The 72,089-nt window shown below is 37.6% G+C and overlaps 1 protein-coding gene and 1 pseudogene across 2 annotated transcripts in view; one reads left to right on the top strand and one right to left on the bottom strand.

Moving 5' to 3' along the window:
• Positions 1–33,141: 33,141 nt before the first annotated feature.
• Positions 33,142–54,841, bottom strand: LOC311579620 (vomeronasal type-2 receptor 116-like; the record flags this gene model as incomplete). The annotated part of the gene is made up of 6 exons (XM_084750343.1): positions 33,142–34,046; positions 36,857–36,980; positions 47,890–48,117; positions 49,466–50,278; positions 50,750–50,849; positions 54,732–54,841. 6 exons carry the CDS (start codon positions 54,839–54,841, stop codon positions 33,142–33,144), a joined length of 2,280 nt encoding a protein of 759 aa, XP_084606469.1.
• A 7,590-nt stretch (positions 54,842–62,431) lies between these two features.
• Positions 62,432–72,089, top strand: part of LOC311579605 (vomeronasal type-2 receptor 116-like) — a 12,415-nt pseudogene continuing 2,757 nt past the window's right edge. Inside the window, exons 1-6 of the transcript in view lie at positions 62,432–62,453; positions 64,851–64,938; positions 66,747–67,038; positions 67,381–68,187; positions 68,809–69,036; positions 69,780–69,909. The product of the transcript in view is annotated as a vomeronasal type-2 receptor 116-like (transcript). The remainder of the gene's footprint in view (positions 62,454–64,850; positions 64,939–66,746; positions 67,039–67,380; positions 68,188–68,808; positions 69,037–69,779; positions 69,910–72,089) is intronic.

The following is a 72,089-nucleotide window of genomic DNA, read 5'->3' as shown; positions in this document are numbered from 1 at the left end:
TCTATACTTTCATTTTTCTTTCTTTATCTATTTGGTATCAGGTAATACTAGGTTTATAAAGAAGTCTGGCAGCCTTTATTCCTTTTTACATTAAAAGTTACAATTAAATAGCTTCAGTTTCAGTTATTCTCTGAAGTTTTCATAGAATTCTGTGGTGCATCAATGGGCTTTCGGTTTTTTTTTTTTTTGAGGAGTGTGCATTTATTATTGCTTCACTGTTGATGCTGCTTAAGTATCTGTTTGTTTATTTCATGTTGGTGTAATTTTGCTATGTGGTATGGATCAGGGTATCTGTCCATTTCGTTTACAGTTTCCAACGGAGTTGCCTAGAGGTCTTCAAGTCAGTAGGCAGCAGATGTGTTTGTACACTCATGCCTACTGGTTAGGCTGTGCAGTTAGCCGGGGGTACTTCTTAAGTTATGTTGACAAAAAGTCCTGTATATATATATATATATATATATATATATATATATATATATATATATATATATGTGTGTGTGTGTGTGTGTGTGTGTGTGTGTGTGTGTGTGTGTGTGTGTGTGTGTGTGTGTTAGGGGAAATGCAGACTAAATCTCCTTTAAGGGTCAATCTCATCGCAGTCAGAATTACCATTCCTAGGATAAATACCAAATTCTGACATGAATGTTAGGAAAGGGACGCTATCAAATACTGCTTGTGGGAATGTCAAGGAAGACAGCCACTTTGGAAAACAGTCTAAGTTTTTCTAAAAAGAAAGAAAGAAAAAGAAAGAAAGAAATAGAAACAGCATATATACTACACTGTGTTTAGTCATTTACACACAGATGATTGTTACCTGCAATTTTCTGTGTACACCAGTGTCCCTCTGCATAATCTGAGGAAAACAGACTCCAGAATGACTCGTTTCTTTAGAGAGTCTACCTAAAAGTAGATTTGTCATAATTATAATGAGGACCAGGTTCCTTTGGTGAGTTCTCAGGTTCAGACTGGACTGTCATGATTGTGACAGGTGAGAAGGCATCTCAGCTCTGCAAGGGGATGTGAGTTCATAAAATCAAACCCAGGGCTAGGGGGTTGGTCCTTAAAGCACGGGGTTCTGAGTCTATGGGCACCCTTCAAATGACGGGGCTGTTTGTTTCACATTGTCGGAAAATTGTTGTTTTTTTATGTATACAAAACAAATGTTTACACACACACACACATACACATGTTACCAGGTAATTAATAGATTCTGCATATATGGATGAATTAAATATAGTAGTAATTAACTCCGTGTCAGCAATGATGCATCCATATTGAGTCAAGGAATGAGATAAAAGCATTTTTTCCTTGGAGTCACTTCACTAAAGGCAAGTATAGATTTGAACTTTCTGCTTCATGTTCCCTGTGCCCTGTTAGGGACAGACAGACACAGACAGAGGACAAAGACAGACACACAGGGACAGAGTCACAAGACAGCATTCAGGCAGCACATACTGAGAATCATGCAACAGACAGGACAGAAGACAGTGGAAACAGGGAACAGAGAAACTCTGGACTCTCTCTTGGTTAAATGACTCAGAGGAGAAGTGCTTTTATCTCTTTCCTGGACCCTGATGCATCACTGGAGACTTGGAATAAATCGCTGATGCATATAATCTGTGCGCATTTATGTATCCTTATCTCAAAACAGTTAATGAAAAAAAGAGGCCATCATTTGAGTCGCTGGAAGGTTTGGAGGGAAGAAGAGAAAGAGATAAATGATTTAATTATAATCTAAAAAACTATTTAAAAGAAATGATGAAGATATTGTTGCCAGAAGTAAAGTTTCTGAAAACAGCCTAAGTCACAATTGAAAACTTAGTCCATTGCTTCATTTACAAGCTCTGTATATTTTAATTAGATCAAGACCTAATAATTATGAAGAAAATCTCTGCAAGCAGGCTTATCCTAAAATGTTATATTTGCATAGCAAAAAATTAATTTAGAGATTGTTTTTGTTATTTAATAAAAATATAGTTCAATAATTCAATCACTCTGTAGATGCAAAATACCATCTGTTTTTCATAAGGCAGTAAAGAAGGCCTTGACTGTTGTTTATTGTATATGTATGAGTGTTTTGGCTACAAAAATGTGAATGCACCAAATGCTCAGAGTACCTGAGAGAGCAGATCATTGAATTCCCTAGAACTGGAGTTACAGGCAGTTGTGAGCCTCCCTGTGGGTGCTGAGACCTTGGTCCTCTGTAAGAGCACTGAGTGTTCTTTAGTGCTGAGCCATCTCTCCAGCCCTGATACCGGCCTCTTTATTACACACCTCGTAAACTAACAAAGTTACTATTGTCAGGGAAAATATTCTCTGTAGTGTTTATTTAAAAAGGAAACTTTATTACAGAGGTCTGAGAAACTTATAAATCTATCACTGCATATATCACATCTTTAATAGAAATTATATACCTGTAATGAAAGCATCAGAATAAAACAAAAGTTTAGTCAGGAGACAGTGGCACATGCCTTTAATTCCAGCACTCAGGAAGCAGAGGCAGGTAGATGTCTGTGAGTGAGAGGCCAGTCTAGTCTACAAAGCTTCTTGTTCCAGGACAATGAGAGCTCCATAAAGAAATACCATTTCAAAAACACCAAAGGCTGGCTAGTGAAATTTTAAATGATGGCATGAATCGATGGTTTCACCTTCTCATGTTATGTCTTTATAGAATTTACATACCACAACAGAAAATCATGTTTGAAAACAAAGTTGAGTGTTCTTAGTCACTGCACCCCTGATTATTGTGAATGTGAACCAACAAAGCCCAACAAATAGTGTACGAGCATTTGCAAAGCATGAACTAAATGACATATATCCATTTGATCAAAACAAATACTTTAAAAATACGGCACTCAGGCAAAGGAAGACATTAAAACAGAACTAGAAAATTAAGCTGTTTTTGTGTTAGAAATGAGTCTGAGCATCTCAAGAAAATGGCTAGGAAAAAACTGTACTTCTGTGGAAGCAAGCATAGCTGTGCCAAGTCCGTCATGCAAGCACATCCACCAGGGGTCCCATGAGGACTATGTTTATAAAGCAAAAGGGGCTGGTATTTGAATAGTCACCTCACAAATGCATAACAGTGGCTAAGTCAAAACAATGCAGTTTACAACTGGAACATATTTTTTGAGCACAAAAATGAAACCTCTTTTGAACATATGAACTCAAGAACAATTGATCATTGAAAATTGGCAAACTTACCTATCTGGGACTGGGCTTGGTGTAGGGACATACTGCTCTGAGTGTATGGAGTCTGCCATAGCTTGAGTTCTGAGCTGAATCTGGAAACACAAACCAGATAGTCATAGAAAGAAACACAGAATTTAAATAATAAAACAAGTCTCCATGAAGTGAGAAAACTGGAGAGATTTAAAGATAAAGTATATTACATGTAAAAAATTGAGAAATGTTATAGAATTGGGGGTTGTATGCTTTATAAATATTATTGTCACCACACCAAAAAGCATGTCCAATTATAACTCAATTTTATATATCATTTTAAAGAACATCAGAAGAAGTAAGGCTTACAGAGAAAGGAGACTGAAAATTGAATGTTAAAATGAAGGTTGTAAAAACAGAGACTAGAATATTCCTTAAACCACAATTAAAAATCTTCAGGGATATTTGAACAGTCATAGGGGAGGAGAATAAGGGGAAAATGGGAGGGAGGGAAGAATGGGAGGATACAAGGGATGGGATGTAACAAGAATAAATTAACAGAAAATAAAAAAAAGAAAAAGAAAAAAATCTTCAGGGAAAACAGGCTTGACAGGCCACATCTTTAATTTCAGCACTCTGGAGATAGAAGCAGCTGGATCTTTGTGAGTTCAAAGCCAGCTTGGTCTACAAAGAGATTCTAGGACCACCTGGGCTGTTAAACAGAGACACCCTGTCTCATTAAAATAAGGAGCTTCAGGGAAATCCAATATAAGGCCTACAGTGACACCTTGTGACAAAATTAAAGAACGCTATCCCACTGAAACATTAGAGGCTTCAGTGATAAACCATCAGAATCAGAATATGTGGTATATTTTCAAAATCAATTAATAGATGAAGGTCAATATGATGAATTTAAAATACATGTTCTCAAGTCTAATGCATGCAATAGACATTGACCCCCTGCTCAGATCTAGCCAATGGACTGGGCATCCACAGTTGTATGGGGAGAGAGGACTGACACAGACATGCACACTGGTGCCCCATATTTGACCACTTACCCTTGGTGGCACTCAGAAAATGGATAAGCAGGCTACCAAAATGAGACTTGATGGCCTGTGACTATATGGTGTGGGAGGAGGTCCCCTTCAGTCACAGACCTACGGTAGGTGAGTAGAGTGCAAGTGGATGGGGGGGGGAATGGGAGGATACAAGTGAGGGGAAACAATTGAGATGTATCTGAATAATTTAATTAAATTAAATTTAAGAATTTACAGGTTCTATTAATGTCACCTTAAAGCAATTGCTTACTATAGCTTAAGTGTTCCATTTTGCAGAGTTTCATAAAACAAAACATGGGTACCATTCCATACAGTCTTATAGAGAATTTCAGGGTGCTTTTGTCTTGAGTTCTAATAAGGATGATTCTGAGATTGTACAATAATTAGGGGTCATTGCTTACTTGCAAAGGCATTTAAAATTGAATCTGATGATGCCTCAACATATGAGTCCTATAGAATACAACAATTATTTAGACACTGTACAATATAAAATATTACAAATAGATCTTACACACCTACAGGACAAGCAATTATAGAAAAATTTAACAGGACATTTAAATGAAATGGTCATAGACCAGAAGGGATGAATGGAATGTTCTAGAAACCCTTTTTAAAAGGTTTGATGTATTTTAAACTTTGGACAAGTGTGACAAATGTTGACACATGATATGAAATATTGAGTAATATTTTATTCAATGTTGTTACATATAAAGTCATGAAATAGTACCTGGAATGGTTGTAATAGTGAAAGTTATTAGCCAAAATTATTCAAATTATATTACCATTCATACAGATGATATTAGTCAAATAATTATTTACTTAGTGTTGACTCAATACAAATGGCACACAGGTATTTTTTTTTATTTCTTTTGCTGTAACCTTATGTAATGAAATGAAAGTTCTTAGAGGACATTTGTGGTGTTTTTAATAGCTCAGTATTTAAGTCCCTTGCCACTAGGCTGATGGTCTTTTATCATCATGATTCAACTCCTAGAATATGTTCTTGAGAAGGTGACAAACTTCTAGAAGATGTATACTGATATCCATGAACTAAAACATAAAACATGTTGCAAAGTAATTAAAGAAAATAGAATGAAATCGCTACCCTTCACCCAAATGGCAGCCGTCGATCATTTTACTGGCAGATCATGGGACTGGACTCGCTTTTCTAGTCTCTGTGATCACTGCAAGCATATTATAAAACAGCTTTATATAGGAAATGAAAATAAAATATTTATTTAAAAAAGAAATCTAATCCTTATAACCTAGGTCCAGGGATATTTATAAAACAGACAAACAAGCAAAGATTAAGCAAGCAAGCAAACAAAAATGTTGTTTGGTAGTTCTTAGTGAAATGCTGCTGTTTAAGATCCATGTTGTCCTTCAATAGAAATATGACAACTGCAGAGAGTTTTGATCATCATAGTCATCTAAAATTCAAACATGCTAAAGAGTCTATTTTATTCTCTTGTCAATCGTTCAACTGTGTCTCTTATGGGAGATTTAACATTGAAGGTTAATATGTAGTATGCATAAAGAGAGTCTCAGTCATCTCTTCCCAATTATCTCTTTAGTAGGTACTTAGTCTGGCGTCTTAACTGTACATCAAAAAGCAGCATCCTTATGCAGAGTCATTAAATATTCTCCTCTAATTTTAAATATTATGCATTATCAGTTATTTATGTGTGTGTCCCTGTGTGGGTCTGTGTGTTTCTGTTTTGTTTTGTGCACAGGTGAGTTCAGGTAACCATGTAGCCCAGAAGAGGACATCTTATGCATTGGAACTATTGTTACATTGGGTTGCAAATATAATTTTGTCAGGGCTGAGTAGTGAATCAGGTCTTATTCTAGAGCAGGATATGCCATTAACTCCTGAGATGTCAATCCATCTTCTTCAGTATTCTTTCTATTTATCAAGCCATCACTCTCTCTCCTAACTTCAAATCTTCTAACTCCTTGTATAATATCACGATTCCTTTGGCTTCCCCAGCAAGTAGGAACATTGTTTTACCATCATGTGAAAACAGGAGTACACTCTCCCACAAACATCTGCAAACTTTCAATAACCATTCAATGGGCTTCTAAGTCATTCACTAACATTAAAAGAAGAACTTTGATTTTATTTTGAACGTTTTTTATTTTAGAGAGGAAAAGAACATTTACACTTTGCACCACACCATGCATGAATAGTGATAAACTGTAATATAAGTGGATGAGTGCAAGATTATGGGGATGATGTAGAGAACTGTAGTAGCCATGACTGCTATAACACCATTAGATGAAACAGTGAGAATCATTCTAAAAACAGATAGAACTTGTACTATCACTCAGTATTTGTTGGTCATGCACAAACTTTATAGTTGTTGGTTAGAATTAATTTACTGGTCAGAATACCTGGCCCAAATCAAGACCCAACCCATGGAAGACAGACAACCACCAACACTATTAATGATACTCTGCTCTGTTGCAGACAGGAGCCTAGATGAATTATCCTCTGAGAGGCTTCACCTAGCAGTGATTCAAAACAAATGCTGAGATGCACAGCCAAACATGGAGTGATACATAAAGATTCTTGTAGAACAGTAAAGTGAAAGAGAAAAGGGCCTTCAGGTAATAGAAGCCCCAATGGAAGATAAAAATCAGCTAACCAGGGCCCAGAGGGGCTTAGTGAGACTGAAGCAACAACCATGGACTATATATGAACTTAGCCTAGGTCTCCTACACAGATGTAGATGATGGGAAACACATGTTTCATGTAGGTTCTCTAGGTAGAGGTTTGGGAGCTATTTCTGACATGGACACTGTTGCAAGGCTTTTGATCACTTCCTCTTAGTGGAACTGTCTTCCTATGCCATAGGTGAAAAAGACATGCTCAGTCCTGATGCAACTTGTTGAGCTGGGTGGATGAGAAGGGGATCTTCACTAATCTGAGGAATAGGAGAGAGGTGATGGGAGAGAGGGAGGAAGGGTGGGACAGGAAGGACAGAAGATATTGGGTTTACATCCAGAATGTAGGTGAATCAATCAATTAATTTCAAAAATGGATTTGTGAAATATCCCTTTAGGAATATGATTTCTCCCTGATCTTTGGAAGAGAAATTGTGTGTGGCCTGAATACAGTTGTGTAACACTTGGGAACAAAGATGCACCCCAGCATCCCTGCACTGGAAACCAAGATGGAAAAAATCTCCACAGCCACCATGACCTTGCCCTTGGTGCTATGGTAGACAGAAAGGAAAGTCATCCACACAGGGCAAAACATCAGCATGCTGAATGTCAGGAACTTGGCTTCATTGAATGAATCAGACAGGTTTCTGGCCATGAAAGCCATAGTGAAGCTTCCCAGGGCTAGACAGCCTAAGTATACTAGGATACAGTAAAATGCTAAAACTGAACTCTTGTGGCAAACAATGATGATGTGGCTATGCTCAGAGTGTGCATCAATATCAATAGCTGGAGGAAAAGCTCCTATCCAGATTGAACAGAGAATAATTTGGATGAGTGTAAGAGAGGAATTACGTAGTTAAGTGTTACTGACACCAGAATATACCTCATCCTTCTTGCAGGAGCTCTGACTTTGAAAGACAGAAGCACTGTGATTGTTTTGGCCAACACAAATAGCCACAGTGAATACAAATCCAAGTGTGATTTGCTGCAAAATGCAAGTGGCTGAGTTTGGATGGCCAATGAAGAGCAAGGAGCAGAGGAAACAGAACATGAGTGACATGAGTAAGGTGTAGCTGAGAGAGCGGTTATTGGCCTTCACAATGGCTGTGTCATTGTGCTTCAAAAATACCCCAAGAAACAGTGCTGTGAAGGAAGAGAAGCCCAAGGCCATTAAGGTCAGAGCTATCCCTAAGGGGTCTTCACAGCTCAAAAATATCACAGCTTTGTGGATGCAGTGATTCTGCTCTGTGTTGACACACTGGTCCTCTGGACACACTGGTCCATGTCTGAATGAGAAAGGAAAGACTTGTTATTGCAGCTTCAGCAGTTTATGGAGAAGACATTTCAATATGTCTGTTGAAGATGATTTGCAATACCTACATTTTATTACTGATAATATAATTGAAGGAAATTGCTTTACAGCAAAGCTTATGTTTATTAATTCTTATCTTCTCTGAGAACAAATCCAAACCATCATTTGTCTATTTAGCTGTGTTGATGAGAATTTTTACCATATTTTCATAAAGCACAGATTACTTACATTATTTGGAATCCTATCATGAGATGACTTATCTGATAAATTCATAAAATCAAAAATTAACCACAGAATGGTTGAGTGTGTTTTAAAACCACTAACTCTATACATTCATTGCCTCATAAGTTTATTGACTGTTTAATTAATGTTGTCTTTAAGAGAGATGGAGACTGTCTTCTACTTGGGAAAGACCTGTCATATCTATTCTTGTTCCAATTGACCAACCTGAACATATTGATATAAAAGGAATAGTAAGAGAAATTATCAGGGTTAGGTGTGTGTGTGTGGAGGGGTGTGTGTGTTTCCATATGAAAGAAACAGGTGAGCTCATAAATTTGGAAATAATTTGATTTATATGGGGGAAGTAGGAATGTGAGTGTGATAAGTAAAATTTATATAAGTGTAATATTAATGATGGAAAATTGTAAAAGTAATTAATATGTCCCTAATTATTTGTCATCTGGGAGTATAAAGAAGAACTCCTCAATCTAGTTCATGAAAAGCACTAGGTGTCTACTGAAGTTAGATACCTCTACAAACTGAGCACTAAAAAACCCTTCATCTTGACCCCATCTTCTTGGGAAACATCCTGCACATTCCTACTTTCCTAATTCCAAACTGTATGATACACAGAATCTGAGTATACTCTGGGATAAAATATTTACTGATAAACAGCATGAATAAAATGAAATAAGTACCATTAATCAAGAGTTGTTGCCCAGATTTTTTTGTGTAGAGCAAAGTACCGCATTTACAATATGCTTTTCCCAAACAGCATGCTCAGGAAACTTGAGAGAAATTGTGTCAATTCGCATGATAATTTCAGAGACTTATTGTCGATGTCGCCCCCGACCAGCAGGAAAGACACCAACACTGGGAACTCTTCTTGCCGCAGTTGATTCAGGATTCTGGACTAACAGAGTGACCCCAGGAAAAGCTTCCACAAAACCTTTATAGTGTGCCTGGTCCTATCTGAGACTGCCACGTTGTCGCTCTTGGTTGGTGCGTTCAGATCACGCCACCTCACGCTATGCCTTGTTTGAATCACACCACCTAACGCTATGCCTTCAGGCATGCGCATAAGGGGCTTGCTCACTGCGCATGTGCAAAAGGGGCACACTGCACATGCGCAAAAGGGGCACATTGCGCTGGGGAAGCAGCAGGGGGCACTGCTATCTGTGGTTCTCCACAGTTCCCCCTTATTCATTAAATTTTGAGCAAGTGGCACAAAGAATGCCTGGTAGGTTGTCCCCCCTGCTCTGGAGAACTAGGCTGACAAGATGGTTGAAAATTGGCCATGTAGCCCATCCCCAACATCTTTTTCTTCTCCTCCCTCTCTTTATTAGAAAAGGAGGTAGATGGATCCATAATATACAGGTGAGCTTGGGTCCCCGAAGGGAGTGGGCATTAACCAGAGGGGGAAAGCATTGACCTGATGCTCCTGGGGCCACATTGGCCTGTCAAGATGTCTTTTTGAGGAGGAGAGGGGGGTCCTGATCTGCTGTCTGTGGGCATCTCCAACATACAGCAAACAAGACAGTTTCCGACATCAACCTCTATGCAATCAGGTTTATTTCTCGGGGGACTCAGAGTCAGACAATCGGGTCCTCCCCCTGTGGTACCTCGTCCTACACCCCTTGCAGGTGCCCATGCCTTACGGCAGGCAATATCTGAGTATATGCCATTCTCACCATGCCAAGGAAGGGGAAACGGAAGCACATTAGTGTCATGGCCTTGGTCTGCCAAGTGAACGGAGGATCTATACCCATCACTGACTACTTCTCTATCATGCCAAGCCACATTTGAGGAAATTACCCAGCCTCTAGTGCAGCAAATGCTTGCATCATAGAGGCCTGCGTGCGATGTTGGTGGGCGTGCATCCTACATATGCACCAGAGTGCTAGGCAACTGACAAGGACCAGACACACTGTCAAAGCTCTTATTCCTGCCCATTCCTGCAGATTAGAGAAGGCGTTCTGGAACCACTGTGACAGCCCAGAGACCATGGAGATGTCAGTTCGTGTAGAATTGATGTGCACTAGGGAGAGATGCAGTTCCTGCAGGAGACCATCCAGGCTTCTGCTCCAGTTACCTGCAAGATACTGGGAGAAACCACTAGACAAGTTAATAATCTGAAAACATAAGCTTCTCTTAAGGGGAAAGCCCATATTTTCTGTATCAGATGCAATCTCTTTTGTTAATGAAACATTGGTGATGAAGATTTTTGGGAAAATTGCGGTTGTATGTTTTGGAAAACACGACAAGATTCCCCACCTATACTCAGGCTGTGTCATGGATCCCGGAATGTTTCCCACCTTTATCATCCAGATTCCCATCTATGGGGTCAGGCTCTGCCAGAGGCTTTGGAACATCATCATTTTTTCTTTTTGTAAGTCGAGTTAACCTTTCAGGCACCCACACTGATTGGTCTGCATCCTGTGGAAACACACAAACAGATCCTCTCGCCCAGACCAATACTGGGTCTGGGCCCATCCACTGCCCTGTAAGGACATCCTTCCACATGACTGTGACTTTATAAGTAGAGTCTCGGCTCTCATGACGCTCGGCAGCCATCATGCCGGACTTATCTAATTGAAAAAAAAATTATAGTTAACATAGCCAAAGAAAGGCACTCTCTAGGTGTTCTTTTATACCCTATTCCCCTTTTTTCTTTTTGAAGGCATTCCTTAAGGGTGCGATGTGCTCTTTCAATGATGCCTTGTCCCTGAGGATTATAAGGGAGGCCATGAAGTAATGTAACACCCATCTGTGCACAGAAAGAGGTAAAAGTAGCTGGACCATTATCAGTTTTATAAGTTTTTGGCATGGCCCAGGCACTCCATGCCACAAAGCAATGATCAATAACATGGTGGGATTTTTCTTCTGTATGTGGGGATGCAAATATAATACCTGAGGCAGTGTCAATCGAAACATGCACATATTTTAGCTTCCCAAATTCTGGTATATGAGTGACATCCATCTGCCAGATATGCAAGGGACGTAGGCCTCAAGGATTTACACCCAGGGGTAGTTGAGACCTAAAAGGAGCACATGCTTGACATTCTTTCACCACAATTTGTGCCTCCTCGCTTGTAATGGCAAAGCGGGAAGGTAAAGTTTTCGCATTAACATGGAAATAAGAATGGAATTGACGGGCTCAATCCAGATTAGTCAAAGCAGTTAGGATTAAATGGGCCCACGTGGCTTTATTCATTATATCATTACCTTCTGATAAAGGCCCTGGGAGCCCGGTATGTGCTCGAATATGTTGAATAAAGAAAGGTTGAGTACGTTTCCAAATGAGGGTTTGTAATGGGGATATCAATTCTCCATTCACACTTTTCATATTAATTTTCCCTGTTATCTCTAACTCTTTGACTATATTAACCAGGTATTTGGAGAGAAGTTTAAAAGATTGTGGGAATTCTTGAAAAACAGTGATGACAATTTTTAATTCAATTATTTGAGGTGAAGCAGAGGCAAATTTCTTTATTACCGGCTGGCCTCCATCAACTGAATATGCTCCATGCCCTGTTTTATATCCATCAGTAAAAATAGTGGGGCAATTTTTTAATGGTTGCTTAGATGTGACCACAGGAAAAATAACAGGATGCTCTGAGACAAACTGGATAATGGGATCTTTGGGGTAGTGATTATCAATATCTCTAGTATAACTGCAGCGAAGTATTGCCCAATTATCCAGAGTATGAGAAAGTACTTCAAATTGTTGAGCTGTATAAGGTATAATAAGCTTCTCAGACCATTGTCCTAAATATTGAAGGCTTTGATGTAAACCTACAAAGGCCAATTTGCTACTGCATCAGGATAATGACTGAGTGTTTTTCCTGGAGAAATCTTTGGATGAATCCATAATAAAGGTGCCGATTGCCATAACACACCCGTAGGTTGTCTATATGAGGGCAAGATTAATAATTGGAATGCTATATTGGGGTTCCATCTGGTAAGACTTGAAGTAATTAATCCATCCTCAACAAGGGATAAGGCCGCTCTTGCCTCAGGGGTAAGAATTCTAGGAGAAGTTAAGGCAGGATCCCCAGGCAAAATATCATACAGTTGTCATAATTGGGAATTAGTGAGTTTTAAGTAGGGTCGCAGCCATTATATATCCCCCAGGAATTTTTGGAAATCATTAAGTGTTTTCAAACTATCAGTTCTTAATGTAATTTTTTGTGGGGTAACTCTATCCTGACATATTCTTGTTCCTAGATAATCAATAATTGTAGCCTTCTGCACCTTCTTTGGAGCAATGAACAATCCTTTTACCTTTAAGCTCAGGACTAGCCAGGTGTAAGCTTGAACTAAAACCTCCTCACTCTTTGCACAAATCAAAATATCATACATGTAATGAAAGCACTTAAGTTGAGGAAATTCTTTCCTAAATCTCTGAATGGCGTCAGCAACATATAACGGACACATCGTAGGACTATAAGCCATCCCTTGTGGTAACACTACCCATTCAAATCTCTGATCAGCCTCTGTATGATTTGTTGAGGGTACTGTGAAAGCAAATCTCATTGTGTCTTTTGGAGACAGAGGAATGGAGAAGAAGCAATCCTTGATGTCTACCACAATAATATGCCAATTTTCAGGTAAAGTGGATGGCAATGGGAGGCCTCTTTGGACTGGCCCCATTGGCATCATCTAATTATTAATAGCTCGCAAGTCATGTAATAACCTAAATTTGCCTGAATTCTTTTTTATAACAAAGATGGGTGTATTCCATGGTGAAACTGAGGCCTGTAAATGACCTAGTTCCAGCTGTTCCTTAACCAGCTCATGAATGGCTTGCAATTTTACTGAGGGCAGGGGCCACTGGGGAATCCATACAGGTTCCTCAGTTTTCTATGTAATGGGAATTGTATCCTCAGTTGCCCCTAGGAAAAACCCAGACGCTTACGGTCAAGCTTTGGAATACCAGCAATAGAATCTGGATATCCCTGCAAAATTTTTCCAAGTCCTTTTCCTCCAATATATCTCGTATTATTCCTCATCTCCTGGGACTGTCTGCTGTAGGACTCCTGATTAGTGATCTTATATCCCATTGCATTCAATAAATCTCTTCCCCACAAGGTTATGGGACTTCTTATAAATAGGGTTGGAAAACTCCACCATGTCCTTCATCTTTCCAATTTAGCATTCTGGCACTAATATTTGGGCTTTTCTCGAAACGCAGCCCTCTGACTAGAGGTTTGAACAGGCCATCTGGGGGACCAATCACCTTTTGCAATTATACTGATGTCTGGTCCAGAATCCATAAGGCCAGCAATTGCTTTTCTTTTTTTTTTTTAAGTTTTAGAGTGGGGCGATTTTGTAAATTCATAGCAACATAAACCGAAGCTCCTGAGGATCCAAACCCCTTCTCTCCACGTGTTTGATCTTTTGCCGGGAATAAATTATGACAGCTAGGAAGAATGAGCAACTGCGCTAGACGGTCACCGCGCAAAATTGCGCTCACCACACGAGGAGATGAGATCATAATTTTTACAGTGCCTGTATAATCTGAATCAACTACACCAGGATGAATAATAAGGCCTTGCAATGTGGTAGAACTACGGCCAATTAGTAGTCCCACTGTGTCTTTTGGTAAAGGGCCAGTGAAATCAGTGGAATCAGTACAGGCCCCATTTGTGGGGTCAGTACGAGTCTGGTGGTGGAACAGAGGTCGAGGCCTGCACTCCCTCTAGTAGCTCTCTGGGGCGTTGCCATTCTATGGGAGAAGGCAGACTCGGCCACTGTTCCGGAGCCCTGGTCTCCTCCATTGCCCCATATATTTGAGGGCCCTGAGGATGAAGGCTCCATGTCGCGTTTTTTGGTCGTGCTCCCCTAAATCCTGCTGCTAGTGGTTGACCATTAATGTCTTTTGCTGACCTGCATTCATTAGCCCAATGATTTCCTTTCCTGCATTTGGGACAGAGGCCAGGTGTACGTGGAGGAAGATTTTGACTATTCTGATTAATCCCCCTGGGACACTGGCGTCTGAAATGTCCTTCTTTGCCTCACTTGAAGCAATTGTGGGGACCAGTAATTCCATTTCTATTCCTTCCTTGGGCTGCCTGCATCACAGCTGCAGCCAATCCTGCATTTGATAATGGTCCTCCTATCTCTCTGCAGATCTTTAATCACACATCTAAAGATTCATGTTTGTATGGATTTATAGCTTGTCTATACTCCTTGGTACATTGCTCAAAAATAAGTTGTTTTATCAAAGGCATTGCAGTATCTGGGTCGCCGAAGATCTTTCCAGCGGCATCAACTAATCTGGCCACAGAATCGGCAAGTATTTCATTGCCTCCTTGAATAATTTTTGTGAGATTTCCTGATACTTCCCCTCGTTTAGGTAGGGCTTTTCATGCCCTTGTGCCAATAAAATTAATTTGCTCAAAAACTTGCACTGGATATCTTGTCTGTTGGTTAGCGAAATGTCCCTGCCCCATAAGCATATCCTGGTCCCATGCCGGTTGTCCGTTAGCTGCATTGGCAGTTGCCTGCTCAGCTGAGAACTCAATATAATAAGCTTTCCAATCTAAATAGATGCCAGGTGAAAGGCAGGCTCGTGCTAAATTTTGCCAATCTGAGGGTGTCATGCAATATCTCCCTAGGGACTCCAACTGCACCATAACAAAGGCTGCGGTCATGCCATAAGCACGAACAGACTCAGCCAGTCTTTGGACAATTTTAAAATCCAAGGGTTCGTGATAACGATTCCCTTGTGCATTCTGAAAACCTGGGTAACAATGAGGGGCATTTTGCAAATGAAATTGCCTCCATACCTCAGGACAGGCAGACCTACCTCCCCCTGGTATATGGGGCAGGGGTCTTTTTCTGCCTGGAGATTCAGGTGGCTCTAGTTCAGGAGCTGAAGGCTGCGTAATCTTGATCCCCTTCTTTTTTGGTATAATAATGCTATCTAGCTGTTCAGCCAAATCCTCTAATTCTTTGTCCTTGGTGCCAGAATCGTCCCCTTCAAACTGTTCCTCTTTCATGTTCCCAAAAATATAATTCCTCATTTTGTCCGAGTCCCGGAACTTTATTGTCCCAAAGCCGGAGAACTTAACAGTTATGTCCCACTGACCAGGAACTTACCAGCTAGCTGCCCTGGCCGCCGCAAGTTCTGAGATTCCCCGTACGGGCCACCAAAATTTTGATGCTGCCCCCGACCAGCAGGAAAGACACCAACAGTCTTCTTGCCGCAGTTTATTCAGGATCCTGGACTACCTGAGTGACCCTGGGAAAAGCTCCCACATAACCTTTATAGTGTGCCTGGTCCTATCAGAGACTGCCACATTGTCACTCTTGGTTGGTGTGTTCGGATCACGCCACCTCACGCTATGCCTTCAGGCATGCACATAAGGGGCTTGCTCACTGCACATGTGCAAAAGGGGCCCACTGCACATGCGCAAAAGGGGCATATTGCACTGGGGAAGCAGCAGGGGATGCTGCTATCTGTGGCTCTCCACAACTTATGATGTGCTTCTAGTTTTAAAAATCTTTTTATGTAAAACAATATATTTCTGGACAACTATAATTTCTTAATTTGCCTGAAAAGCCAGAAGGTTGGCTTAACAATGAAGAGACTGTTCTGCTTTTCCAGAAAACCTGAATTCAGTTCCCAGAACCCATTTGAGGTGTCTAACAATTGCCTGCAACTATAACTACAGCGTTATTAGTTGCCTCTCCCCTGCATCTACCCTTGAGAACATATACCTTCCAACTCACACATAACGTTAATAAAGAAATAATAAAAATTTTTTGTAGTTATTGATGTAACTACACCCAGTTCTTGTTATTTTTATATTTAAAGCAATTTTATTACAGTCTGTTTAATACTTTTGCAGTATATTGGAATGCATAAATATCAGAAGCATTTTCTAGGAGTCGTTTGACTCCTCTTGCTATATTGTTCCTGGGGAGTAAGTACAGTCATTATTCTTAGTGGCAAAGGATTTAAATGTTGAGCCATCTTACTTCCCAGATATGTATTTTTAAAACTTCCATTTCATTACAGAGTATAAAGGCAAAGTGTGAGAAAAAAAATCATTGCCCATTTGCATCTAGCCAAACATAAACATATAATCATTTGACTAAAAGGGCTCTGTAGGTGGCAATAAAACTTTAATATTTGTGACTAATTGTTTTCAATACAAAACCACTCTAATTTATTATTTCATGAAATTATTAAGTGTGTGCTATATAAAAAATATTTTATATAAGACCACTTATATTTTATAGATTATGTGTCAACATTTACCCCTACTTTACTAGAAACAAATGATGTCAGACACTTGAAAATGGGCTTCTAGATATTATATAAATTCTGTCTCTTATGTATCCGTTTCTGATAATATTATAAGTAGTATTTTTTTACATCTATGCTAATTTTCCTAAGGATACAGATATATTTTCCCCACCCCATTACCCAGTCCAGGAAATCTTTTGTCCTATGTGTGTTACATGGTGCTATGAACATACATGATGTGCATAAACATATGTAGGGAGACATACATATGTTCAAAAATGTGTACATATTTGAAAGATTAATGACTGGAATGTTTCCTACATATAGTTATAGAGATTATTCACAAGAAAAGATCTTGTGTAGAATTGCTCACACTGCAGTTTGGTTATGAAAATTGTTTCTTTGAGAAAATGTCATATGACATAAATTTTCAATGGATCAAAATGTAGGTCTACACATAAGGTGTTGTTATTTGTACTCCTATAAAGACTAATGGAGGAAATTGTATATTTTATTTTTGAAGTTGCTTTTTAGACTCCCTCAGCATTTTTTTGTGCAGAGGATTACCATTGTGAAGGCTTTACCACAGCAGCACACACTCACTTGTTCCATTAGAAATTTCATTTTCTGGGCAGTGGATACAAATAAAGCAGAAGGCTGACATTCCCTCCTGCCTAAATTGTCTGAATCCAGGTCCACAATCAGCACTGCATACAGAGGGTAGCATCTGAGAAAGTAATATACATGCTAATATCAGAAGTTTTATCTACTTCTGCCATAACTATATTATATTAGCATGTGAATAACAATAAGATTATTTCATACACAGAAACTGAGGGACCATATTTCACTTAGCACTTTGTATAATGCCAAACATATGAATCTATTTAAGCAAATGGATGAAAAGTTGAGATTATTACCAAATCTTAGCAATCCAATAAAAGAGAACTTTTAGTTTACTTTGTGCAAACAGGACAGAAAGTGTAACCCGGTTTTCTAGTTAATTTTCATCATTCTGACATAAGTACAGTAAAAGGACAGGATTAGTGGAACCTTAATTGAGGAATTCTCTCTAACAGACAAGCCTCTTTACATATCTGTGAAGCATTTTATTCATTGTTATGCATTGTAGGCATGCCCAGTTTTCTATTGCAAATACCATCCCTAGGCAAGTATGTATGAGAAATCAAGCAGAGCAAGTCAGTAAGCAATGCACATTCAAGGGTCTATGCTTTGGTTTCAGTCTCCAAATTCCTTCCCTATCTTCCCTTGACTGTAATCCATGAGCCAAATCACTCATTTTTCCTCCTTTTGCTCAAGGTCAATGCTTCATCACAGCAATGGTTTAACAAGATCTGAGTAAAGCTAACCCAAAACAGGTGAGCTATCTAGTCAAACCTCAGATAACAAACATATCCTCCAATAAATTAAGACTGCAAATATGACAAACTCAATGTAAACATAGGTGAAAATACAGACCTGGTGTATTGCTAATGGCAAAGTGCTGAGCTGATGTGTAGGAAGCTAACATTTGAATTGTTTCCTGAAATGAGAAGACTTTACAGAGCCTGTGAGTACTGGGAGAGGCTGAGTAAAACTTAGTTTGTGTAAAGTTAATTGAATGGTTTCTTAAATTACAAGAAAATTTTATTTGTATTACACTGAACCTGATGATGGGACCGTATATGCTTCATCAGAAATTTGCTGATTCTTCTAAATTCACTTTGAATCCTTAATTCAGTATTAAGGTCTTTGTGAAAACCACACTGTCACTCATGCACAGTGTAATCTCATATTCTCCCCAGACAGGGTTAACTACAATTCTTCCTGTGGAAGAGAAAATGATCTCAAATATCTGGGATATTTCAAACCCTAGGTAGAACAGAGAATGTTTCCTTCTTTATTTTTGGATATAATTTTGTGGGGACCACAATTTAGCCATGGTAAATTCAACCATGTTAGAATTCTGTGCTTAGGATGCAGGCTGTGACCTTTGAGTTGTTGACCCTTGCTCAAAAAGGTCTTGAGTTTAAGGCTATCTTTGGATTATCTTTCTTTAGAATAAATAAGAAGGTCCTTACAGGGATCCACCCAGAGAAATAGGGAAGTTCTTACATGGGACTACCCAGAAGATTAAGCAAATTCTTACAGTGAGCTATTCAGGTGATTGTATTCTTGCCTGGGGTTAGGGAAACTCGGATTAGAATAGATCCTGTTGACCTTCTCATAAAAAGTCTTACTCATGAGCATTAAAGAGAATCTTGATCAGAAATTTCCAGACTTGACTCAATTTACTTGTATCTCTGTCCCCACTTTCAATCCCCACTCCCTCTTTCAGGTGAACCCTGGTTCGATTTGTCCCATGGCCCAGGACATATAGTGCCCAAAGTGGGGCCTGGAAAACAGGAATTAAGTGACGGACATTGTGTAGAAGGGGCCCTGTGAAAAGCCAACTGGACATTTCACCGAAGTCACCAGCTTCTCAGAGAAACAGTGGGGTGGGCAAAACAAACATTGGACAGAGAAATAGCAAAGATTTATTCAGAGAGACATTGGAAAAATAAGTTTCAAATGCAAGGGAAAAGGGTAAATACTGAACATTTGGATAAGTTTTTAGGTTTACTCAATGAAGTATGTCCATGGTTTCTTGAGGTAGAAGTGGTTAATTTCAAAATGTGAGATAGAGTTGGAAAAAAATTACAGGAAAACTATATTATGCTTTTAGACATATATATGTTGTCATTAGTTAAAGATAGTGTAGACCCTACATATGCCGTTTATTGTCAAGGTTTCAAAACTGTTTCTTTTTGTCTTGCCTATCAGTCTACTGTTTGCTTTATGATTGTCATGTCAAATTTCATGTCTATGTCTGTAAACTTGTTTAAGTGTTTAAATATTGTTTCATTTTTCTGTATTTTAAGCTTTACTTGCTGGTCAATTTTCTAAACAAATAGTGCTCCCCAACGTGGTTTGCAAAGCCCACGAGGTAAGAAGAGTACTGCCTCTGTGGTGCTGGCCAGCAGCAGGCCCACCATTCTTGAGGCCTAGACCCCGGCGCAGTGGCTGCCCTTGGGGAACAAGCCCAGGACTGGAGCATACATGCACCAAAATGTTCCACAGGCACTGCCCTTTCTCAGCTCTTACAAAACAGGGATGTCTGCAAACACATGGCTGGTTGGAGAAGTATGGTGTAAGGAATAGAGTATGTGCCTAAAACTTACAATTTTCTTACTTAACTTTTGCTTGTGAGACACTAACAGTTTTCAAAAAAAGGTCTAGGGAATGGAGTTAACTCCAGACTCCTTAGCTACAATGTGTTTACCATTTTCTTGTTTCTTTGCTTCATTTTTACTTGACATATTTCTAAAAGTTTTTAGATTCTCAAAAAAGAGAGATAGACTAGTGTTGTCCTTAAAACCAAACATTCACATTGGGGAATTTCCAGTTTAGATCAAACTAGATAAACAACCACAGAGCTAGAACGCTCTTGGGCCAGATAATTTTGTAAGACATTGCTCCTAGTTATCTGTAGGCTGTGAAACTAGGAGTCTGATAGTTTTCTAACCTAGCCTAGGGAATGTAGTTAACTGCCTAGAGCTTGAAATTTTCTAATTTCCCTGATTAATTTTTGCTTGAAATTTCTAAAGATTTTACTGAAATTAAAAGAACTACAGGGCATTGAGGTACCCGCCTTTAATCCCAAAATATGGGGATTAACACAGGCAGAGCTCTTGGGTTCCAACCTGGTCTATACTGATAAACTAAGTTATTTACAGAGATGTAAGTTAAAAGTTAATGAGACTATGCAACTTATGGCAGCATTGCTGCCAAGATTGCCCTCTCATGTGGCTGTTCCCAAAATTGTCATAGACTTTAAGAATTGTTTTTTCACTATTCGCTTGCATCCAAAAGATTGCCAATACTTTGCTTTCAGTGTGCCTTCTGTGAATTTTAAAGAGGCAATGGAGAGATATCTTTGGCAGGTTTTGCCTCAGAGAATGGTTAACAGGCTCACCCTGTGACAGAAATTTGTAGCTACAGCTTTACAAAAGGTTAGAGACAAATATATTGATTTATATGTCATTCATTACATGGCTGATATACTTATTGCTGACAAGGATGGACAAGTGCTTTTATATTATGTTTTTTGGAGACCCAAATATCTCAGTTTGGTCTGCAAATAGCTCCTGAAAAAGTTCAAGGGGGGATTCATATTCGTATTTGGGATTTCAGCTTTTTCCTTCTCAGAAAAACACCAAATGATCACATTGAGAATGGATCATTTAAAGACTTTAAATGATTTTCAAAATATGCTTGGTGATATAAATTAGCTTAGACCTTATTTAACATTAACTAGAGATTTGCAGCCCTTATTCAAAATCTTACAAGGAGATTCCTCTCCAAATTCACACCAGGAGCTTACAGCTAAAGCTAGGAAAGCCTTGGCATTAGTGGAAGTGGCTATCTCCCATCAATGTATAACCTATATAGATTATGACAAGCCTCTAGAGTATATCACCTTGGCCATTCATACTACACCCACCATGGTGTTCTGGCAAGGCACTCCTATTATGTGGGAACATTTGTCATTCTCCCAACAAGGTAATAGTACCATATTGTTTGGTTGTTGCAAAGTTGATTCATATATGTTGAGTGTAAAGAAGAAAGTATTTTGGCAAAGAACCTGGTTTTATTATTCAGCCATATTCTATGAAACAACAAAATTGGCTGTTTTCTAACACAGACGATTGGCAGTTGGCTTGTGCACAGTTTTGTGGATATTTAGATAACCATTTCTCCTCTAATATGCTTCTCCACTTTTTAAAGAAACAACCAGTTATTTCCCTAAGATAACTCAATTTCAGCCTCTGATAGATGGTTTGCTGATTTTTACTGATGGGTCTTCTAATGGAAAAGCTAGTTACATAGTAGAAGAACAAACATATGTTATTCCTACTACTGCTAACTCTGCTCAAATTGCTGAACAGTATGCCCTTTGTTCATTTAATTTATATTCAGATAGTGGCTATGTATCAGAGGCAGTTCCTTGTCTAGAAACAGCAGGACAAATCCAACTTCAATCATGGGCAAGTGGATTATTTTCTCTAATCCAGACATTTATGCAAAAGAGAAAACATCCTTTTTATGTGACATTTAAGAGCTCACACTGATTTACCTGAACCTTTAGCTGCAGATAATGCATTAGCAGATGCAGCCCCCCAAAATTTGGTATGACTAACAAATGTTGAAAAGGCTCAGAAATCTCAAGATTTACATCTTATCAATAGCCAAAGTCTAAGACTTCAATATAGGATTACAAAAGAGCAAGCTCAAGCCATTGGGAAGCCATGATGCACATGTCCCCAGTTTCTTCCTGTACCACATCTGGGAGTTAATGTGAAGGACTGATCCCTAGCCAACTTTGGAATGTACCTGAATTTGGAAACTTAAAATATGTTCATGCATCTATTGATACATATTCTGGATATTTATTCACTTCTCTCCAATCCAGAGAAGCCACAAAAATATAATTTCTCATTGTCTGTCTCCCTTTTCTCAAATTGGTATGCCTAAGGCTATCAAGACAGATAATGACTCAGAGTATGCTAGCAAAGCTTTTCAAAAATGTTGTGATTCTTTATCCATAAAGTATGTTACAGGTATTCTTTATAATCTCAAGGACAAGTTATGGTGGAATGATCTCATTCTACCATATGAACCTATTTACTAAAAGTAAAGAGGAACTTTACCCCCAATCACCTAAAAATGCTCTGAATCATGTTCTCTTTATTTTAATTTTTGTTACTACTTGATGCCAAAGGGAATTGTGCAGGTGGTCGAGTCTGGCACACCAATACTCAGTCATCTTTCACTAGAGTGACATGGAAGGACTGTTTAACTGGACAGTGGAATGGACATAACCCTGTATTAATATAGGGGTTGATGCTTTGTTTGTGTTTTCTCACAGGAACATGATGCTGCACTCTGGCTATCTAAGAATCTTGTGTGTCAAGCAGATGCTGCCATAGATGATTCAGCTGATGATCCTGAGATTGGAGCTGAAGCTTCGTTGGACACTCATTCCTAATCCTTCTGTTCTTCAACCTGCTTATGTCAAAAACACTCACTACTTGATTTCCCTGTGTATGATGAGGAAAGAGGAATGCAAATGTTCCAGTACACGTGAGCATCCTTCTTACAGACTTGACTGAACTTTGGGGATGGTCCTTTGCAGAGTCTCCTCTAGAACATTTTCCTTCCAGAAGCTCATATTTTAAGCATTATAAGTACTTTTCCGCCCTAGTTGTTAGGGTCAGTTTCATCTGCAGACTGTGAAGAACTGAAGAGGGACTTTTAGTACTCAGTTGCCTGGTAAAAATATCTGTTATTATTCTTGTATCATTATTGTTTTTGTCATTGCATTACTAATATTATTTTTGCCTTAACTAAGAGGTTAGCAATTTGAGAAGACTGAGCAAATTACAATGTCATGCGAGAGTTCCACAGACTCCTTGTGAGTAGGATGCAGATAGATTCACATTCAATATAATCTCTTTAGAATTAACAGTATTCTACTGCATGGATTATCCTTGGTTGGGATGGCAGGGATGGAAACTTTAGTCTGTTCCTTCCTTCCTTGCTTAACACAGCTCATGTCTCAGCAATTGCAGCCAATACAAGCACAAATACATGACATAGAGCTCATAGACACTGCCCTTCTTCATATGTTGATATGAAGGCAAGCCAGAGGTGAGTAAGAGTCTTATCTAACCTAAGCCATGGCATGAATGATGGAATTCATGTGCCAATAATGGGTAAACATAAGTATTCAACTAAGATAGACTCTTCATAATTTTGTTTTATAAGAGGCAGATGTGGGAAGCCATGCTAAATTCAACCATGTTAGAAATCCCATGCTTAGGCTGCATGCTGTGACCTTTGAGTTATTGACCATTGCTGAAGGAAGCTGTGTGTTCTAGGCTATCTTTGGCTTATCTACCTATGAAAGAAATAGTGAAGTCCTTACAGAGAGCTACCCAGAGAAATGGGGAAGTTCTTACATGGAACTACTCAGAGGATTAAACAAGTTCTTACAGGGAGCTATTCAGGTGATTGTATTCTTGCCTGGTGGCTAGGGAAAGTGGGATTCAAACAGATCCTGTTGACCTTGCTATATACAGTCTTACTTATGTGCATTAAAGCGAGGCTTGATCAGAAATTTCTGACTCGATTCAACTTCCTTGCATCTCTATCCCCACTTTCAATCCCCACTCCCTTTTCAGGTGAACCCTGGTTCGATTCATCCCACAGGCTGGAACATATTTTCACATTTACTTTGGCACTGGTAAGATTCTAATGACTATTTTGAAGAAGAGTGGAGACAATGTATATTGCTGTTCAAATTATGTTCAATTTTTTAGGCTCTTCAACATTTCTTTCAAAGGTTCTTCATAAGTGAGAAAATCACTATAGAGTAATAAGAATGGTACCTCGAGATTATTGCTTATTTTATATAAATAATATCTATGAATCTGCAAACATGATTTTATATTCATATTAAAAATAAAACAGGTTCTAATAAAATAAAATATACTGTATACAGTGCATGTTTAGATTTCTTAAAGAATTAGTAAAAATATCACATCAAAATAGTGAAAAGAAGAAACATATAGGAAGCTAGAAATAGGTTCCTTATGTCACAGTTCATTCAATTTCACTAAGTTACAAGAAGACATAAATTCAAATCAGTACAGTTATGTCAAACTTACCTGTCTACTTTCTGAGGCCCACTCTAGCATGTCTTCAGATACATGGAGCTGTTGTCCATGTGGAGAACAGGGGCTAAACTTTCCTATCTTCACTTTAAGTTCAACACCATGTGGAGAATTCCTAATGTGAAAGATGTCACACTCTTTCTGGTTCACATTCCCTTTGTCACCAACAGGATTAATGAAGTGCCTCTTTCTCAGAAAGGAGTGCATCTGAAAGACAGGAAGAATTCTACAATCAATATACCCTTGCTTGATGTGAGAAAACATATTCTGATTTCATATGAAAGGCAATTTTTAAAGGTATCTGGAGTGAAGTCTCAATGAAAGTGAAATGATACATTAACTTATCATAATATTTGCTGAATTTAATTATCTTAAAGGAACCTAAAAACTTAGACATAAGAACCTAAAAACCAAAAGCTTAGACATACATGTATACATCATACAAAGATGTACACCACACAAATATGTGCATACAGAGACCCACATCCTACATTGATGCACACATAATATATCAACAGATATTTACTCACACACACATCAACATAAAGCCACAACAGAGATATGAGCATATGGACACAAATAGACACACAAGTACAGAAATGAACAAAACACATACATGGACACACACATGCATGCATAGCACAAAAATTCACGATGAAATACAAACACTCACATCGACATTCATGGACATAAAGAAAGATTTGTGCCCACAACATCCAAAGGAAAAAAGACAAATAGACAGACAGACAAAAAGACAGATACACACACACACACACACACACACACACACACACACAGCAACACAGATATACATATGTGTAATCCCACACACAGAAACACAGAAATCATAGAGTGAGGAATACACAGACACATGCACTGACATATACCCTCAGAAAATACACAAAGACAAAAACAGAGACACACTGACATACAGGCAAATTTATGCTAACTTCTACAGACAGACACACAGAGTCAGTTGGCCAGAAACACACACACACACACACACACACACACACACACACACACACACACATGCATGTGCATACACATGTGTATATATGTATATATGTGTGTGTGTTTGTGTGTGCATGTGTGTATACAAATGTATAGTGAGAAACATACATTCAAGCACATGAACATACATGTATGTACTGAACTGGTTCACAACAGTATTTTCTGTATAATTACTCTCAGGCTGTGAGGAAGTTCCCCAGAGACAAAAGCTCAAACAGAATCCATTGATAAAATTGAGAAACCAATCCTAGCACTTATTATCTCAAATTTTACAGTTAAGGAACAAACATTCATCTTCTCATCATATATAGCATTAATGAGGAAGATCCAATAATGTCTACAATATTAGACCAGGTGTGATTATATTGAGGTGCTCTATTACAGAATCACTGATATTCATTAATAATGTCTCCCTCTCCAGTGCCTTTATATGGGAGATATATACAAATCTCTAAGTTTACTTTGTGAGGATAAAACAATTTAGAAACCTAGTTTTTTGGGGGGACATATCCTAGTCCACTTCCACTCAATTTGGACATCTGAGAGATTCCTAAAACTATGATATCAATTACACAATTACACAACTACACAACAGCCTGAGAGTAATTATACAGAAAATACTGTTGTGAACCAATTCAGTTATTACCACACAGAAAATTGCTATTGAAAATTTCAGTGCCACACAATAAGAATTTGAGACTAGAATTTGTGAGACTCAAATACCAACTCATGCATGCTAAACATAAGAAACACCAGTTACTTAAGCTATCAGAATCGACTAGTAGTATAAAGTGCAGTGCTTGAAAAGAACTAGCAGGAATCCATAAAGCCAAAATGTGTACAGGAACCACATAGCAAAATATGCAATTATACTTAGTAAATTAATGAAAGAGAAACATAAGTGGCAAATGTCATAAAAGTGTCAGAAAATAAGCAACTTAGGCATAAATTTTTAAATAAATAACAGATGGGCTGCTGGGAAACTTCTCTAATCCAGTTCTCAGCCATTGTCAACTATACATCCTACAAATGTAATTCAGTCTAGTGACAAGAAAAGTAATTTGTCACCACTATTAGCCTAATTTTTTAGGCATAAAATATATATTCTAAGCATTCCTTCTTTATGTTAAAGAGAGAGTAAATACCAGGGATTTGCAATACATAAAAGTCAGTGGTTGTGCATGTATACAGGTTATGATGGAGATATAAGGGCTAGTGTAAGTTCACATTAGACAGAAATCCTAAGTACATTCTTGATGCAGGTTCAGAATTCATAGTATTACCACATCCAGGGAATTTCAGAGAGTAACTTAACACTTAATGTGAAAGCTCTCTGTACCTAGGTGTAGTCCAAACATTAGAGGCCCCAGCACATGTACTGGTAGCTACACACTGACTGAAAAGTTATCAACATACTCTCTATGGCCATTTAATTGTACCTTCTCAGAGTGAAATTTATTGAAAGAGTATGGGATAATTTTTGATAATAAAGCCCTGAATGTTGTGCTTTGGAAACTGTCAACAGGAGGGCTAATCCTGGGGATCAAGGTAGAGATTCCTGTGTTCACTCAGTGTCTGGCCTTGAAATCAGGAGGCTAACTGAAAGAAACATAAAATACTCTGTTTACCAATTTAAAGTAAAAAATAACATTGAGTTTATAACAGAATTCAGAGTTGTTTAATGGTGAACACATTGGAAGAACAAGACAGAGTATTCAAAGCATTGTTCTGTTTCTCATCTTCACACCTCTCCTGAAATACTTGTGATGAAATCTACATGAAAAAATACAAAAGCACTTACAGTGTATTCAGAATGTTGCTAAAATAGACTTTTTTCACTCACCTTTGCACTCCATGAAGGGAGAAAATACAAGCTGTCTTAAAGTTTCCATCATTTTTTTTTCATTCCGTCTCATTTTCCAAAACCACCTGGAAGGAATGGAACTGGCCATTGGAAGTGCAATGTTCAGAAGCAAGTATAACAAAGTCAAAGTGAACATCTTTATCCTACTTTAAACCTAGGTATTATGGGCTGCGTAGTGTCATGCATATCATCCTATCAGATGGGCACCCATGTGTTCCTACCCTCTTTTATATTTCTGGACAATGGAAAGTCTACTTGCATTTCATGATTCCTTTTCACCACAAGGCACTTTCTGGTTCTGGAAGGACTCTTCCCTGGGGCTTGTCATCTGAAGTCCACAGTCCATGTAATAAACATGAGTTGATAAATTTATATCACTATCATTTTGCCTCTGGTTCCATGACATCATTCATGTTTGCGCACAGTAAGATCCCTAGGCAGAGGCCCTTTTATAAAAATTTGTTTGTGAGACTACCACTAAAAACTATGTCACTAGAGTTTTTAGCTGATTCACAGTGAAACATAAATTATTGATTCAGGAGAGGACTGACATACTGTGAGTCTTGCTGTATCCAAAATCATCCACCTTCTCACAAAATGGCAGATAATTTACATGTTAAGTATTGATATTGAGATGTTAAACAAGATGTAGAGAAAACTTGAGACCTTTTTGTATCATTTCAAATATTAAATAAGATGTATCACTCCATTAGCACCTACATTATTAATGAGAAACTAAGTCAAATATGTGAGTTCTAACACCCTAAATCCTCAGTTGTCACAGATCAATAACCATTGGTGACCCATTTCTTGTACTTTATTTTTGATTTTCAACATTGAGTTTGGTCTTTTATATTCAAGTAATGTCTGTAAGGAATTGTTATGTTGAGCATCTTCGAAGTGAAAAGAATTGGGAAACAACCCTGGGTTTAATTGTAAACTCTTCCTATACCATTTTCCTATTTATTTGAATAATCTATTCTTGATTACAATCTAGAATCTGCACTGCCAGTGTGATGATGATATTTTCTTCCCATTAGCTTCACTCGATACTCCATCCTTAATTCCTCTAGGCCTTTGCAGTTCTGAAATAATACTTATGCTACTTTATTTCTGTAAAAAAATGCATATGTCACACATGCACACCAACAGACACTTATACACATAGACTATTGAAGAAATAGTCTATGAAATCTCCGAATTTCGCAAGTTTTACTGCATAGCTTAACATGATAACCACAATTGCTGATAGTGATACTATTTTTCCAGGTTGAGCACAACCCCATTATTTATAGAGAGACCACCATGTGCTTTTCATCTAAATTCAAATAGGTGTAGAAAAATATGGACCCAATAATTGTATTTGTTTAGTTTTATCTGTGATTTTTTTGTTTCTTTTATGAATTAAATAGAAGCTAATTTTATGCGTCTATATAAGCAGTTATATTATTTAATAAAAATAACATTGTACATACTTAAGATGTAAGTTATAATATATTTAATTAACCTTTCAAATTTCTAAGAATGCATTGCAAATAGCAAAAATTATGATGTACATCACACAAATTTGGATGATATGTCTTATTTATTTGCCCATCAGTTAAAACGCATTAAAATTGATATCATATCTTGTACATTCTGAAGTAAACATGGCAGACAAGTGAGGACACTGTATGCTTATCTACATACATACATATTTCATGAGAGATTTGATGTAGCAAATGTTATTCCTACATTTTCCAAATGAAGTACCTGTATCTGGTTTACCACACTGGAGCCCTCAGTTTCAACTCACACTACAAGCATACAAGGAAACTCCCTTATTTTTATTAACTTATTTGGTCATTATTTATCTATCCATGCTCATCAGGATGAGAGACACTCCTCCTGACTATTGCTTCATATTTTTATATCTAAACTAACATAATTTGAAGTTTTGCTAAATTAGATAAAATAAAAGTTAAAAATGTAATTCTGGATATGAGGAAATATGCACTAGTAGGCATGGAGTGATGACCCAGTCGTTAAGAGCAGAGACTGCTCTTACAGAGATCTAGGGTTCTATTCCAAGTATCCATATAGAGCCTATAACCATTTATAAATTCAGTTCTAGAGGATTTTCTTATCTATTCTAAACTCTGTTCACTTATTTGCATAAGATGTATAAATCTTTTTTAATACAGAAGTATGTGTTACTATCTATTTAAAGCTAACAAAAACTTTTATTTATATTTTCTCACAGTTATTTTTTAACAAAATTAAGTATAAAAACCCAAAACAAAATACATCACATCAAAGATGGACAAAGCAAAATAACAGAAGGAAAAACACTCAAGAGAAGGCACAAGAATCAGATGTGCACACATTCACACACACAGAGGTATTTTAACCCATACTAACCTGAAAGCTATGCTATATATGCAAATTATCTGATTCAGACTATGTAGGACCTGTGATTTCAGCTTAAGCCTCTGTGAGTGCATATGAGATTTTCTCAGTTGATTTAGAGGCCTTATGAAGGATATGGTTTTTCTTTGATAGCTGTTTCAATTTCTATGATTGAATCTTCTAGTCCAAGATTCATTATTCCATCTCTTGAATTCTCTTAGAGAAGGTTGCCTCTACGCTGCTTGTTTTCTTATGTAAGTTCTCTTGTTCCTGGCTTTCTTCTGTCTGTGCTTTTATGCTGGTTTCCATTATCATCTTCATATCTTGAACTGTTTTATTGATTTCCTTAATCTGATTGTTTGCATTTTCAGTGCCTCTCTATGGGCCTCTTTAAGGTCTTCAATCTTTTTGGCTGCATCTTCCTGAATTTGTTTATGTATTTTACTCATTTTCTCCATTATCATCTTCATTACTAAGGATTTGTGGTCATTTTCTTGTGTTTCAATTGTATTTGAGTTGTCAGGGTTGATTTCTTTGAGATAGCTATTACCTGGAGATGCCATATTGTTTTGGGTTTTGTTATTTATATTTTTACATTTGTACTTTAGTCATCTTGATGTCTCTGATATTGAGCGGTAGTTTCTTTTTTCTTTCTCTGGATCAGGCAGGTGACCTGATTGCAGCTCCAGGGAATGTTACTCCACACCCTGGATTCCTCACGGGGTCAGAAGAGACTGGTGCTTTTGCTCTATATTCTAAGGATCTCTTAGAGGTAGCATAGATAAAGCTAATTATCCTGTCTTTGTCTAGGATTTGAAAACTCTGTCCTCAGCCACTGAGTCTTTGGGAGCCAAAGCTCAATGTACCTTAGAGTACTGGAACCCCTGCTGGCTTGTAATGTTTGGATAGGATTTTGCATGATCCGTCCAGGCCATGGTGCCTAGGTTGATTCCTGCTTCAGAGAGCATATACTGCCCTCTGGGTTTTGGTAGTAGGCTAGGCTTCCACCAGATCCCTTCATGCTGGCTCAGTCCCATCTGGGTGTGCACAGGCACTCCTGCTGTGTTGTGGCAGCTGGTCAGGCTCCACCATAGCTTGCAGGAATGGATCCCTGGGTTGGTGCAGGTGGCTAGGTTCAGACCCTCACTAGAGCATGGGAGGCCCTACTGAACTGTGTTGGCTAGCTAGGCATCTGCAGGATCTGTTCAGGCCAGATCAGTTCTGCCCAATTTAGAAGAAACAGTCTGATGGGATGGCTGGCTTGGCTTTTGCCTGCTCCATTCAGACCAGGACTCCTTAGAAGATTCAAGTTGAGTGTGTGTCTATGAAGCTGTAGCTAGAGTGCATGTCCAAAGCCACATGGGCCCTCCTCTGGGCCCATTGTCCCTCTGTAGATGGGCAGAGATATCTGAGATCAGATCTATCCCATATCCACACTATCAGGTCCCCCTGTGCCCACTGGTTCTGGTACTATTGTGTGTTCTAAGGATCAGTCAGAGGGGGAGAGGAAGGGTACAGATGAGGTAGGCACTCTCTGCTCCTTTGGGCTTTGGATTTTGTGCCTGTGTGATCGCCAGCACCTGGGGCTTTTTGTGGACTTATGGCTAGGTCTGAGGTTAGGTGCACCTGTTTTCCTGAGATTTCCCTGGGCAAGCAGGTCCGGAATTCGGCACTTTACCACCCACAGTTCAGTCTCAGATACCAAATCCATGCTATAGAGCATGGCTGCAGATCACCAGAGTAGGTACAGGTCCAGATTGTGGTAACTGGAAACCTGTCCTCCCTGAGCCACTTGGAAGAAATGAGGTCGGACACACCTGTGGTCTGGACATTGTGGACCCATTTGACCTAGGACTCTTCAGGTCTTGTGGTCTGTAGATCCAAGAAGGGTTCCTAGTCTCCACCTGGCAGTGTTTGGCACCACCATTTTTGATCTTCTTGAAAAGCAGCATCCTGCTTTTAAAGATCAGAATCTTTAAAATATCCTCCTAAAATATTCTTAAAGATTATATATATGTATATCAGTGCATGTATGCATGTGTATCTTTGTGTATGTTTGTGTGTGTGTGTGTTTTCATGTTTCGTTTTGTGCACAAGTGAGTCCAGGTAATCATATAAGCCAGAAGAGGACATCTTGTGCTTTGGAGCTATTCTATCATAGGGGTAATAACATAATTTTCATAGTTGAGCAGTGAATCAGGCCTTATTAAAAAGCAGGACATGGTATGAGATACTAAAGACAAGACACAAATCCATATTCTTTAGTATTCTTTATGTTTATCAAACCATCACTCTTCTAAGTTTAAATCATCCACTTCCTTGGATTATGTCAAGATTCCCTTACCATCCCCCTGTAAGGAGGAAAATTGTTTTACCTTCATGCACAAACATGAGTTCACTCTCCCACAAACTTCCTAAATTTTTAATCACCATTCTACTGGCATCAAAGTAATTCACACAGATATTAAAAGAAGTTTGATTTTAGTTTGAAAGTTTTTTATTCTAAATAAAAAAAGAATATTTACACTCTACATATGCCTGAATTTTTATAAATTGTGAAATAAGTAGATCAGGGCAAGATTATATGGACAACACAGATAACTCTAGGAGCCATGATACTGCTATGCGATATCATTAGAGGAAACAGTGAGCATAATTCTAAGAGACAGATCATGCACTGTACCCCAATATTTGTTGGTTATGTAACAATTTTATATTTGTCAGTTAGAATTCATTTACCAGTCAGACTATCTGGCACAAACCAAGACACAGTCCATGGACAGAGCTAACCACTTAGATTATTAATGATACTCTGCTATGCTTGTAGACAGAAACCTATTTGTGTTGTCCTCTGAGAGGCTTTGCTAAACACAGGTTTAAAACAAATGCTAAGAGTCACATCCAAACATTGAGTGATAATAGGAAGTCTTGTGGAATAGAGGGAGGAAGGAGAAAGAGATCTGGAGGTGACACAAGATCCATAAAAATACCAAAAGAGCCAGCTAACCAAGGCATTTAGTGGCTTGCTGAGACTGAGGCAGCAACTAAGGACCATGTATGAACTGGACCTATGCCCCCTACACAGATCTAGATGATGGGCAGCTCAGGCTTCATGTGGGTCCTCTAGTAAGAAATTTCGGGGCAGGTACTGACATGGATTGTGATGCCAGATTTTTTATTATTTCCTCCTTGTGGTACTATCTTTCTAGGTGCCACGAGAAGAGGACATGGTCAGTACTGATGCAACATGGAGAGATGACATGCATAGGAAGTGATTCTCCACTAATCTGAGGCACAGAGAAGAGGGGATGGAGAGAGGAAGGAAGGGTGGCACTGGAAGGAGATAAAGGAGTGGGTCTATAATCAGCATGTAAACTGAATAAATAAATTAAATTAACAAAAAGTACTCATTAACTATGCCTTTAGGAATATGATTTCCCCCTGATCTTTTGAAGAGAATTTTTGTCTGGTCTTAATAAAATTATGTAGCACTTTGGGACAAAGATGCACCCCAGCATCCCTGCACTGGAAGCCAAGATGGAAAAAATCTCCAAGGCCACCATGACCTTGCCCTTGGTGCTATGGTAGACAGGGAGGAAAGTAATCCACACAGTACAAAACACCAGCATGCTGAATGTCAAGAACTTGGCTTCATTGAAAGTATCAGGCAGGTTCCTGGCCAAGAAAGCCACAGTGAAGCTTCCCAAGGCAAGACATGCCAAATATCCAATTACACAGTAAAATGCAATTACTGAACCCTTGTTGCACACAATGATGATGAGGCCATGCTCAGAGTCTCCATCAATATCAACAGCTGGTGGAGAAGCTGCAAGCCAGATTGAACAAAGAATAATTTGGATGAGTGTACAGAGAGGAATAATGTAGTTAAGTGTTCCTGAAACCAGAATGTACCTCATTATTCTTGCAGGAGCTGTGACTTTGAAAGCCAGAACCACTGTAATTGTTTTGGCCAAAACAGTGGAAATAGCCACAGTGAATACAATTCCAAATGTGATTTGCTGTAAAATGCAAGTGGCTGAGTTGGGATGGCCAATGAAGAGTACGGAGCAGAGGAAACAGCACATGAGTGACATGAGTAAGATATAGCTGAGAGTGCGGTTATTGGCCTTCACAATGGCTGTGTCATTGTGCTTCAAAAATACCCCAAGAACCAGAGCTGTGAAGGCAAAGAAGCACAAGGCCATGAAGGCCAGAGCCATCCCCAAGGGGTCTTCATAGCTCAGAAAAATCACAGCTTTGTGGATGCAGTGATTCTGCTCTGTGTTGGCATACTGGTCCTCTGGACACTTCACACATTTGTCCATGTCTGAATCAGAAAGGAAATATTTGTTAGTATAGCTTCAGCAGTTTATTTACAAGATATTTCAATAAGTGTGTTGGCAAAGCTTTGCAATATCTCCACCTTACTGCTGATAATATGATTGAACGACATTGCTGTACAACAATGCTTCTATTTATTAATTCTTATTATCTTTTTAGAGAAGAAAACCAAAGCAAATTTTGTCTATTTAACAGTGTTGCTGATATCATTTACAAGGTTTTTATAAACTAGACTTCTTAAATCATTCTGGATGCTATCATGAAATGACTTATTCTGATAAATTCACAGAATCTAAACTCATTAACCACAGCATGACTGAATGTCATTTAAAACCTCCTTTCCCATGCACTCAGTGCTGCCTGAGTTCACTGATTGTTTAATTAATGCTTTCTTTATCAGAGACAGAGACTGTCTTCTGCTTGGGGAAGAACTGTGACAGTTTTTCTAATTCCCAGCCTGAGCATAATGATATCTAAGGAACAGTAAAAGAAATCATTAGGGTTGGGAGTGTGTGTGTTTGTGTTGTGTGTGTGTGTGTGTGTGTGTGTGTGTGTGTGTGTGTGTGTGAGTATTTATATTTATGTGACCAAAAAAGTGTAACAGATGTGCTCATAAATTTGATAATCATTTGGGAGAAGTAGGAATGTGAGTACGAGAAGTAAAGTTTCTCGGTATATAAACGTAATATAAAGGCTTGAAAACTGTAAAAAATAAAAAAGAATTATTAATATGTCCTTATTTATGTTCTTATATGGCAGTAAAGAAAAACAATTCCTGAGTCTTGATAATGAAAAGCACTAATTCTATCACTGAAGGTAGAAACCTCTCTACAGACTGATCACTAGAAGCTTTTCATCTTTATTTTACCTTCGTGGGAAGCATTCAGCATCTTCTTGCTTCCCTAGTTTCAATCTCTATGAGACCCAAACTTTCTGAACATATTCTGAGGTAAATTTATATATCAATAAGCACCATGGAAGAAACAAAAACAAAACTCAAAAGTTACCTAGATTTTTTTTCAAGATAGGGTTTCTCTGTGTAGTCTTGGCTGTCCTGGACTCACTTTGTAGACCAGGCTGGCCTTGAACTCACAGTGATCTACCTGCCTCTGTCTCCCAAGTACTGAGATTAAAGGCGTGCACCACCACATCTGGCCAGTGACAGATTTTTTTGCGTGGAACAAACTACTTCACTCATAATATCCTCTCCTGAAATGGCAATGGTAGGAAATTTCATTGGAATACCACTGATTCATTAGATAGTTTCACAGAGTTATAAGATGCTTCCTGGTTGTTAAATCTTTCCTGTAGAACAATTTATTGATGGGAAATTGTTACTAGTTACTTTGCCTAAAGTGTTGGAAAGTTAGCTGAACTATGAAGAGAATGTCCTGCTCTTGCACAAGACCTGAGTTCAGTTCCCAGAACCCATGTGAGGTGTTTCACAATTGCCTTCAAATTAATTATAGAGGTATTAGTTGTCTCTCACCTTCATCTGCCCTTATGTACACATACATTCACAACATACCTACAAACCTATAAATACTATTACTCTTTTTCTATCTATTTATGTTATTACCATGAGTTCTTATTAATTTTTAACATTTAAAATAATTTTATTACAGTTTATTTCATCATTATGTATGTTATTTGAGTGCATAGATGTCACAAGGCATTTCTAAGAGTTCTTTGCCTCCTCTCACTATATGGGTCCTGGGGATGAACTCCAGCTATCATTCTTAGTGGCAAATGATTTAAATGTAGAGCCATATTATTGGCCAGAAAGGTACTTTAAGAACTTGAATTTCATTGCATAGTATCAAAGGCAAATGTTGTAAAAACTTCACATTGTCAACTTGCATTTTGTCAAGCATAAGTATATAATCATTTTACTAAACTGGCTTTGTAGGCTGTAATAAAAATTTAATTTTTGTACTAACTACTTTCAGCACAAAACGATTCTAATCTATTATTTCACGAAATTATTAATTGGGTGCTATGTATAAAATATTTGATATAAGACTCCTTATATTTTGTACATTATGTGTTAAGAATTATCTTCACCTTCCTAGGAACAAATCACATCAGACATTTGAAAATGGATGAGTGAATAACAATTGGGATGTAATCAAATTAAATTACAATAAAAAAGGGGGAAAAAGAAAATGGGGCTCTACATATCACACAAATTCTGTCTCATATGCAGCAGTTTTTGCTAATTTTACATTTAATTTTTTGATCTCTACACTAATTTTTCTAAGGACACAGACTTGGTTTCTAGCACCTCCATTACACAGTCCATCAGTTCTTGTGCCATATTCTGTCTTCTGTTGGATTCTTTCCATACACTGTGTACATAAACACACGTAGAGTGTATATGTATATGTATATGTATATGTATATGTATATGTATATGTATATGTATATATGCAAAAAGAATGAAAGGACATTTTAAAAATTCATGACTGGAAACTTGTGTGCATGAAGTTATAGGGGAAAATAATAACCATACCAGATCTCATACAGAATGTGCTCACACTGCATGTCGATTTTGTTTCTTTGAGAAAATATGATGTGACAGACATAAATTGAATAAAAATGTAAATCTAGGTAAAAGGGTTTTTGTGATTGTTGTTGTTGCTGTTATGACATTGTTAGTGTTTGTATTCCTGTGACTGCTAATTGAGAAAATGGTATATTTTATTTTTGTAGTTGCCTTTTAGACTCCTTCAGCATCTCTTTGTTGGTGGAGAGGGGTCTCAGTGTAAAGGATTTATCACAGCAGCAAACACTCACTTGTCTCATTAGAAATTTCATTTTCTGGACAGCGGATACAAATAAAACAGCAGGCTGGCATTCCCTCCTGCCTGAATTTTCTGAATCCAGGACCACAGTCAGCACTGCATACAGAGGGCAGCATCTGAGAAAATAAGATACATATTGAGTTTTACCTACTACATCCATAACTACATTATATTAGCATGTTGAGATATCAATAAGCTTATTTTATATACATAAGCTGAGGTACCACATGTCACTTAGCACATTGTATAATGCCAAAAATCTGAATATATTTTTAAAAGTTGATAAAAAGTGGAGTTCTTTACCAAATCTTAGACATTCTGGAAACAATTTTAGTGTATTTTGAGCAAACACTACAGAGATTGCAACCTGGTTTCCTTGCTGATTTTCATCAAGCTGACGCAAAGTATAGTAAGAAGATAGAGAGCATGGAATGAACCTTACCTGAGAAATTCTCTCTGTCAGAATAACCCATCTTTCTAACGCTAATGCATTTTATATTTGGTATTCATTGTAGGCATGCCAGGTCTACTAAAGACAATGCTGTTGCTAGGCAAGGGTATATGAGAAATGAAACAGAGCAAGCCAGTAAGCAGTGTTCTTTCAAGGGCCTGTGTCTTAGTTTCAGTCTCCAAATTCCGTCCTTGTCTTCCCTTGTTTATAACCCATGAGCCAAAACAACCTTTCTCCTCACTTTGTTCAGGGCCAAAGTTTAATCAAAGCAATGACTTAGCAAGATACGACAAAAGCACATCTAAAACAGACGAAATATCTCCTCAAGTCTCAGATGACAAACACATGCTCCAGTAAATTAAGACTTCAAATCATCACAAACTTAGTGTAAAGAAAAAACACAATTGAAAAGACAATCCTAGTGACAAAGTGCCGAGTTGATGTGTAAGAAGCTGTAATGTGATGTGTTTCCTGAAGTGAGAAGACCTTAAGGAGCCTACAAATATTGTGGGAACCTGAGTAAAAGTCAGTTTGTTTCTATGGCACCAGCCAAGGACAATACATGCAATAAGCATCGAACCCCTACCCAGATCTAGACAATGGACAGGACATTCTGCACAGTTGAGTGGAGAATCGGGGCTGACTTTCACACAAACTCTGGTGCCCCATATTTGACCATGGCCCCTTGAAGGGGAGGCCTGGTGGCCCTCGGACGAAGAATAGCAGGCTACCAAGAAGAGACTTGATACCCTATGAGCATATACAGAGGGAGGAGGTCACCCTCAGTCACAGATGTAGGACAGGAGAGTAGGTGGAAAGTGGGAGGGAGGGAGGAATGGGAGAATACAAGATATGGGATAACAATTGAGATGCAATATGAACAAATTAATAATATATTCTTAAGTTAGTTTGTTTGATGTTAATGGAAGGTTTTCTTAGGTTAAAGGAAGGTTATCTTTGTATTACACTGAACTTTATGATGAGGCTCTGTAAGGAGCATTAGAAATTAGCTGATTGTTGCATGCTTATTTGAATGTTTCATTCAGTATTAAGGGCTAAGTGAAGACCACATTGTCACTGGTGCACAAGTTCATCTCATATTCTCCACATATACAGTTAAATAGAATGCTTCCCTTTTGCTGTGGTGGTTGTGAAACAGGGTCTCACTCTTTAGCATTGGGATACCTCAACTCTATCTAGAATGGGGAACATTACTTTCTCTTATTTTCTGAATTTTCTTATAATTTATTCATATTACTTCTCAATTGTTATGCCGTCCCTTATATCCTCCTGCTCCTCCCTCCCTCTCCCTTTCACCGTATTTCTCTCTTCTATGTCTGTGACTGAGGGAGACCGCCTTCCCCTGTACATCATCATAGGGTATCAAGTCTCTTCTTGGTAGCCTGTTATCCTTCATCTGAGCCACCAGGCCTCCCCATCAAGGGGACATGGTCAAATATGGGGCATCAGAGTTTTGTGAAAGTCATTCTCCAGTCTCCACTCAACTGTGGTGAATGTTCTGTCCATTGGCTAGATCTCATTGGGGGTCCATGTTTACTGTACATATTGGTCTTGGTTGGTGCCATACATTGAGAATAACTCCTGGTCCAAGATCTGTCAATCCTAATGTTCTTCTTGTGAATTTCTAGGGCCCTCTGTATCCTTCTAATTCTCCATTCTCCCATATTTCTCTCACCTACACTCCCAATAGAATGTCTTCACATCTATTCCAATTTCCTGCTAAGTGAAGACTTTCGAGAGACATGCCCCTTGGGCTACTGTACAATTATAAGTGAGGATATAAATCTTTAGTCATCAGGGAAATGCAAATCAAAACAACTCTGAGATTCCATCTTACACCCATCAGAATGGCTAAGATAAAAAAATTCAAGTGACACCACATGGTGATGAATATGTAGAGAAAGAGGAACACACCTTCATTGCTGGTGGGAATGCAAATGTGTACAACCACTGGTGCTAGCTCAGAAAATTGGGAATAGGACTTCCTCAAGAATCAGCTATTTCACTCCTTGGAATATACCCAGAAAATGCTCCAGCACACAACAAGGGCATATGCTCAACCATGTTCATAGCAGCCTTTTCATAATAGCCAGAACATGGAGAAAACCTAAGTGTCCCTCAATAGAAGAATGGATGAAGAAACTGTGGTATACAAAGCAGGCCTCAATAGATACAAGATGATTGAAATAATACCTTGTATCCTATCAGATCACCATGGTCCTAGGATGCAATTCAACAACAACAAAAATAACAAAAAGCCTACATGTATGTGGAAAGTAAAGAACTCTCTGCTAAATGACACCTGGGTCAGGGAAGAAATAAAGAAAGGAATCAAGGAGTTTCTGAAATTCAATGAAAATGAAGGAACAACACACCTAAATGTGGCATACATTGAAAGGAGTGCTAAGAGGAAAATTCATAGCACTAAGTGCCATTAAAAAGAAACTGGAAACATCGCACATAAGCATCTTAACGACACAGCTGGAAGCCCTAGAAAAAAAACAAAGCAGAAACACACAAAAGGAGAACACGTCTGGAAATAATCAAACAGTGTTGAAATTAACAAATTGGAAACTAAAAAACAGTCCAAAGAATCAACAAAACCAAGAGCTGGTTCTTTGAGAAAATCAACAAGATAGACAGACCATTAGCCAAACTAACTAAAAGGCAGAGAGACAGGATTGAAATCAACAAAATCAGAAATGAAAAGGGAGACATAACAACAGACACTGAAGAAATACAAAGAATCATAAGATCCTACTTCGAAAACATATATGCCACAAAATTTGAAAATCTAAGGGAAATTGATGATTTTCTTGATCAATTTCACTTGCCAAAGTTGAGTGAAGCACAGATAAATAAGATAAATAGTCCCATTTCTCTTACAGAAATAGAAGCAATCATTGATAGTCTCCCAACTAAAAAAAAAGCGCAGGGCCAGATGGTTTCAGTGCAGAATTCTACCAGACATTCCAGGGCAAGCTAATACTGATACTCTTCAAGCTACTCCAAAAGATAGAAAGGGATGGAACATTATCAAATTCATTCTATGAGGCCATAGTCAAATTGATACCTAAACCTCACAAAGACTTAACAAAGAAAGAGAATTTCAGACGGATTTTTCTTATGAACATCCATGCAAAAATACTAAATAAATACTTGCAAAACGAATACAAGAACACATCAAAGATATCATTCATCATGACCAAGTAGGCTTCATTCCAGACATGCAGGGATGGTGTAAGATATACAGAAACCATCAATGTAATCCATCATATAAAGAAACTGAAAATAAAAAAAACCCATGATCATCTCTTTAGATGCAGAAAAAGCATTTGATAAAATCCAACACCCATTCATGTTTAAAGTTTTAGAGAGATTGGGGATACAAGGCAATTTCCTCAACATAATAAAGGCTATATACAGCAAGCCAATAGCCCACATAAAAGGAAATGGTGAGATACAGAAGGAAATTACTCTAAAATTGGGAACAAAGCAAGGCTGCCCAGTCTCTCCATATCTCTTCAATATAGTACTCGAAGTTCTAGCCAGAGCAATAAGACAACAAAAGGAGATCAAGGGTATTCAAATGGGAAAGGAGGAAGTCAAATTATTCCTCTTTGCAGATGATAAGCCAGTGTACATAAGTGACCCTCAAAATTCCACCAGAGAACTCCTACAGCTGAAAAACACCTTCAGCAAATTGGCTGGATAAAAAAATTAATTCAAAAAAGTCTGTAGCCTTCCTATACACAAATGACAAGCTTGAAGAGGAAGAAATTAGGAAAGCCACACCCTTCACACTAGCCACAAGCAATATAAAATATGTAGGAGTTACTCTAACTAAGCAAGTGAAGGACCTGTTTAAAAAAATTTCAAAACTCTGAAGAAAGAGATTGAAGATGACATGAGAAGATGGAATGATCTTCCTTGCTCATGGATCAGGAGAATTAACATAGTAAAAATGGCCAACCTACCAAAAGCAATCTACAGATTCAGTGCAATCCCTACCAAAATACCACCACAATTTTTAAAGACATTGAAAGTTCAATTCTGACCTTCATATGGAAAAACAAAAAACCCCAGAATTACTAAAACAATCTTTTACAATAAAAGATCCTCTGGAGGAATCTCCATAACTGATCTCAAGCTGTACTATAAAACAATAGTTATTAAAACAGCATGGTACTGGCACAGCAACAGACTGGTTGATCCGTGGAATCGAATCGAAGAACCAGATATGAATCCACACATATATGGTCACATGATTTTTGACTAAGAAGCCAAATCCATTCAATGGAAAAAGGATAGCATCTTCAACAAATGGTGCTAGTCTAACTGGAGGTCTATGTGTAAAAAATGCAACTGGACCCATATTTGTCACCTTGCACAAAACTCAAATCCATGTTGATCAAAAACCTCAACATAAACCCAGAGACACTAAGTCACTTAGAAGAAAAAGTGGGGAAGAGCCTGGAACATATTGGCACAGGAGACAACTTCCTGAACAGAACACCAACAGCCCAGGCCTTAATGTCAACAATTAGTAAATGGGACCTCATGTGATTGAGAAGTTTCTATAAGGCAGGAGACACTGTCAAGAGAACAAAGCGACAGCCTACAGACAGGGAAAAGATCTTCACCAACCCTACATCTGACAAAGGTCTAATACCCAAAATATATAAAGAACTCAAGAATTTAAACACCACCAAACCAAATAACCCAATTGAGAAATGGGGCTTGGAACTAAACAGAGAATTCTCAACAGAGGAATATCAAATGGCTGAGAAGCACTTAAAGAAATGCTCAACCTCCTTAATCATCAGGGAAATGCAAATCAAAACAACTCTGAGGTTCCATCCTACTCCCACTGGAATGGCTAATATCAAAAATGCAAGCTACATCACATGCTGGCGAGGATGTGGGGAGAGAGGAACACTCCTTCATTGCTGGTGGGAATGCAAACTAGTACAGCCACTTTGGAAATCTATCTGGTGCTATCTCAGAAAACTGGGAATAGGGCTTCCTCAAGACCCAGCTATTCCACTCCTTGGAATATACCCAGAATATGCTCCAGCACACAACAAGAACATTTGCTCAACCATGTTCATAGCAGCCTCATTCATAATAGCCAGAACATGGAAACAGCCTAAGTATCCCTCAATAGAAGAATGGATAAAGAAACTGTGGTACATATACACTATGGAATACTATTCACCTATTAATTACAAGGAATTCCTGAAATTTGTGGGCAAATGGATTGAACTACAAATGATCATAATAAGTGAGTTAAGCCAGAAGCAGAAAGACTCAAATGGTATATACTCATATCTGCATACTAGCCTAAGGGCCATGTTCCATGAAAGCCTTCACTTACCAGGAAACTGGGACAGAGGGGAGAACATCCTATTTGGACTCTAGATGAGAGAAGCATGGGAGAATAGCAAAGTAGAAGGATCCAGAGGGTCCTAGAAACCTAAAAGTAGAACATTACGATAGGCAGATTTGGGCCAAGGGGTCCCACTCAAACTAAGGCACCAGCCAAGGACAATACAGGCCATAAACTTTAAACCCCTACCCAGATCTAGCCAATGAACAGGACATTCTCCACAGTTGAGTAGAGAGTACGTACTTTCACACGTACTCTGGTGCCCCATATTTGACCATGTCCCCTGGAGGGGGAGATCTGGTGGCACTCAGAGGAAGGACAGCAGGTTACCAAGAAGAGACTTGATACCCTATGAGCATATACAGGGGGGGAAAATCCCCCTCAGGAGCAGTCATAGGGGAGGGGAATAAGGGGAAAATGGGAGGGAGGGAAGAATGGGAGGATACAAGGGATGGGATAACCATTGAGATGTAACAAGAATAAATTAATAAAAAAAATTTTTAAAGAAACTGTGGTATATTTACACTATGGAATACTGGAATACTACTCAGCTATTAAAAACAAGGTAGTCCAGAAATATGTGGACAAATGGATGGAACTAGAAAAGATCATACTGAGTGAGTTAATACAGAAACAGCAAGACTCAAATGGTGTATACTCACTTATAATTGAACATTTTCTCTCTTTTTAAAATATATTTTCACAGTTGTTTTGGCATTTGGTAAGATTTTTTTATTTAAGTATTTTATTCAGAATAAATCTAATTTTTTATCCCCTGACTTGTGTCTTCCAATTCCCCATCCCTCCCTCTTTCACCCTATTCCTCTTCCCTAGGTCTGTGACAGAAGGGGACATTGTCTCCCACTATAAGATCACAGCCTTTCAGGTCTCTTCCTGTGAGCCTGCTTACTTTCCCTCTGAGCATCACCAGGTCTCCCCACCGAGAGGGAGTGGTCAAATAGGGGACACCAGAGTCCGTGTCTGAGTCAGTCCCTGCTATCCACACAATTGTGGAGAATGTGCTGTCCATTGGCTAGATATGGATACGAGTTCTAGGTTTATTGCATGCATTGTCCTTGGTTAGTACAGGATTTTTAGCTGACCCACCTGGGTCCAGATATGCTTGCCTTATTTGTCTTCTTGTAGGTTTCTAGGACCTTCTATTTTCACATTCATCCTTACCTCTCTCACCTAGAGTCCCAGTAGGAAGTCCCAGTATCTATCCCAATCTCCAGCTAGGCACTTGGTAAGATTTTTAATGACCATTTTGAAGAAGAGTGGAGACAGTGCACATTGCTGCCCCATTTCTGTTCAGTATTTTAAGGCATGGTCTCTATGTCACACTGACAGCCTTAGATTAGCTATATTTGTCAAACTGGCCACATATCAACAGAGAATTTTCTAACTATGCCTACAAACTGTTTGGATTAAAATATATACCACATATACCCATAATCATAAAATTCTGATTTTATTGAAAATTTTTCTCTTCATTTAGCACAATGCTTGCAATCTGTTTGCCATAAAAATTGTTTTCTGTCAAGACATTACCTGTTCTTTGTGTTCCAACATGTTTCTCTTTTATTCTGAATGAATGATGGATTTATTTATTTATTTATTTATTTATTATTTTATTTTTTCTCCTTTATTAATTTATTCTTGTTACATCTCAATGGTTATCCCATCCCTTTGAGCCCAAATCTGCCTATCATAGTGTTCTACTTGTAGGCTTCTAGGACCCTCTGGATCCTTCTACTTTGCCATTCTCCCATGATTCTCTCATCTAGAGTCCCACTAGAATGTCCTCCCCTCTGTTTCAGTTTCCTGGTAAGTGAAGGCTTTCATGGGACTTGCCCCTTGGGCTAATATGCAGATATGAGTATATACCATTTGACTCTTTCTGCTTCTGGGTTAATTCACTCATTATGATCATTTCTTGCTCAATCCATTTATCCACAAATTTCGGGAATTCCTTGTTTTTAATAGCTGAATAGTATTCCATAGTGTATATGTACCACAGTTTCTTTATCCATTCTTCTATTGAGGGACACTTAGGCTGTTTCCATGTTCTGGCTATTATGAATAAGGCTGCTATGAACATGGTTGAGCAAATTTTCTTGTTGTGTGCTTATAACACATTTATGAATATTTTTGTATAGTCATATAATTCCATCTTAGAGTGTATTTATATTGTGTATCTCATTTAACTAATCTGCATTTTTGAATCACTATTGCACTTCTTGAGTGAAATAGAATTGTGTGTGTTGTTGAATTGTCTTAATAGGTGTTTACTTAAGAACTATGCCATCCATGTGCATCAAAGTGAATATCTTCAGAGTTTTTCATTTGTTTGTTTCCATTTCATAACAATGCATCACTCCCATTTTTTATAGAAGGATTCCATTATGATTAAAAATATCTTTTTCTATGGAAGTAATATAGAAAAATTTAGGGTTGTTGTTGTGGTGGTTGTTGTTGTTGTTTTATTGAACCAATCTTGTTTCTATGGATTTTTTATTAGAGAATGCGATCATTAACAATAAATTATTATTGTTGATTATATGGTGAATATTGTCTACGTGTTTATATTGTAGTATTTAATAGTTTTCTAATAGTTGCTTTTCTCTGGAGCTTAGTGCTTTCTATGTGTTCCTTTGATTCTTACATTCATTGTGTGAAGTGGTTCAACTAGTTTTTTTCATCATGATTTTTCAGTGCTTATAAATTCTTGTGATTGTGACTATTATTGAACTCTGTTCTGTATCCTTCTACTATGAGGAATAACTTTTCTCTTTTATTTACTGTGGTTGGCTGTTAAATGTTTGAAACACATCACTGTTACTCTCCTCCTGTAAGAACGTCCATAGTGACATTGACTGATATACAGATGGGAACTTACTATGACAGAGTCTTCTGCACTGCAGCCTTCAACTTTATGTCTTTGTTACAAAATAATTTTTTAAGTTAAATATGTCAGGGTTTGTTCATTTCCTGATTTTGAATGTTTGCTATATAAATGACTGTTGTATCTCGATGGGCAGACATATCACATGAAATTTTGATTACATTATACTCGATATAGTGCTGATGAGTTGAGCATGTCCTTCTTTTTCCCTTGTGTCCCTGGATTGTAAATTTGATCTTTTAATAAGAAACCCTCGGTCTCCTCTATTTTGTATCTTCTGTTTTGTTTTATTTTTGTTATAGTCTGAATTTTCTAATACTTATGCACAACATTCAAGCTTTGCAATCTTGTCCTTATTTTGAACTATTGTTTTGGTGAGACCTTTTACTAAGAATTTTATTTCCTTTAAATTGTTTTTCCTTTATATATTTTTGTTGGACTATTTTTATTATTTTGTACCTTCATGGGATTCCTTTTTCACATCCTTTTTCAGTGGCTTATTTTGTGTTAGTTTTTGTGACCCCTTGTATCCTTCCAGAGGTAATGTATGTCTCCTCTTCTCACTTTTCATAAAACATTCTAATAATCATTTTTGAATTATGTATTTAGCATATAATTAAACATACTCTTATTTAAAATTATGGCTGTAACATATTGAACTAGATAAATTTGATATCATCATTTTTATGTTTGTTTTTTTCTGCATGTATCCTGATATGCATATCTGGAAGCAGAGCATTGATTCTATATTTTTTTTAGTATTGAGTATTATTCTCGTGCATGTTTTTGTAATGCTCAATCAAGCTTTGTTTAGAAAACACATGCGATTTCATTGCTGCCGTTGAATGCATATGTATCTCAGTAGCTAAACTTCAGATCCTGTGTTCCTCTGTATAAAAAATGATTCCTCTCATAACTCTGAGAAGGACTATTAACTGCAAATGTCACAGTACATAAGTAACCTGAGATATAATTTAAAATATAGCGTTAAAATGTAAACAACTTTGTAGTTGTTAGTTCGAATAGTATATCTTAAAACCAGCCACATTAGAATTCGTACCTGTGACATACCCTGGAGCTATGATGAAATCTTTTATTCCCAAATTTTTGCATAGCAAAAATGTGTTACTACCAATAACTTCAAATACACAGAAGGAAACTAGACACCGTTTCATTACTTTGAATGAACTACACAACATTTAAGAGGACCAGGCAAGGATTGTAGTGAGCAGTTTCTTTACATGGCATAATTAAGAGCTGAGGCATGGACAAACTGTGAATATCAATTGATATCTTGCACCCATTTTGCACATTTAAGCTGTCTCACATTCCCACGGATTTGCATCACTTTTTTAATGTCCATATACACCACATACTCCAGTGTTGCATGGACATATATCCAGAAGAAAACCCACAGACATATAAAAAAGAAAGAAAATAAAGTAATAATTCATAGAATATTTAATATGTATCACAACATTATTAATTTATGATTAGGGGGGTTGACAATTTAGGAATTCTTTGTCAGAAGGCTTAAGCAAACATATAAAATAAAAGTGTTGCCTTCAATTTGATCACTTCCCCGTGATGTGGTACATTATCAAATCACAGAGGAAGAGTATGCAGGCAGTCCTTATGATACTTGATAGGCTGGGGTCAGTAAGTAGAGGAGAAGGGTTCCCCTCTCTATGGACTAGGGAAGGGGCATAGGAGGAAGGAGGAGAGAGGGTGGGCCTGCAAGGACACAAGGGAGGGGCCTAAAGCTGGGATGTAAAATGAATAAAATAAAAAATTTAAATTTAAAAAGATAATTAAAACTAAAAGAAATGATGAGTTTGTTTTCTAATGCCTTTGTATTCTTAATTTGCTGTATCATTACACTTAGCCTCAGTCTCTTTAACTTTTTTTATCAGATATTCATAATAAGTGAGGAAATCACTATATAGTAGTAAGAATGGTACCATGAGTATATTACTCACTTTACTGGAAATATTATAAATGAGTGGTCAAGAGTTGTTTCATATTCATATTAAAACAAAACAGTTTCTTTTATAATAAAATACAGTGTAACTGTTGCATGAACTCCTTGAAGAAATAACATAAAAAATAGTGAAAATAAGAAATATAACAGACTAGAAGTAGGTTCCTTATGGGACAGTTTATTTCATTTCACTAACTTATAAAAAGCATAAATGGACCAACTAAACACACAGTGTTTACTTGTATGTAATGGAAATCAGTACAGTTCTTTAAACCCACCTGTCGACTTCCTGTGGCCCACTCTAGCATGTCTTCAGATAAATGGAGCTGTTGACCATGTGGAAAATATAGGCTAATCTTTCCTATCTTCAACTTAAGTTCAAAATCATGTGGGAGATTCCAAATGTAGAAAATGTCATACTCTTTCTGAAGTTTTTCTTTCTTGTTCATGGTCACTTTGTCTCCAGTAGGAGTTATGAAGTGGGTCTTTCTCATCAAGGAGTGCATCTGAAAAACAGGCAGTATTATATAATCTATATGCTCTTCCCAGGTTGGAGAAAATGTATGATGATTACCTCTGAAATGCAATTTTATCGAAGGTATCAGGTGGAGATTCTCAATGAAAACAGAACATTATATTAATTTGTCATATTTGCAGAATTTTAGTACACTGAAAGGAAACTAAGAAACACAAGCATAGATAAGCACTTACACTTCAAACATACATGTACAACTCACAAACACACAGCACACACACACACATGGATCTGCACACAGAGAGACCCACATCTATATAGAGATACGCACATAATATAGCCCCATATTTGTTTACACACACATTAATATACATGTCCAGACACACATATGAACATACAGACACAGACATACATATACACCCAAATAGACAAACAAGTACAGAAATGTACCAAACACATACATAGACACACACATGAACAGACAAATACACATAGGGAGACATAATGAGATACAAACATTCACACAGAGAGACATTGACACAAAAACACATTTATGCTCACAATATCAAAGGAGAGAGAGATAGAAACACACACACACACACAGAACAAGAGATTACATATGTGCAATCCAATATACAAAAACACAGAACACACAGACACATGTGCTTATAAATACAAACAGACATACACAAAAGAGAAACAAACATACACATGAGCATTTAGACACAGACAATTTATGCTCACTTCTATGAACAGATAATCAGATGGACAGAAACACACACATGTGCACACATATCTGTACACACACACATAAATGCAGATATACACAGAGATACACAGAAACACACTTAGAAACACAAATACAGTGGGAAACATATATCCAAACAAATTAGTGTGTGTGTGTGTGTGTGTGTGTGTGTGTGTGTGTAATAAACTGATTCACATAACTATTTGTATGCAATTATACTAAGACTTTGAGGAAGGTGAACAGAGACTACATTTGGGGATAATCAATTGAGAAAACAATCCCCTGAACTTATTACCTCAAATTTCAGAATTAATGAACACTCATCTCCTTATCAAGGAGAACATTAATGAGGAAAGACTAATTATCTCTCAAATATTAGAACAAGTATGATCATATTCAGTTGCTCTGTTACAGAATCACTGATTTTCACTGATAAGTGGTGTCTTTCATTCCAATACCATTGTATTTGAAGATCTATATAAAGCTCTAGATTTATTGTGTCAGCATAAAAACATTTAGAAACCGAGGTTTTGGGGAAACATTTCCTAGTTCACTCAGTTAATCATCTGAGAGACTCTTAAAAACTATGACATTGATAAGATCATGTATAATCCAATAGAAGAAATATTACCTTCGAGCAGATATGACCATGTTTTTTCTCATAGTCAATTGGCTGATTTTCTACCTGTTGAAAAAGCACCTCATGAATGACATGGGCCAAAACATATGCAGCATTGTATATGTCATAACTGTTATCACTGAAGGCCATGTCAAAAGTCTGTGCCATTAGCCATTCCAATGAGAAATTGGTTGAGCAGTTCTTCATTGTCTTACAGTTAGATGCTGAGGATTCACAGTTAAAGTTCATCCACTCCAGGCTTGCCAGATATTTATCTGAGTATTTGAGAGGGTTCAATGTCTGGACAAAATTTTTAAAACCTGAAATCTTACCATGATGCTGTGCAAAAGCAAGAGTCCCATGGAATGGGTCAAGTGTGAAATCGCTCTTACTTGTAGGAACATCCCACTGTGAGGTGGTGATCCATGTTCTTTGTATACCTCCAGATTCCCACATTCTAAAGGCTACAGCAAGAGTACTGTATGTGTCACCATAAAGGATGACAACATTTGTTGATGATGTCATGATTTGGTTGTAATACACTTCAGCTCTTGACATGTATACCGCCATGTTCACTGGGATCATGTTCACAAAGGCAAAGCAAACTGTATCCTTTTCCATCTCTCTTTTCAAATCTGAGAGAAATTGTGTACCCTGTTCATTGTCAGAGATGGCCAGCCCTACCCAATTGCAGTTTAAATAAAGTAAGAAGGCGACGAGGGCCACGGCAAGAGATGTATCCTCATGTGCCATCTGATAAATATAGGGAAATTGTACACGGTCACTCAGGAGAGGATGGAAAGGCCCATAAGTAAGATGAAGAACCTAGGACACAGGGAGCAGCATGAGGTAACATGCACTTTTAAGAACTTGTAAACACATTTGATCTGTAAAAATCTCTAGAAATTCCCCTTACCTGTTACTTCTCCTCTTATCCCCATTTCACACAAAGAAATTCCATATCATCATCAAGTATCTGAATAATACCATTGAACTACACAGATTGACATATGGCCAGTAAGACCAGTCTCCTCTTTACACTTTTTTTTGCATCTTATCAAAGCCACCAATGGAGACACAAATTAATTAAATTTTAACCGCACAATCTCTCACCTGCTGAGGTTCATGGCTGTACATGAATATGTGATATAATACAGATGCTTCCCAGTTTGGTCCTGTAAGAAATACTGTACAACTGACTACTTGAGCACAGTCATAATTAGGAGAAAACAAATGAGTTGGTTGAGAAACATGAATGAGAACTTTTAATTCTGACACACTTATGAAATGTGGTACTTGAAATACTAAAGACATATTTGGTAGAAGATCAGGGTTTCTGTTTATTTCATCCAAGGAAAAAGCCAAAACCATAGGAAACTGGCTTTCAGCTGGTGTTCTGTAAAATGGTACAATATTTATTATGTACAGAAGTATACACATAATCATTTGAAATCAATATAATGACTATCCTGTACTTGAAGATATTGTCTTTATCCCTATGGTTGGAACAATTATTCCGTGGAATAAAGTTTGCAAAGATAAAAATATGGAATTTTAGAACACCTATCAAATTTCATGTGAGTTCATCTACACAAAATATGCATATTTTATGGAAAGCATTTCCGTCTGTGGTTATTGAGTAATTACTCAGAAGGTAAAGACAAGGCCACAGGTTTAGACCAAGCTGTAAACCTGATTATGTATTCATTTATTAATTACATAGAAATAGGAAAATTACACATGATGTTTGAGCCTCTGAGCTTCTGGTATTTCCATATGAAATTAACTGAATTGACTAAGATAGTGAAAGGATGACTGATGAATGCACAGGAGTGTTTCTGGGGCAATATTTGGTCCCAGTATTAACAATTCATTATAATTAGTTCGAAATATATCTATAATATTCTATTCTATCCATCATCATATTGTTGTTTTGCTTTTTAGATTATTTTTCAGTCAGAACATCTTTTTACTATTTTATTTTCAAATAAATTCAAACACAAGAGATGCATATTTAACTAGATGCATGTTTGACTTTGGAAATCAATCTGTTACTTTATCAGAAAACTGGTAAAAGCTTAACCTCCAGACATAGCTGTACCATACCTGGACATCTATCCTAGGACACTTGCTCAATTATGTTCATAGCAGCTTTATTCATAATAGCTGGAGTCCAGAAAAAGTTGATGTCACTCAAACAAACAATGGAGAATAAACAATGAAATACTACTCAGATATAAAAACAAAGAAAATATAAATTTTTCATGCTAGTAGACTAGAAAACATTTGCTGAGTGTGATAACCTAGACTAACAAAAACACACATGGATGTACTTACCTAGCCATATAGCACAGGATAAAAATACTAGAATTTACTGACCCAAAGAAAATGAGTAAGAAGGAGGAACCCAGGGAGGATGCTTTATTCTACCTCAGAAAGGGAATATAATAGACAGCAGAAGAAGTTGAAGATATGGAACAAGGTAGGCAAGAAAGCTCAGATAGAAATGAGGGTGGATATCAGACCTGGGGAGAGCTGATGCAGCAGGTCAGAGGGCCTGAACAGTAAGAATAAGGCATGTGTGGAGATATCTCACTGACAAGATGGATAAACAAGACAGTTCTGGGATAATATAGTGGTGACTGAGATGAGAAGACACCCTCTAACTAGACAGAACTCCTAATGGAGGAAGGGGAATACCAACCAACCCACAAGAACTATGACTCAAAATTTACCTTTCTTACAAGATATGCAGGGATAAAATAAAGCAGAGATTAGGGAATGTCCAAGCAATGCCTTGCCCAAACTGAGACTCAGAACACAGGAGAGAGACAACCTCTGACACTACTATTGATACTCTACTGTGGTTTCAGACACCAGTGAATCAAAGCAGATGCTAAGAATCAAAACCAAATATCAGACAAATGTTCAGATTCTTGTAGAAAAGTAGGAGGAAGTATAGAAGGATGAAAAACTAACATAAACTACACAAGAAATCAATTTATCAGGGCACAGAGGGAGTTGTGGAGACTCAATCACCAACCAAGGATCCTCAAAAGACTGGACCTAGGACTCCTACACAGATGTAGGTGATGTGTAGTTCAGGCTTAGTGTGGGTCCCCTAGTAAGGGGAGCTTAGATTGTCTCTAACATGGACTCTGTTGCCTGTTTTTTTTACTCTCTTCCCTTGGTAGGGATTCATTTTCAGGCCACATGGGAAGAGTACACATTCAATCCTGATGTGATTGTTGAGTTGAAATGATTTGGTGGGGGAATCCCCTCCTTTGAATAACAGAGAATGCAGATGGAGTAGATGGAGAGAGAATGAGGCAAGGGATAGAGGAGGGAGGGGGCAATGATCAGTAAGTAAAATACATAAACAAATATATTACATTAAAAAAATGTTGTATGCCTGTATGTGTCTGTATGTATGGACATAAGCAATGCTCTTTTATGACATGGACAAAAAATAAATTGAGGTTTTTTATTCTATTTATGGGAAAAATCATTCCTGTCTCTTGCTAGTTATTTCCTACCACCTGAACAATAAGCATCAAATATAATCCTTCACTCGGAATGATTCACTCATATTTTAATAGAATTAGATTTTCATTTAGAAATTGTACCTTTGAGTTATCTTTGTCTATACAAATAGCTCCTTTTAGAATACCCTTTATTACAGCACAGAAAAATTGCCATTGGACATTTAAGGAAAACTCATTAGAAAGTCGATAATTGAACTTGTGTGACAGAAGCACTAACTCTTGCATACTAAACATAAACAACGTCAATTACTTGAGCTACCAGAGTGGCCTAGTAGTCTAAAGTGCTTGCTGTGCTTGGAAACAACAGTCAGAAATCCACAAAGCAAAAAATGTGTAGAGTATCCACATGGTAAAATATGCAATTATACTTAGTAAAATTACTGAAAGAGAAACATAATTGGTAAATGTGATAGAAGTGTCAGAAAATAAACAACTTAGACTTAAAAAGGAAGACACATAATTCTTTTTTTCTTTTTTATTGTTATTATAATTTATTCCTCCATTCATGTTACATCTCAATTATTATCCCATGCCTTGTATCCTCCCATTCCTCCCTCCCACTTTCACCCTATTCCCCTCCCCTATGACGGTGACTGAGGGGGACCTCCTCCCTTTTTATGTGATCATAGGATATAAAGTCTATTATTTGTAGCCTGCTATCCTTCCCCCTGAGTGCCACTGAGCTTTCCCATCAAAGGGACGTGATCAATATGGGGCACCAGAGTTCACGTGAAAGGCAGTCCCCTCTCTTCACTCATCTGTGAAAAATGTCCTATCCATTGGCTGGATCTGGGTAGGGATTCGATATTTACTGCACATATTTTCTTTGGTTTGTGCCATAGTTTGAGCAGAACCCCTGGGCCCAGATCTGCCCATTATAAATGTACATAATTCTTAAATAATTGAAGAGATGTGCTACTAGGAAACTCCTATAATCATGTTCTCAAGTACTGTCAACTACCTACACATGCTACAAACGTAACCCAGTCAGATGACAAGGAAATTAAGTGGTCACCACTAGTAGAGATAGCCTCAATTTTCAAACATAAATTTATACTCTAAGTATTCCTTCTTTATGCTAAATAGAAAATGAAGAACTGGGTTTTGTGCTACTTACAAGACAATGGTTGTGTATGTATACAAGTAAAGATGGAGATATAAGGACAGGTTTAAAGTTCACATTGGACAGAAATCTTACATTTTTCATGGAGGTTCAAAAGTCATGGAGTGACCACATCCAGAAAATTTTAGAGAGTAAATGAACATCTATGTGAAACCTTTCTGTACCTAGGTGTACTCCAAATATTAGGTGCCTCTACACAGGAGCTAATAGATACACAGTGACAGAAACACACTCTATGGCCATTTAATTTTACCTTCTCATGATGAAACTTATTGAAATAGTATGGGGTATGTTTTGATAATAAAGCACTGGGTACTGGGCAATGGAAACTGTCAACAAGAGGGTTAACCTTTATTAGCATGTTGGAGATTGCTTTGTTCACTCAACTTCTGGCCTTGAAATCAAGAGGCTAACTGGAAGAAACAAAATACTTTATAGGCAAATTTAAATTAATAAAATGGCATTAAGTTTATAAAAGACTTGGTGTTGTTTCTTTCTGCATACATTGAAAGAAAAAGACAATATTCAAAGCATTGTTCTGTTTCTCATCCTCAGACCTCTCCAGAAATAATTGTGATGACATCTACATGAAAACTTAAAAAGCACTTACAGCGTATCCAGAATGTTGCTAAAGTAGTCTTTCTCCACAGACCATTGCGCTGTATAAAGAAAGAAAATACACGCTTCCATTAATTCTCTGTCCTTTTCTTCATTCTTCATTCTCCAAAAGCACCTGGAAGGAGTGAAACTCATCATGAGAAGTGGAGTGTTCAGAAGCAAGTAGAACAAAATCAAAGTGAACATCTTTGTCCTACTATAAGCCTTGGTGTTGTGGTTGTGAAGTGTCATGCATATCAGCCTAACAAATGGGCACCCGTGTGTTCCTACCTTCTTTTATTTTTCTGGACAAAGGAAAGTTTATTTGCACATTCATGATTCCTTTTTTCCCTTAGGTCCTTCCTCATTCCTGGAGGAATCTTCCCTGGGACTTGTCATCTGAGGTCCACAGTACATATGAAAAACATGAGTTGATAAATATATTTGATAATAGTTTTGTCTCTGGTTCCATGAAATCATTCAAATTTATGGATTTTAAAATCCCTGAGCAGAGGTTGTTTAGTGAAAGTTGTGTTTCAGAACTATTTTACATATCTGCTTCTGTATACACCAATAGAATTTATGTCAGTAGATTTTTTAGATTATGCACAGTGAAATATAAATTATTGATTCAAAAGGGGCATAGAAAATGGCTCATGACTACATGGTGAGCATTGTATCAGCAAGTATATATGATGCACAGGTAGCCACTTGTCTGGGCCATCTGAGAACCTCAGAGCATACACACTGTGAAATATGTCAAGCCAGTGACAAATAAAGAATTTCTACCCAAAGCTATGTTTCAAGGTTTGGAGAACCAATAATCAGGTGAAATCCAGAAATTTCTTGAGTCCTGTTGTACCAAAACCCATCCAGTTCCTCACAAAATAGCAGCTCATGTACACTTTAAATGTTGATTTTTAAAAGTTCAACAATATCCAAAGAAACTCATGAACTTTGTGTATCATTTCAAATATTAAATGAGACTTATCCCTCAACCAAAACCTACATCATTAGTAATAAAGCATGTTAAATATTTGAGTTCTAACACATGATCTCCATTCTAGAGCCTCAGTTCCCACAGATCAATAAAATGTGATAACCCATTTCTTGTACTTCATCTTTGCATTTCAGTATTGTTTTATACTCATTTCCATTCAATTAATATCTGTAAGGAACTCTTGTGCTGAGTATCTTAGAAGCGAATAATAACTGGGAAACAACTGTCATTTTAATCTGTAAACTCTTCCTATAAAAACTGCAGAGAAATCTATTCTTCATTGCAGTGTAGAATCTGCATTGCTGGTATAAGAGTATACTGATGATATTTTCTTCCTACCAGCGTCACAAGATATTCCATCCCTAATTCCGGTTCTCCTTTGTACTTCTCAAATAATGCCTGACCTAATTTTTGTATAAAGATATGTGTCACACACACACACACACACACACACACACACACACCCCAACACTCTTACACACATAGATATAAGACATACACTGTTAAACTAGAGTCTATGAAAATTCAGAATTTCTTAATTCTGCATGTTTAGCTTAGCATAATAGCCTTCTATTCCATTCCCAGTTCCTGCTAATAATATCATTTTTTTCCAAGTTGAGGTCAAATCCATTATTTACATATAGACCACCATGTCCTTTTCCTCTGAATTCAAATAAGTCTAAGAGAAGTATGGACCCAATAATTGTATTTGTTTAGTTTCATCTTTCATCTGTGGTTTCTGTCATTTATGCATTATATACAAACTAATTTTAAATATCTGTCTGTTTTATCATTTAGTTAAAAATAACATTGCATGTATTTAAAATATAAGAGAATATATATTTAATTTTATTTAATAATTCATTCAGATTACATCTCAGTTGTTATTCCCTCACATGTCTCATCCCATTCCTTCCTTTCTCACTCTTTCACCATGTTCTCTTCCACTAGGCATGGGACAGAAGGGAACTTTCTCACCTACCATATGAACATGGCCTATCAGGTCTCATCTGCATAGCCTACTTACTCTTCCTGTGTGTGCCAGCAGGCCTCCCCACCAAGAAGAAGTGCTTAAACAGGGGGCACAAGAGTTCATGCCAGAGTTAGTCCCACTCTCCACACAACTGAGGAGAATGTACTGTCCATTGGCTAGATCTGAATAGAGAACCTATGTTTATTGCAAGCATTCTCCTTGGTTGGTACAATATTTTGAGCAGACCCACTCAGTCCCAATCCACCATCCTTGATTGTCTTCTTGTATGGTTTCTAGACCCTATGAGTCCTACTATTTCTCCATTCTCCCATGCCTCTATCACATGGGGTCCCAATAAGAAGTCTCAGCATCTGTCCCACTCTCCAGCTGAATGAAGGATCTCAGAGGACATCCCTCTGTGGCTAGTGTCCAGTTATGAGTGAGTATATACCACGTGTATCTTTCTGGGTCTGGGTTAACTCACTCAGGTTGATCATTTTAAGTTCTATCCACTTGCCTGCAAATTTCAAGATTTCCTTGTTTTTAATAGTTGATTAGTATTTCACAGTGTAAATGTATCACAGTTTCTTCATCCATTTTTTGATGGAGGGACATCCAGGCTGTTTCCAGATTCTGGCTATTACAAAGAAGGCTGCTATGAACAAGGTTAAGTAAATGTCCTTGTGTGGTGGAGGATCTTTCAGGTGTATTCTGAGAAGTAGAATAGCTAAATCTTGAGGTAGCTCTATTCCCTGTTTTCTGAGAACGTGCCATCTCGGCCAGATTGATATTCAAAGTGGTTATAAAGTGTGCACTCCCACCAGCAATGAAGGAGTATTCTCCTTTCTCCACATGCTCAGCAACATGTGCTGTCACCTGAGTTTTTGATCTTAGCCATTCTCATAGATGTAATATGGAATCTCAGAGTTATTTTGAGTTTCATTTCTCTGATGTCGAAGGACTTTGAGCATTTCTTTAAGTGTTTCTTAGGCATTCTATATTCATCTGTTGAGAATTCTCTGTTTAGCTCTGTACCCCATAATTTAATTGAGTTATTTGGTTTGGTGGTATTTAGTTTTTTGAGGTCTTTATATATTTTGGATATTAGACCTTTGTCAGAGGTAGGGTTGGTGAAGAACTTTTGCAAATCTGTAGACTTTTGCTTTTTTTCTGTTGACAGCATCTTCTATCTTACAGAAACTTCTCAACCTCACAAGGTCCCACTTATTAATTGTTGATTTTAAGTCCTGCACTATTGGGTCTGTTTAGGAGGTTGTCTCTGTGTGAATGGCTTCAAGGCAATTTCTCTTTTTCTTCTAACCAATATAGTGTATCTGGTTTTATGTTGAGGTCTTTATTCCATCTGGACTTGACTTTTGTGCATGGTTATAAATATGTGTCTAATTGCATTTTTCTTCATGTAGACATCCAGTTAGACCAGCAAATTGGGGTCACCAGAGTTCATGTCAGAGGCAGTCCCCACTCTCACCGCAACCATGGAGAATGAGCTGTCCATGGGCTATATCTGATAAGAGGGTCTAGATTTCCTACATGCATTGACTTTGGTTGGTACAGCGGTTTGTGCAGGACCCCACTCCTTGAATATCTAGACCTGCAAGTGTTGACAGTCTTCTTGTGGGGCTCCTAGACACTCTGGATGCTCTATCTCTTCATTCTTCCATACCATCTTCACCTGGAGTTCAGTAGAGACTCCCAGCATCTCTACTGATCCCGTGTGAGTGGAGACTCTCAGAGTACATTCATGTCAGGCTAATATCCACTTATCAGTGAATATATGCCATGCATATCTTTTGGGTCTGGGTTATCTCACTGAAGATGATAATTTCTAGTTCCATCCACTTGCCTGCAAATTTCAAGGTTTCCTTTATTTTTTAATAACTGCATCTTATATTGCATCTTATAAATGTACCACAGTTTCTTTTTCCATTCTTTGAATAAAGGACTTCTAGGGGTTTTAAGTTCTGGCTATTATGATTAAGGCTGCCATAAACATAGTTGAACAAATTTCCTTCTTGTGTAGTGGACCATCTTTTGGATATTTGCCAAGAAATGTCATAGGTAGGTCTTGAGGTAGCATTACTCTCAACCTTCCGAGAAAGTGCCAGATTGATTTCTAAAGTGTCTGTAGAAATTTGCACTTCCTCAAGCAGTGGAGGAGTGTTCTTCCTCTTTCTTCATATCCTCACCACCATGTACCGTCAATTGAATTTTTTAACTTAGCCATTCTGATGAGTGTAAGGTGGAATCTGAGAGTCATTTTGATTTGCATTTCTCTGATGACTAAGGAGGTTGGACATTTCTTTAATTGTTTCTCAGCCATTCAATATTCTTCTGTTGAAAATTCTCTATTTAGCTGTGATCATCACTTCTTAATTATGTTACTTATATTGGTGGTGTTTAATTTTTTGTGTTCTTTGTATAGTTTGGATATTAACTATTTGTCAGATGTAGGATTGGGGAAGATCTTTCCCTAGTAGGTAGGTTTTTGTTTTGTTCTCTTGACAATGCCCTTTTCCTTACAGAAGATTTTTAGTTTCACTATGTCCCATTTATTAATTGTTGACCTTAGAACCTGACCTGTTTGTATTCTCTCCATGAAGTTGTCTCCTGTGACAATGAGATCAAGGCTCTCTCACAATTTTTTTCTAACAGATTTAGTGTTTCTGTTTTTAATGTTGAGGTGTTTAATACACTGGGCCTTTAGTTTTGTGCAGGGTGAAAAATATGGATCTTTTTTGCATTTTTTACATTTAACATCCAGTTAGAACAGCATCATTTGTTGAAGATCCTATGTATTTTCTATGGTATGGATTTTGCTTCTCTGAAAAAAAAAACAAGTGCCCATAGGTGTAAGGATTAATTTATGGGTCTTTGATTTGATTCCCTTCATCAACCAGCCTATTTCCATGGCTGTACCATGTTGTTCTTATTACTGTTGTTGTATAGAACAGTTTGAGATCTGGGGTAGAGATTCCTTCACAAGATATTTTATTGTAAAGGATTGTTTTAGCTACTCTTGGTTTTCTTTTTCCATATGAAGATGAGAATTGATCTTTAAATATCTGTAAAGTATTGTGTAGCTATTTTGACGGGAATGGCATTGAATCTATAGATTTCTTTTGGTAACATGGCCAGTTTTACTATGTTGATTCTTCTCATCCATGGACAGGGACAGTCTTTCCATCCTCTAATATTGTCTTCATTTCTTTCAGAAATTTGAAGTTTTTAAGGTTGTTTTACCTGACCCAACCTTATTTTAGTAGGATATCTGTGTTCTGATGAATCTTTATTTCCCTGGGATTTGTTGAGTGTGTTCCTATGCTATTCTTTAACCATCTAGTTTTCCCTGCTGGTGGCACACTTGAAGATCCATGATAGTCCTTGGTGGCTGATGCCTCTGCAATTGTAGGTAAAGTTGGGGCCTAGAAATAGGCATCATGTGCTGCTAGTAGGTAGTCCTTCTTGGGTACTGCCAAGGGAGTCCCTGATAGCTGCCACCTCTGGGATTGCAGACAGATATGGGACCCTGAAGACAGTGCATGGAAGTTGAGAGGTAGATCTCACAGTTGCTGGTAATCTCCTATGGATGCTGCCTTTGGAGCTGCAGACAGAGCGAGGAACATGGTAATCATGCAGAAAGGACACAGGGCAGTCCTCATCTCTGCTGATAGTCCACAATGAGTGGTTTCTCAGCAACTGTAAATAGATGTGGGGACTGGGGACTGGCATGCAAAGATCAAGGACAAGCTGCACTACTGCTGGTAGTCCCCAATGGCTGCCTCCTCTGAAACTACAGGCAGAGTACTGCTTAGAGTGCCTAAGTCTGCCACTTCTGTAATTCAAATGGATAGACATAGAAAAGTTTATCCAGTGTGAGGCAACCTAGACCCAGAAAAACAGGCATGGTGTATAGTCATAAGCAGAATTAGCCATATAGTTCATGATAACCATACTACAATTCACAGACCCAAAGAAGCTAAGTAACAAAAAGGGCCCAAGGGACAATGCAAGAATGTCACTGTGAAAAGGAAATAGGATAGACAGTAGAAATGGTTGAATATAGAATACAAAGTGTGAGAGGGAGTTCAGACAGAAATCAAGGTGGATAACAGAACTGGGGAGAGAAGATATCAGAGTCCAGAGGGCCTACAAAGAGAAAAGAATCCACAGGCAGGGGCATCTCTGATCATAAGCTGGAGAACTAAGACAGGTTTGGCTCCTGAGAGGATATGTGGGGTGACTGTAACTAAGATTCCTAGTAGCAAGGGACATGAATACTGAAGAAGAAATCCTCTAAATAAACAAGATTCCTGGTAGAGGGAGAGGAACACCAGCCCACCCACACAAACTTTGACCCAAAATGTACCCTACCTACAAGAGGTGCAGGGATAAAGAAGGACCAGAGATTGAGGGAATGTTCGTCCAGTGTCTGGACCAAGCTGAGATCCAGCCCACGTGAAAGAGCCAACCCCTCACACTATTCACAGTGTTCTGATATGCTCATAGACAGAAGCCTAGCATAGATATCCACACAGCAGAAGATAAAAACAGATGCTGAGACTAAAAACCAAACATTGGGTGAAGTATAGGGAGTCTTGTGGGAAAGTGAAGAGAGGGATAAAAGGAAATACCTGGAGGTTACAGGAGATCCACAAGAAAGCCAAGTAAATAGGGCCCAGAGGGGCTTGCAAAGACTGAAACACCAACCAAGTACCATGTATAGATTGGACCTAGATTCCCTAACAGATGTAGCCAATGGGCAGCTCAGGCTTCATGTGAGGACCACAGAAAAGGGAGTGCAGGCTGATTCTAACATGAACTTTGCTGCCTGATTTTATTTGATCATTCCCACTTGGTGTGGCTACCTCAGCACGCAACAGAAGGAGAGGATGTGCTCAGTCCAGATATGAGTTGATGAGCTGAGGTAGGATTGTGAAGAAAGAAGGAGGGAGGATGGAACCTGGAGCAGAGTGCAGGGGCTATAATCAGGATGTAAGTGGAATGAATAAATAAGTAAATAAATGCATAAATTATTTTTAAAAAGAACATTCTTAGACAAGTGCCAACATTACTTCATAATAAAAGTCCTAGAGAACATAATATTGGAGAAAACATAGCTCAGCACAATACAGGATAATACAGAAATCCCACAGACAAAGTCATCCCAAATGGAAAAACATCATAAAGTACAGTCACTGAAGTCGGGAACAATGCAAGGATGCACACTATGCCCACTTTAATACTGTGCTTAAAGCACTAGCAGTCGAAGCAAGAGAAGAAAAGAAAATTAGATAGAAAGAGAGCAAGAATAACTCAAACTATCACTATTTGTAGATTATACAACAAAATTACATTAACACAAACTAGAAATTCTAGAAATTCTGCAGAAAAACTCAAGAAATTATTAATTAATTCAGCAATTTGAGAAGACAGAGAATCAACTTGCACAAATAAATGTTTTGTATGTCTCAATAATAAATATACAGAAAAATTCATAAGCACACTGCCATTCAAGATACTCTCTTGTAGGTCAGAGATTTGTACTAAGAGTTATAAAAGAAAAAAGAACTAAGAAATCTCTCAAAAAGATCATCATACTTACCTACTAGGGAAATGCAAATCAAAAGAAGTTTGGTAATTTGTTTTACCTCAGTCAGAATGGCAAAGATTAACAAAAAAATGACAAAAAATGTTAAGTGCAGTGTCATCCTCTCAAGCCATGGAGTCCCCAGAAAGTGGAGGTAGGCAGAGAAGAGGGGCTTCTGCACCCAGATTTTTAAGCTAGAGTAGGACAGATATGATAATGAAACTCACCTGTTTTCTAGTCCAGGAATATTGATTCATTACTATCAAAGAAAAGCCATTATTACACAATGATTGACACTCTGTCCTGGACATAATTTCCACACTGAGCACTTTTGCAATAACATGTGTCATGGCTATAGTGCCTAACTTGGTAGAGTCACTGACTTAACTCATCTCTGTGCCTTTAGGAATGGAGTCCTTCTACCCAGAAAGCTTTACTCAGTTTTTTTTGGAGAGGAAAACGTGGATATATTTCTATGGTATTATATTTCTTGATGACACTATGACCTTAGATATGAATAAATTGTGGGAAGACACAGTGTTCTAGCACTTGGTGGTATCATGACAAAATGTCAACTCAGTGATTCATGGTGGACAAAGGAATACTATATAAAGTCAAAGTTCACATTCAAATAAGAAACCTGATTTCTACAATGACATCAAACAATCATAAGGAAATCAATTGAGCAGAACTGTAGGTTTTATCAGAAAGAGACATAAACAGTTTATAGTAGGGCATAGACATAATTTTGGAAATCAGGCATGCATCTATGGAAAAAGAGAATATTCTATGACTCGCAGAGATATGGGAAATCAAAACTGGGATTGATAGCCTCCAGTTCTACAGTGCATGGTGTCTGCTATTATGATTTGGTCAGGTCTGGTATGGGCCTTTTCGGCCCTGTTCCCTTTAGTCTATCATGGCATCATCTAGTGTAACATGTTTGTATCATCATGAATGGCTTTTCAATGATTTGCTTCTTGGTTCACATTTGTGGAGAAATCCACTAAGGATTTCATGTCATGGGACTAGATCTCTGTAGTCTTAGATGAAATCATACTGCCTGTGCCTGGAGAAGAGACTAAATATATTTTTAATCCATAAATTGTGTTATTCTGAATACAGGGTCTTGGATTCAAAGCCTGTGGGAAGAAAGTGTTGGACAATTCCACAGGGGGTGAATAGCATGTCAGAAACTACTAATAGTTGTAAATATGCATTTATATTATAATACATACATACAATAAACTACATATAGCAAAAAAAGGACCATAAAACGATCTCATTTCTGCAAATATCACACTTGTAATTACATGAGCTCACTGTGGCTTGCTTGTCTACTATGTTCAAGAAGAGAGGGCTGTGTGATTTAATATCTTCTGAAGTTAGAAATATAACTAATATTAACTTCCAACTATATAAGCTATAAACAAATAACATATTTGATGAAGACAACACATTTCCAAATGTACTTTTCATAGAGTGTGGGGCACCTGCAAGCATAGACTCTTCAAGGTTCACAATGCTTTCCTACTCTTCATAAAGTTTATCACATATATAGAAAAGAATGTATATGTAATTTGAAAGACGAATTGATCTGTCTTATTTCAGTTAACTATACTCATGTTCTAATTATAACTGCATAAGTATACCTATCTCAATTGCCATAGCATCAAAAGATCATAAATTGTGCAGCTAGTATTAATTTATATGGCACTTGAAAACCTCTATATTGATGCCATGTTTATAGAAAGTATTGTTTGCCAGCTATGCACTCAGAAGCCTTCAATGACCAATCCAGATAGAACAGTAATTTCAAATTGTACTGAAAATATGAACATTCTGTCTCAGAACCCTTCTGTTTTCTAATATCCTATGGACTATGATGCTTGAAAACCTGAAAAGGCAACTTTAACACAAAACATATTAATTTAAAACCTTTTTTATAACTATAGAGACAAGATGATGTAAATAAGAACTCCTTTATATTTTCTACACACTATGTACACTGAAATTCAAAACTAAATACACCAGTGTGTCTCAGTGAGCATATAGCCTTAGAGCTTTGCATTTTGTTCTTTTGAGATCCAAGACACAAACACACTGTGGGAAACACAAGAGAGGTTCATGCCTTCCACAAACAGTGTTATATATTAATTTTCACCAAAGGTTCTTGACAATATGTGTTGTCTTACTAGTTATACTTATAAAGTATTTTTTGGCACTTAAGAGAATCTACAAAGATAATTCTAAAAGAGTACTCAGTATACTTATTTGGATATTCCAGGATTTCTGTGTAGACCATACTCGCCTTGAGAACAGAGTTCTATTAAATCATATCTACCTGTCAAACAAGGCACTGTGCAAAATGTCTCATTTCTACCACAGACAGAATTATTCCTAAAAGTGGGCAAGCTTGGATGCAGGCAGAATCAATGACCAAACTCAGCCAAGACAGGGTGAGGAAGCTCTCAATACTTCCTTCCTCACAAATATGTCTGGCCCAGATATATTGGGCCAAAGTGTTGAAGATGATGCTCCAATGTTCTAGAGAATTCTGGAAGACTCTTTAGGCAGCAAACCATCTCTGTCATCTTCTTTTTTGGGAAGGTGCTAAGCTGGACTCCATGTATACTCAGGTAATTAATTTATTAATTCTCAAGCCTCTGATGGAGTTGAAGACCAGATAGTTTAGTTTTACATTTAAGCTTATTTGTTTAAGGGTCAAGATGTTTTTAAGTAGAGACCGATGATTTAAGTTGATAATGATGAGATATGATAGATTTTATTGATTTACATTTAGAATTTTAGACTCACCAAGAAAAGAAATGTGTTTTCTTCAAGGCTACCAGAAAAAAACTCAAAACATATGAATGTAACATATATATAATTCCTGATTGTTTCTTCTAATTTTATATTTAGATTTTACTTTCTTGTCAAAATTAGGAAGATGGTGAAGGATTAGTTGATAAGTTCAGGATATACAAAGTATATCCTGACTAAAAGAAATTAATTTACAGGAGTACATGTATTCATGCTATGGGATGTTTAAGCATGGTGCTTAACTTCCCTGCAAAGTAATAATGACAGTTTCTCTTACTGGGTTTGGGAGAGGTTTTCCTTCACACTAACTTAAAAATATGGTTGACTTGTATGCTCCAGTGGCATTTTAGAAGTCATGTGTATATTTGTATATTAATAACTTAAAATGATTTAAATAGTAGAAGAATATGAAAAGTCTGATTTTAAAGGTTTCTTCTTTTTCGGGATTTTTTAACCATTTTGCAAATTAAAGGACATAAATATCTGCTTACTGGTTATTTTTAAACATTTTATAATGAATGGTTTATTTTCAACATTTATGATATTTCATGTTGAAGATAAAAAATGACATAAGTGAGTTGTACAAGATATATTTATCAGTTATCAAACTATATTTTTCAGGAATGGCATTTTTGCTGTTTTGTTCTAAAACATATTTTCAATAATTTCTTTGAGTTTAAGTTTTGTACTGTCAGAGTCACTAATGTTTATACATGTTCATTTCTCATCATGACATCACTATCTGTTTGTGAGGTAGAAGATGGTAATTCATACTAAGTGAAATGTATACTGATTAAGTTATGGGATTTTATCCTTTCAATGTTCATCATACTAATTGTACATATTATAACAAACCATATGCTATCAAAACTGAGTATCTTGCTGGGCATCATGGTGGATCATGCTTATAATCTTGACATTTCTGCGACACAGATAGATAGACTTTTGTTTTTCTATTGTTTTATTTTCTTTTCTTTCTGTTATAGTGTGCTGTTTCAATCTCTATAAGCCCCTATGAGCTCTGCTTATTTGATTCTGGGAATCAGGTTATCCTAGTGTTCTTAACCCCTCTGGCTCCAATAATTCCTCCACCTTTTCTTCACATGGTTTATAAAGCTCCTTGGGGAAAGACTTGACCATGATCTCCAATTTTTGCTCTCTCATCCTGTTTGGCTATGGGCCTCTCTGCATCTGCTCCCATCATCTGTCAACAGAGATCTCTCTGATGACAATTGGGCTAGACACTGATCTATGAGTGTAGCAAAATATCATTAGGAATCATTTTATTGATTATTTCTGTCCTGTGTCTCTGGCATATCCAGCCTCTAGTTCCTGGTTATCCTTAGGCAAGGGCTCCTTCTCTGGTGTGGGCCTCATATTGACAAGTCATTGGTTGGTCTCTACAACAAATTAGGCTTCTCCATTGTCTCAGCACTTTTTTCAGATAGTATAAATTGTAGATGGGAGGTTTTGTGGCATTGGTGTCCATGACCTAAGCCTGGAATGTTTGCCTCATTACAAATTCCATATGGTTCAGGCTCCATAGCATGCTTTACTAGGAGTCATCGCTATATGTTATGTGGTACAGATCTTCCTCCTAAACATTGTTCTACCTTCTGTCCAGGTACAAGTTGAAGAACTACCAATGTATTTTGGCCATGATGTTTGCCATTGAGGAGATCAACAGCAACAACTACATATTACCCAACACATCCCTGGGATTTGAAGTCCATAATGTTCCACATGGTCAAAGGAACACTCTGGGCAATCTTTTTGCCTCACTTTCAGGGCGTGGTCATAGCATTCCTAACTACAGATATGTAAAAGAGAGCAATTCAGCTGCTGTACTTACAGGGCCATCATGGGCAATATCTGAATACATAGGGACACTGCTGGATCTATACAAGTTTCCACAGGTGAGATGGGGGGATGGTATAGGACTTGATGGTAGCTCGATTGATGACATTGTCCAGGGCTGTGAGGCAAAAAAGGAAACATAAATCCCTCTTCATGGATAGAAAATGATGCAGACAGTTGATGGTACATCTATATTTATGTAGCATAGAATAGAGAGAAAAGGGAATATAGAATAGACACAGAACACTGGTGAACCTATGATTGCTTTCTGTACTTTTCTGGAACACCCATAGGAAGGAAGGTTTCACCTTCAAAGCAGGATTGTCCTAAAGGATTTAAACCATTGCTGTAGAATGTAGTTCAATTTTATGACTATGTTTTTTATTGTGTTTTCTCTGCAGCTTACTTTTGGGCCTTTTGATAGCATCCTGAGTGAACAAAGACGGTTTTCTTCTCTGTACCAGGTGGCCCCTAAGGACACACCTCTGACACTTGGCATTTTATCTTTGATGCTTCATTTCCAATGGTTCTGGGTGGGGCTCTTTATCATAGATGATCACAAAGGTGCCCAGACTCTCTCAGATTTGAGAAGCGAGATGGATAAAAATGAAATCTGCATAGCATTTGTGGAAATGATCCTAGTCAGCAGGGGCTCATATCTTACCAAACCCTGGAAAAATCAGGTTCAGATCCTGGAATAATCAGCAAATGTGATTATTATTTATGGGGACTCTGACTCTCTGTTAAGTTTAATAGTGAATATAAAACAGAAATTACTTAAATGGAAAGTCTGGGTCCTGAACTCACACTGGGATCATTCGAAATTTGATGAATATTTCATGTTAGATTCATTACATGGGGCCCTTATTTTTTCACACCATAATGAGGAGATTACTCGTTTTACAGATTTTATACAGACAGCCAATCCTTCCAAATTCCCAGAAGACATTTATCTTCATGTATTGTGGCACTTATTCTTCAATTGCTCATTTTTGAGGAAAGCGTGTAGAATTGTGGACAACTGTCTACCTAATGCCTCCTTGGGATTCTTGCCTGGGAACATCTTTGACATGGCCATGAGTGAGGAGAGTTACAATGTGTACAATGCTGTATATTCTGTGGCCCACAGTGTGCATGAGATGACTCTCAATCAAGTACAATTTCCAACTCAAGTAAAAGGAAAAGAGATGGTATTCTCCCCATGGCAGGTAACATCACTTCAGCTGAATTGTGACATTGGCAACATGACACTCTACAGGCCTATTAACACCCTCAAACTAGGCAATACATATTTTAGATTATTTTGTTGAAAATATTCTAGAGAGACTGTAAGGAGAAATATGTTTAATTCAATAGACAGTTGTATTACAATGGGCCATACAGTATTTTCAGGGTAAAATTTTCAATATGAAAATTCCAATTACACAAGAGAAGAGACAGAGAATTATCACAGTGCACCTGAATTCTTCTAAATGCTTATATTATGTAAATGATGGCTCAAAAAATCATCCATTTTACAGATGAAACTTCAAATATTTTCAAATTTTAATTGTAATAACTACATTTTTAAAGAAATAACTACATTTCTCCATACATATTCATGATTTAAGAGTGTTTAGTTCTACCTTTTCTAGTTAAACTGATTTAAACATTTTAGAAGGACAGTGATTCTCCCATTATCTTTTGCTATCATTTGCTGAATGCAATTAATATCTATAGTAAAGGTGTTTTTCACATCAAGGTTAAAACCAAGAAGAGATTCTCTCTGATTCTACCTCTGTTATACTTCTTTGGAGGTTATGTAACATAAGTATTTGTTTCGCTTTTAGCTTCACCCTTTTATAAAGAACACACAACTCATCAGTCCTGCGGGGGACCATGTGGTCATGGATTGGAAAAGGAAGTCACATGCAGAGTATGACATTCTCAACTTTTGGAATTTCCCAAAAGGTCTTGGGCTAAATGTGAAAGTAGGAACATTTTCTCCAAATGCTCCGGAGGGCCAGAAATTATCCTTATCTTATGATATGATACAGTGGGCCACAGGATGGACAGAGGTAGGTGGCATCTTACCTTAGTATCTTCACCAGTGTGTACATTTGAAATTTACAACAAGCAAGTTGTGACCATTTCTTGCTCATACAGGGTCCACTCATAGATACATAATTACCACCAATATGAAGAATTGTCTTACTACCTAATTTTGCTGGATGAACTCTTTATTTTCCAAGCTTTTCATTTCTTTAATACCATAAATACCATACCATTTTCAGAATGACCTTAATCATTTTCACAGGTCATCTGACAGAGGATTTATTTTATTCCACCTTAGAAGGTTTTAACCAATGGCCTATTGACCTTCTGATTTTAGGCCCCTGTCAAAACAAAACAGCATGGTATGGGAAGGAGTAGGATCAGGAGGTGATGAGGGAGGAACCTGCAGTTGGAATATAAAGAATTCAAACTGCAGAAAAAGCAGGTAACATATGTTGCTAAACCCACTACCTGAGAATAACTCTGAGACTGCCTGAGATAAGAATGTCTATGCATAGACAAAGCCTCATGTTGGTGATAGATTCTTTATGATTTATCATTAGACACCATTCTTAGTATGGCATGAAAGAACATTTTCAGTTGTCTAACTTCTGCTCATACAATGAGAAGAGAACCAGCCTCAATTGCTCTGTATATCTCACACACCTCATACAATTAAAATGTTAGAATTGTATAATGCTTGTCAACATTCTGTGGCAAATCCCATAAATACCCGATCATTTGCTATCAATCACTTTATTCTCAGATTCCTCGGTCTCTATGTAGTGAGAGCTGTCATCCTGGATTCAGGAAAACCCAGCAGGAGGGCAAGGCTACCTGCTGCTTTGACTGCACTCCTTGCCCAAAGAATGAGATTTCCAATGAGACAGATAATTGTCAGGCATGCAGAAAGCATACCCACCTTCCCATCATTTGCAATGGCTAAGCATATGGAAAACATCTGTAAGTGAGCTGCAACCAGCTCATTTCAGTGAAGGTATTCCTCTTCCTTCCAGCTGTTAGAAAATCACAGGTTATATAAAGTTCATTCTTCCCACAGAAATAATACACTCTTGGCATTGAAATTCATACCTGCTTTATATACTTTAACCACAGTAGATGTGGATGTCGCTGCCTACAGAAAACCACTGTAGACTACCAGAGAAGTATGCTTCATTACAGCATGCATTTTATCTTACTTTATTCTCTGTTGCTATGACAAAGTACCTTGACCAAGAAACTTATAAAAGAAGGCATTTAATTGGCTTACGATTTCATATAGTTAGAGTCCATGTTGATACCTTGAATGAGACCATACCCCATATGCTCGACTGTTTGAATACTTGCTCTACAGTAGTGGAGGAATTTGCAATAAATAGAAGGTGTGGCTTTGTTGCCTCTCTCCCTCCCTCCCTCTGCCCCTCTCTCTCCCCACATCCATGCTTATAGATCAGATATAAACTCAGCTATTTTCTCATTTGCTTTCATTCCTTCACCTTTCCATGATCTTCATCTGGAACTATAAACCCATGAGTTATAGCCTTTCTTTAATAAGTTGTGTTGGTCATTATGGCTCTTCACAACAATGGAAAATTAACTAATAAAGAATAACAATTGTAGTAGTTCAGAGCACACATGCTGATCCAAACACAGGAGACAGAAAATACATACTGTCACTAGAAAGATCCTTAAAAGCCCTTCCATAGACACAAATGTCCCTAATGAGCCACAACTACTATTCCACTATTTCCAAATAGTTGAACAAATGGAACTCCACGAATAGTCTCTGAGCTATTCACTTTCAGGTTCCTGACCCTAACTTTTAATTGGATTATTTGGTTTGCTGATGTCTGGTTTTCTTTATTTCATCATATAGTTTGGATATTTGCCATCTATTGACTGAGGAGTTGGGGAAAATCTTTTCCCCATTCTGCAGGATATCATTAGTTCTTACTGGTAATGTCCTTTGCCTTATGGAAACCTTTCATTGTCATGACTTCCTATTGTCAAAGTTAGAGACCCTGCTGGCTCTCAGTGTTCTATTTAGAAAGTCATCAGTCAAGATGACCTGCCCATTGATGAGAATGGAATACATCAGTCTTCCAATTTAATGTGTGTGAAGTTTTATGTGTGCTTTAACATTTATTAGGGTTTCATTTACAAATGTGGGTGCCCTTTCATTTGTGAAATATATGTTCAGATTTGAGACACCATATTAGTGAGGTTTTCCTTTAATGTGTGTGAAATGTCCTCCATCTCTCTGATTAAATTTTGTTTGAAGTCTATGTTGTTAGATATCAGAATAGTAACACCAGCCTGTATCTTAGGTCCATTTTCTTGGAAAAGCTTTTTCCAACCCTTTACTCTGAGGTAACATCTGTCTTTGATGTTGAGGTCTTTTTCTTCCCTGCAGTGGAAGGATGGGTAATATTTTCATACCCATTATGTTAGCCTGTGTTTTTTATTAGGAAATTCTGTCCACTGATAGTGATGGATGTTAATGACCCATTATGATTAATTCCTGTTATTTTGGTAGTGTTTCTGTTGTTCCTGCTGCTACTTCTGTTGGTGATGGTGGTGGTGGTGGTGGTGGTGGTGGTGTGTGTGTGTGTGTGCATGTGTGTATGTTTACCTTCTTTGGGTTTTGTTAGTGTGCAATTTACTCCTTGTGTTTTCAGGAGTGTACTTAATCTCCTTGTGTTGGCATGTATCTTTTATTGTCTTCTCTAAGGCTGGATTTGTACACAGATATTGCTTAAATTTGACTTTGTCATGTTCTTTCTCTATGGTGATTGAAAGTGTTGCTAAGTATAGTAGTCTAGGTTGGTATCGGTGGACTCTTAGAGCCTTAAAGACATCTGTCCAGGTACTTCTGGTTCAGAGTCTCTGTTGAAAGGTTGTGTATAGTTCTAATAGATCTTCCTTTATATGTAGCTTGGCCTTTTTCTCTTGTTGCTTTTAATATTCTTTCTTTGTTCTATACATTTAGTGTTTTGGTTATTATTTTGCCTGTGGTCTTCCATTTCTGGTTCTATATATTTGGTATTCTGTAAACTTCTACCTTTATAGGCATGCC

The sequence above is a fragment of the Acomys minous genome, assembly GCF_964271855.1.
Source record: "Acomys minous genome assembly, chromosome: 12".
Taxonomy (NCBI): domain Eukaryota; kingdom Metazoa; phylum Chordata; class Mammalia; order Rodentia; family Muridae; genus Acomys; species Acomys minous.
This window is presented reverse-complemented; position numbering and strand designations above follow the sequence as displayed.